Here is a 72,089-nt window from a genome sequence, read left to right as displayed (position 1 = left end):
CGGCGCTGATAGCGTTACCGCCGGATTTAATGGTTACCGCCAAACTCGTGATGAGGCCCATAGTCTCAACAAGTTCACCCGGACACGTTGACTCTAGAATATACTTGGCAACAGACTGTCAAAGGTAAGATTATTACCATATCTTGCTACACTCCAATGTACCACAATGGAGTTGATACAAGGCTATACAATTGTGACAATCAGCTTTCTATCTAACAGGTTGGATAACAGTTGACATTAAGAATTGATGACACGCATTTGAATCATTGAATGCCGTTCTACACCAGGTGAATGAGCTAGGGTCTGGTCATGATAAAGTGTACTAGTGATGATATTAGCATGTAAACACATATGAATACCCCACACTACAAAGAGTGTATTTTCTATTTTCTTTTTCAAGAGATAGATTACCGTGAAGGTAATGGAAAGAAACTGTGAATTCTTGCTACTGAAGAAGGCACAGATGTCCCAAAACACGTAGAGCAGCAATTGTTTTTCTTTGTTTTTTTAATTTTGTGTATTATGTATTAAAGTGTGATTCATATGTACGTCCTTGATGCTACCATTTTACATAAAGAAAACTTGTGTTTTGAAGGAAAATGATGTGTATTTGAACTTATTTCAGTTAACACTACAAATCAGTAATTGGAATTGTTTGTTTTACAGCAATATTTGGTGTGCAAGGGACGCAAGTATTCCACAGCCAGTGGGCACCGATTTCTTTACCTTTTGATCACAAACAAAGCCACCAAATACCCTTTGACTGTGGTGACCTGAAGGCCTGCTGAGGCCAGTGACAGAAGGACCTCGATCACTGTAGTGGTGGGGCAAGAGATAGGGTCAATCTTGCGTTCTTTCCACCACGCCTCGAATCTTCTCCACCTGCATGCGTACAGAGATCTTGTAGATGGTCTGCCTGCAATCAGCAACACCTCAAGCAACTCCTCAAAGAGATCCCAGTCATCATATCTCATCCTCTCAGGAAACATGCATGTAGGTTGAGAGACTCCGGGTTCGGGTGAAGCACCCAACCTTCCGACTTCGTTTGAAGATCCAGGAGATGAGGCAACCGGAGAGGTGGTCAGATAGTCAGATCCAGAAGGTCTGAGTACCATATCCTCCTCACCCAGTCCTGGGCGATCAAGATCATGGTTGCTCGAAACCTTATCAGCCTCCTGAGAACCCAAGGAATTACAGGAATCGGAGGGAAGGCATAGTGGAGATGGAAGTTCCAATCTACTCGAAACGCATCCCCTAGTGTGCCGTTTGCTTGGAATTCCGTCAAGCAAAACTGTCTGCACTTCCTATCAGACTCTGTGGCAGACAGATCTACTGCTGGTGTACTCCAGAGAAAGAAGACCTCCTCTAGGACTTCCTAGCACACTTCCCACACTTTTGAGACCATGTTCTGCCTGCTCAGAGCATCCGCCAAGCCATTTTCTGTCGCCTCCAGATGAACTGCCGAGACAGAGATTCGGTTCTCCAACAGCCAGAATCAGACCAGCGTCGCCTCTCTGAAGAGGGGGAGGGAGCACACACCACCTTGCTTGTTCAGGTAGTGCATGGCCACTTTGTTGTCCCTCAAGACCAGGACATACTTCCCCTTCAGAGACGGAGCAAACTTCTTCAGGGCAAACCTGATGGCTCGTAACTCCAGCCTGTTGATGTACCACCAGGTTCCATTGCTGGCCAAAGGCTGCTCACCTACAAGTCCTCGCAGTGAGCCCCCCACCCTTCAGAGATGCATCCGTGATCACTTGTGTCTGAGGCCACGGAAGCCAGAAGGGCTCCCCCACAGACAGATTGCTGCTGTCGGCCCACCAAGAAAGGTTGTGGACTACTGACCTGGACACGCATCCTGACCTGATCGTTGAGGGTTCTGAGGTACTTGGACCACTGACCTTGTAGGAGCCATTGTAAAGATCTCATTTGCAGCCTGACCTCTGGCACTAGAATAATACAGGAGGTCATGAGGCCTAAGAGGCAGAGGAAGGAAGCCGCTGGTAAGGTGGTATGGTTCTGGAACAGACAAACCATCTGCGCAATGCTGATTACTCTCTCCTTGGGTGGGAAGACCTTCCCTACCCAAGTGTCTATGACTGCCCCGATGAACTGGAGCCTCTGGACTGGTGTTTTGTGGGACTTCTGCAAGTTCAGGGAGAAGCCCAGCCTGTGGAGTAGCAAACGGGTGTCCTCCAGGTGGGACAATACCCCCTCTGCCACTTCCCTCAGATCAGCCAGTCATCCAAGTACGGGAATATGTGGATACCGGATCTCCTGAGGTGACTACCGCCATGAGCTTGGTGAAGACTGTTGGAGCAGAGGTCAACCTAAAGGGAAGCACCTTGTACTGATCGTGCTTGTCCCCTATGAGGAACCTCAGGAACTTCCTGTACTTGTGATGTATCAGCACATGGAAGTAAGCGTCCTAAAGATCTATGGACACCAGCCAGTCCTGCAACTTGAGAGCGTGGAGAATCTCTCTCAACGTCATCATCTTGAATTTGTCTTTCCTCTGGAATTTGTCAAAGGCCCTGAGGTCCAAGATGGGATGGAGACCTCCTCTATTCTTGGGTACCAGGAAGTAGTGGGAATACCAGCCAACCCTCTCTGCTCGGGAGGTACCTCTTCCACAGCACCGTTCAAAAACCACGGCTTGCAGTTCTTCCTGGAGCTCCTGTTCTGGTTGGCCTGGAGGTGATGGGGGTCTGTTCGGAGGGTTCCTTAAGAAGGGCAGACAACACCACGGCACGAGCTCCAGGGCCCAGACGTCAGAGGTAAACTCCCGCTATTGGAGCTTGTGCTCTGACAATCGTCCACCAACCAGTGAGTCGTGGGAGGGGGAATCAAAGCGGCTTTGAGGGTGTTGCCACCCCGCCGCTGCTACCTGCTGGCCTCTGGAAGCCCCCTGCCTCTTCTGGAGTGCGGGAAATGCTTCTGCCTCTGCCTGGGTTGCGGGAGCTGTGCCTTCCTGCTGTAAGGTACATAACGCCTGTAGCCCTTGCCCCTAGAGGCAAAGCTGAAGGCAGGCTTGGTCGGCTGCTCGGGTAGGCCCAGTGATTTTGCGACATGCTTTGACTCCTTGAACTTCTCCAGGGAGTCATCGGCTTTTGGACCGTAAAGGTATTCTCCCTAAAAAGGGATGTCCAGCAATCTATTCTGGATGTTAGGTGAAAAACCTGAGGAGCGCAGGTATGCCTGTCTCCTGAGTACCACAGCTGATCCCATTGACCTGCCACCACAGTCCACTACATACAGGCCCTTTTGCAGCAACTGCATGGCCACCTCCTTCCCATCATCCACCAGCTCTACAAAATCATCTTGCAGCTCCCTCTCAGGGATGTACTGGACTGCGTGTTCCACTGTCTTCCAGTGTCCAAAGGAATACTTGGCAAACCCACAGGACACATTAGTCGCCTTCAAGGCCATGCTGCCAGAGGTGAAAATCTTTTTCGCAGCAGCATCCAGACTTTTGCTCTCGATGAAGCTTCCCTGGTGGAAACCATGGCCGCCTGAACAACTAGTCCTTCCGGGGAAGGATGAGAGAACAAAAAGGATGGATCCCCCCATGCCGGCCTGTATTTGCTGATCGCGGTGGAGCTGACAGGAGGAATAGAGCAGGGACGTTGCCACAAGGAGGTCGATTGGGTCAGCTGTAGCAGGATTCAGTGGTATTTGTCTTCCCATAGTGCACCCTTGTCCAAAATACCAGTTAACGCATAACCCTGGACAGGAACTGCAGAAGCATTCAACTCCAGAGTGTCAACCACCCTGTTTTGGTATGGGCATGAGTGTAAGGCTGAGCTTGTTGCAATTCAACATCTGGGGATATATCCAGCCCACTGGCATCATGCAGCCCCTGTGCCAAGGCCAGGAGGTCTGTTTGGTCATCAAAATAATCAGCTCCACCAGCCCCTGAATAAGTCTTAGTTACTTACCTCTAACTGTATTTCTCCAGCATTGGTATCTTTCATAGATTCAGATGCTTGAATATTCCCCGTTGTCAGACTGGGAATCCCTCGGTGATAAAAATAATTATTAAACATTTTCTTAATATACACATATTGCTACATAGCAATGCGTGTACATAGCCCATTATGGCCTATGAGCCATTCTATTGTGTAGTCCCTCCACCTCACTTTTTGGTCCTTTATGGCCCCAACCAAGGAGGTGGCAGGGCTTAAGCTCCGCCCCCGGCAGCCATCTTCAGATTTTGAATTATAGAGACTACAGTATGATGGATGCTGAGCGTAGGAGCAGCCTCTCAGGGGAGGCGGGCGGGCGCATGTGAATCTATGAAAGATACCAAAGCTGGAGAAATACAGTTACAGGTAAGTAACTAAGACTTCTCCAGCATTGGATCTTTCATAGATTCAGATGCTTGAATAGAATACCAAGCAGTTTTAACATGCGACCATCATATACACATATGCATAAATACAGAAAAAACATATTTCTGATCAAACCTTTACCATGCAGCAACACAACGGTTACATACTCCGGGAAAGGTGGGAAAAGGAGGCTGGTCCTACCTTATGCAAAGAGATGGCAGAGCACTGCCTGTCCAACTGCAGTTTCTTTGTTGATGTCTTCAGCCAGGCAGTAGTGTTTAGCGAACGTGTGAAGAGTGCTCCACGTGGCGGCTCTGCATATGTCTTTCAAGGACACCCCTGCGTGGAATGCTGTTGACGCTGCTCTCCCTCTGGTGGAGTATGCTGAGGGTGGTTTGGCGAAGGGGGTCGCCTTTCATCTGATAACAGTGGGTGATGCAAGAGGAGACCCAGCACGCCAGACCTTGTTTGGAAATATGCTGGCCCTTTGTATGGCCCGAGAAGGCGATGAACAGCCTATTTGAAGAACGGAACTCTCTAGTCCTTTGCAAATAAAACTTTAAAACTCTTGCTATGTCCAGAGAATGCAATGTTCATTCTGCTTCCGAAGAATGATTCTGGAAGAAAGTTGGTAAGACAATGCATTCTGTGAACGTCATTTCCGATACTACCTTCGGAAGGAACTTAGGGTGTGGTCTTAAAATGACACGGTCCTTATGGAACAAGGTGAAGGGAGGTTCAGAAGATAAGGCTTGTAACTCACTGATCCTCCTGGCCGAAGTAATGGCTATTAAGAAAGCCGTTTTCCATGACAAGAACTTTATGTCACACCTGTGGATGGGCTCGTAAGGAGACTCCATGTGGGCTGTAAGCACTGTGTTCAAGCTCCAGGTTGGGCCCGGGGTGGGCGTAGGCGGGTACGTTCGCAGAAGTCCTTTAAGGAAGACCTTAACGGCCGGAAGGGAGAGTAAGGACTGCGTCCCCGGGGCCGTCGTTTATGCCATAATGGCTGACAGGTGGACCTTGATTGAAGACAGCGAAAGACCTTCGTTGGCTAAGTGTAATAAGTAGGGAAGTACTTGATGAACCGAAGCTGTGAGAGAATCAATAGCATATGTCTCACACCACTTGGAAAAACGAGTCCATTTCCTAGTGTAAGTGATGGGTGTAGAAGGGGCCCTTGAGGCCCTAATTATATCCCAGCATTCCGCAGGCAGATTGAGATTCATCAGTTTGCGCTGCTCAGGAACCAGGCCTTGATAGACAGGCTCGCTGGTTCGTGGATCGTGGTGGAGGACTTTGCGGTTGTGCTGCGTCAATAAATACTGATGCGCCTTGAGGGGAATTGGGGGCCATCGGGACAGTTGCCGTAGGGTTAAGTACCAGAACTGCCGTGCCCAGTCCGGTGCAATTAGGATCATAGAACATTTCTGCTCTCTCAGTCTGTGTAGTATCCTGGAGATGAGGGGAAAGGGGGGAAAAGGCATATAGGAATTTCCCCGTCCAATCCACTGAGAGCGCGTCCCCTACTGACTGACTCGCTGGGTACCTGGAGGCGAACCTTTTGCATTTCTTGTTGGCTTTGTTGTCAAAAAGATTGAGATGTGGATGGCCCCATAAGGCGAAAATCCGCTGGGCTTCCTTCTCGTCCAGCTCCCAATCATGAGAAGACGTGTAGTCCCTGCTCAGCTTGTCCGCTAGGACATTGTCCACTCCCGGAAGATGTTCCACCTTGATTTGTGGTACAGGGCCCATGTCCATAGTAGTTGAGCTTCTTGAGACAAGATCTCTGACCTCGTGCCTGCTTGCTTGTTTGTGTAGTGCATGGAGGTCGTGTTGTCTGTCTGTACAGTGAGTATCTGCCCCGCTACTACCGGAAAGAAAGCTTTCAGTGCCCACCGAATGGCCCCGAGTTCCAGCATGTTGATGTGGTGTTGTGACTCTCGGGGTGACCAGGAGTCCTTGGTTTGTAGGTCTGCAAGATGAGCGCCCCAACCCAAAAGAGACGCGTTTGTCCTCAAGAGAAGGGTCGACGTTGGTGCCTGAAACAGCATTCCCTGTAAAAGGTTCTGCGGAGTGTTCCACCATCGAAGAGCCCTCTGCAGGGACGTAGGAATCTGGACGATGTCCTCCCATGAACCGTGAGGTTGTTTCCATTGGTGGTCCAGTACCTCCTGAACGGGCCTCATGCAAAGCCTGCAATTTGGTATGAGGAATATACATGAGGACATCATGCCCAGGAGGGACTTGTAAGAGCGCACCAATGTCGTTTCTCTCTTTAAGAAACAAGAAGTCAAGTGGAGAATTGCTGATGCTCTTTCTGCCGATGATCTCACTCTGGGAATGTTGGTGTCGAGATCGGCTCCCAGGAAAGAAACTGTCTTGCTGGGAACTGGACAGGACTTTGCTTCGTTTATGGCGAAACCTAACTCTCTTAGGAGATTTGTTGTCCTTGAAACCGCCAAGCGCGCGCTTGAGGCGGAACTTGCTCTTATCAACCAGTCGTCCAGATACGGAAAGACTTCTGTTCCTGTTCTCCTGAGTTTTCCAGCCACTGGTGCTAGGCATTTTGTAAACACCCTCGGTGCTGATCTCAGACCGAACGGGAGCACTCAGAACTGAAAATGAAGATCGCCCACAGTGAACCTGAGAAATTTTCTGTGTGCTGGATGGATCGGTATGTGGAAGTATGCGTCCTCCAAGTCAAGAATGGCCAAGAAATCGTGCATGTTTCCAAGGGAGCACTCCTTGCAAAGTTGTCATCTTGAATTTGATGTGCTTGATATATTTGTTTAGCGCTCTCAGGTCCAAGATGGGTCGCCATTGACCATTCTTATTTTTGACGAGGAAGAAACGGGAGTAGAAACCCTTCCCCTTTAGAGAGTAAGGTACTGGCTCTATCGCTGCTTTCTGAAGCAGTTTCTGGATTTCAGACATGACTGCTTTAACATATGTACACTGCGCTGAGCCGGGGACAAGGAAGGGGGGTGGTCTAGAAATTCCAAGGTGTGTCCCTCGTGCACCACCTGTAACACCCATTTATCTAATGTTATTGACTGCCAGCGTTGGTACAACTGGCTCACCCTTCCACCCACCGGGGTGTGACGTTGAGGGGAAGGAGCTAGACTGTCAGTTTTGCTTGCTCTGCGACTTCCCTTGAGCGGCGCCCCACCTTCCTCTCTGGGCGTACTTATTGGAAGATTGGTATTTGGAGTCCTGGTATGAACTACCTTGCGACTTCTGGCCATAGGAAGGGCGGTTGAAACCTCTGTACTTCGATGATGAACCTTGAAAGGGACAAAACGACCAGTGATCCTTGTCTTTCTCTTTCAGGGAACTGATGACACGTGCCGTGTCCGTATCCATTTTGTTTCCTTTGAGGTGGTCATCGATCTTTTTCCCAAAGAGTTCTTGACCATCAAAGGGCATATCCAAAATCTGCGCTTGGACCTCGGGTCTGAAATTGGTAGCCTTCATCCAGGCCTGTCTTCTCAGCACTGTACCGTGGGCCATTTGCCAGAAACCTCACTCCGCCACATTGACTGCAGCGTCAATCATGTGATCCGAAGCTGCTTCCCCATCGGCGATAATCAACCTGGCTTCCTCCTGGAGTTCTATAGGTAGTTGTTTGGCCAGCTTGGACATACGGAGCCAAAGCTTGCGGTCGAATCTCGCCGTCATGGCCAGCGCGTTGCCCGCCCTGATGGTAAGCGATGCTGATGCGGACACTTTCCTGCCCATAGCCTCTAGTTTGCGACCGTCCTCGTCCGGTGGGGCTGATAGAGGTGATGCTGGATTGGCCAACTTTTTTCTAGCTGCTACTGTGATAACCAAATCCGGTTTTGTATGACCTCGAAGATAAAGAGGTGCAGACTCTGGAGCCTTGTACTTTTTCTCTGGCCGGGAAACTAGAGCCGGAGTGGATAAGGGTGTGGCCAGTATCTTGGAACCGGACTCCCAAATGGTGTTGAGGAGAGGAATGGTAGTAACAGTTCTCCTATGCTTGTCCCTGTGCTCACTGAGCACCGACTTTTTCTCCTCTGATGTGACCTGTAATTGGAACAAATCTGCGGTTTTGCCTATGATAGTATGAAAAGAGACTAGATCATCCGGTGGTGAAGAACCTCCCGGAGAATCTTTCTTTCTGGGTTTTTCAACAATGTAATTGTCCCATTCACTAGTGTCCGGTTCTTGCATGATCTCGCCTTCTTTCGGTTCAGAAAACTCTCTGAAAGGATCTTCTTGCCAGTCTGAGACCGAGACAGAGGATGGTACAACCGTTGCATCTCTAGCTGGAGACCTTGTCCTGTGCGACAATGCCGGAGAAGGGACCCTTGTCGGTGAAGCAGTGAGTGTCCTGCTCCTAGACCTGCGCGGTGGCTCATGTGAACGCACCCTTTTCTGTGGCCTACTCCTGGAAGGCGAATGTCTTGGCGTGCTTTGTCAAGGTGAAAACTCCCTCTGCGGAAGGTTAGACTCTCTCGGTACAGTTGTCTTGCTTTTTTCATTTTGTCGTCTGTTGAACTCTTCAATTATCCTTTCATTGATAACATTAGCACAGGATCATAAGGATCAGCAGGCACCTCTGTAGTAGGTTGCCAAGGAAAACTGTGTTCCTTCGGTGTAAGACAGTGTTGTTCTTCAACAAACTCAGTGTCTGAAAATTCCTCTTGCAGGATGACGTCAGGCAGCTCCGGCATTTCTCCTAAGGGAGATGATTGCGTTCCCTGTGATTCAAGAGCGTCCACAAACTGAGGCGGCGCTTCTAAAGACTCAGGGAGACTGCCTTCATTGGTTGGAGTAACAGTAGCATCAGCGAGGGGCATTTTGGGCCCTACTTCCTCCATCGGTAACGGAACTCGCAGTACTATCGACGGAGCCGTGGTCGACGTTTTCGTAAACGACGGCCTCGTCGACGGCGGATCCGTGGACGAGGATTTTGTGGAAGGTGGCTTGCCCTTATCCATCGACGAGTGCAAGGAAGAAGATTTCATGGACGGTAACTTCTCTGTCGATGAAAGCTTTGTGGACGAATGTCTCGTGGATGAATGCTTAACACCCCAAAAAGCATTGGTGATAGCCCCTAGCCAGGTGAATGTGGTAGAGCATATAAAAATATACACTACTGTGAAATTTGAAGTAAATTCGAAAAAGCTCAGAGGGCTTGAGGATTCCCTGTGTCAATTAGACTGCAGTGAAAAATCTGAAGATGGCTGCCGCGGACGGAGCTTAAGCCCTGCCACCTCATTGGTTGGGGACTTAAAGGACCAAAGTGAGGTGGAGGGACTACACAATAGAATAGCTCATAGGCCATATTAAAAAAAAAATTATAATTATTTTTATCACCGAGGATTCCCAGTCTGACAACGGGGAATATTCAAGCATCTGAATCTATGAAAGATCCAATGCTGGAGAAATAGGGTTGACATGGAGCCAAAGAAATCAGCCTGGGAAAGTAGGGCGAAGGATCGATCGCTGATGGTCGGTGTCAAGGGTTTATCCTTTGACGTCGAAGGGGGGGCTGTCAGCCGAGGCTTGAGCGCCAAGGGTGCGTCGAGAATACTCAAGCTCTGAGGATCACAGGAAGATCCCGGCTTCGAGTGCTTATCTGTCTTTTTTGGCGCTGACAACGATAGCATCAGTATCAGTGCTTGCATGGGGTTGTGACCCCTAAGCGCTACTGAACCACTGGGGCCTGCTGTTTTGGGGGCACACCCGCACCTACAGCCGCCTTTTCAAACATCGCCAGCATCTGTAATTTGAATTCCTTCTGACGACTTACCTCGTTCTGAGGAGGAGTCGGTCGAGTTGGTGCCGCCTCTTCTTTTTATTAGAGGATGATGAAGAGTAAGTGAGACCGCGTCTTTGTCTTGCACCGATGTATTTTCTCTTTCTTGGGAGTAGGTCCCTCCATTTCGGCCTCTGAGGACCGAACGGTGGACCGTGTAGGTAATTTTGATGGCGGACGTCCCACCGCGAGCTTGGCTGCTCGTTCTCAAAGGGACTTAGGATTCATATTCCCACATGACGCACACTCCTCTGTGTCGTGACACCACACACAGATGTCATGTGGGTCGGTCACTGACATCTTGGAGTCGCAGTGAAGGAGCTGAGGTACAGGATGTAGTGATGCAGTATATATACGACGCACAACGTCACGTCCGGAGCTGACCATCAAGCAAGACTGATCAACGGCCGGGTCGAGGTACACTACACCCCCTGTTGAAGTTTTTCTGAGCAGCATAGCCGGATGAGGATATCTATCTGAGGAGGAATCTGCGGGATAAAGGCAATCTATTGAATATCCCTTGCATGTCAATGGTGTTTTGGAACTGCAGGGATATATGTCCACTTCTAATGATAGGAGATGTGGAGTATGGGTTATGTTCTTATATATTTCCTCATTGTTCGCATTCACGGTGGCCCTTTTATCTACTAAGAATTCTGCTTATATATTCTTTAGTTGCGGGAGTAGGGTCGGGCTTTGTTCCTTCGCAACCTGACTGCCCAGCGCATAGAGGTACCCCTTTCAGTGTGCTTCTTCCATTGATGAGCTAGACCCACAGTCGGAGGGTGATGGTTCAACGAGGTATCTTATGTGGCGTCGTGCCCTTCGGGGGTGATGAGATGAGAGATTTATTTTCCATTCTGGTGTCTTCTTTTCCTCTTGCTTTGTCTCTCAATGGGCTCTCCCTGTGACCTTGTGCAGGTATGTCCTTGTAGTGTGTCATCGTTGCTGGATCCTCTATGGCCTTTTATTTCAATGCTGGCTTCAACAAGCTTGCACCCTCTCCTCTTGCGGCGCTGCGAGACATGCGACATACCACCTTGAAGTGGTTTTCTCTTATGCAAGCTGTGTTTTGTTGACCGATGGCCGGGCATGTTCCCTCGTGTGGAAATTCGTACCTGCATCTAAAACAGAATTGGTCTGTCTGTCCCAGTGGGTGAGCAGTTGTCGCTATCTAGTTTACCACTGTGGGTGTTTGTCCCAATATTTTTTCATTGTTCATTGCTTCTGCTTGATGCTCCACTGCCGTCTCTGAGCACGCCAGTCGTAGAATCTCTACCAGTGACCAAGGTTTTTGAAGTAGTCGCTTCCTGAATTGGGTTACATCGCATCGTAGTTTTATCTGAGATAGCATTGCTTCCTCATTCGAGTAATTGTTGAATGCACAGTCCTTCATAATTATTCAGAGACGCATTATGAATTCATCCATGGCCTATCGCTTCAATGTAAACCCCAAAGTCTCTCACCCATCTTGCCCATCTAGGTCCTAGATTGCTGGTTTCAGTGAAATCAAATGCCTCTGGTAGTTTCATGGACAGGGATTCCTAAAAGCGCACCTAGAACACAGTTCATGGAGTGACTGGCAGGGTGTCCGGGATGTCCCCTTCAGACATGTTGGATGGTGAGGTGTGCTACGATCTGTTAGCAAGGGTTGTCTGACCTTAACTCAATGCTATTTGTAGGTGATGTGATGGCCTGCTTTATTCAGTCATGTGCCTCTCACCTTGGTGTTAGTGGGGCTGCCATCCTCTTATGTGGTTTTCACCTCTGCAGGGTGTCTGGGCTCTCTGTGCCTCAGCCTAGCATGTGTGTTGGTCGCTGCGAGATCAGGCAGCTCTCCGCTGTCTTTTTTCTCATGTTTGTTGCTGTGTGAATATGGATTGCAGCCGCCCCCTTGGGCCTATGAATATTGCTGAGTGTGTTCCTCACACATATTTCCAAGTGGGAGTGATCACTGCCACCCCCAGTGCTTTAAGTGGGCTGGGGCCGGGCCCAGGCAATCTCCAAAAATGTTGGGCTGAGCCGGGGCCCTCTGGTCCCACTGCAACATTGGCAGGACACATTATCCTGCTGCTGCCGCAGCCGCGGAGGGAGATGTGCCTGCCATTAAGTCAGTCAAGCTAACAGAATTGCCAGCAGGCCACGCAACGCTGTGGCTGGCTGGCACTTCTGTCAGGTAGGCCCTTCCTTTCTAATGACAGTTGCCTCATACTGGCTAGAGCTCTAATTCTATCAAGGCTATACTATTACAACGCCCTCTACAGCAGTGCCAATAAAACCATTATCCAAAAACTCCAAATGTTACAGAACAACGCCATCAGAGCTGCACTAGGCATCAACAAAAGAGCCCACATCTCTGCAATCAGACGCCAGCACAAATGGTTATCCACCCACAACAAAATACAATTAGAAATCACATCCTTGACACATAAAGCACTACATAATGTTGCACCTAGCTACCTTATTAACAGAATAGTTAGAAGAACCTCCAGTAGACCCACCAGAACCGTCAACACCAACTGTCTGGTAGTACCCAGTTTCAAATCTTCTAAAATTGGCGGCAATAGCTTCCCGGTGAAGGCCGCTAAACTTTGGAACTCCCTGCCTCATCAGTTGAGAGCCGACCTGCCCTACTCCTTTTCCAGAAAGAACCTCATCACTCACCTCAATCTGACTGAGAATTAGTCTCCTGTAAAACTTTGGCACGTCAGCACGACCTGATGATTGATTGTAAATTTCATACATCCTTACATACGAAGATGTAAATAACTCTGCCTTTCTGCGAATCCTGATTTGTAGATTGTATGATGTATTATCTTCTTGAGTTTTGTAAATATCTGTACATTGTCTGTACATTATGTAACTTTATAAGCTTCACATATCCTTGCTGTGCCCTGCTACTCTTGGGTCTGGTGCGCTTTATAAATGTAATAAACAAACAAATGTAAATTCCTCTGGTGACCCCTCACGCAGGGTCACCAGAAGAAGTTACTGTCCTTTGTTTCCCCACCCCCTCCTTAGGTCGCTGAGGAGTCTTTAACCCTCTGCGAACCTGGGGAGTGCTTGACATATTTCAAGGTTTATAAAAGATGGCTTGAAAAGTACACAATTCAGGCCATCTTTTATAAAGCTTTACCGATGGGCAAATACGCCTCTGGCTTTATCCGTATGCAAAGCTTTATAAAAGATGGATTGAATTGTGTACTTTTCAAGCCATCTTTTACAAAAGTAGAACTGTTTTTAAAAGATGGCTTGAAAATTACGCAAACCGTAAGGTATGCACACAAATATATATAAATGTTATATATATGTGTGTCTACCATACTATGGTTTGTGTACTTTGCAAGACATCTTGAAGTGCACAAACCATATTAAGGCACGCCAACTGTTAAAGTAAGCATTTATATATTTATGTGTGCACCGTACTATGGTGTGTGTACTTTTCAAGCCATTTTTTATAAACATAGAACTATATAGCATATTTCTAGGTTTAGAAAGATGGCTTGCATAGTACACAAAGCATAGTAAGGTACGCACAGAAATATATAATATTTATATATATCTGTGTGCATACCTTACGGTTTGCGTACTTTTTTAGGCCATGCCCATCCCACAAGCCACGCCACCAAATGAGGCCCCTCCCCTCGATTTCTGACCCCACTTAAAGCCCTGGCCTTTATTGAAGGATGCAGACACAAAGGAATGGATATGTTTTTTATTTGTTCCTCTCCTTCTATACAGTAACTCCTCCTCTTCCTTTCCCGCCACATCTCATCCCTCTTACCTCCCTGTGATGCCGCCCCTGACATTTGACAAGGTCACTCCCTTCACATCACATAAAGTGTAACAGAAAACTATTTAACAAGAAAGGAATTTGGAAAGCTTGTAACCTCTTTAAAACTGGAATTCTGTCATTTGCTGGCTCAGCAGCAAGTATTTTGACATCACAACTTAAACGTAGTAACAGATTACGGAGCAGTCGTGATTTCATTTTCTTAATACAGTGCAGTTGTGACGTAACAACTAGCCTGTAATAAGAACATCATTTCCGGGTTTTTATACAGATATTGCAGACTGCCATGCATTAATATAGGAAGTGTAAAGGGTCTGAAATATGTCATAAACACATCTTGACATAACGTTGAATATGATTTTTGCAATACATAGAAGTATCTCCTGCAGGATATTTTGAACAGTGTAGGTCATTGTAAATGCGTGTACTTCGACATGCATGAGCTTCAGCTGTGGCAGGGACCTCACTGGCGTGGTATGTCATCGCCCTTTTAAAGTCCCCCCTCAGTGAGATCTCGGGCAGCACGCTGGAGCAGGGCTGCAGGCTGTGATTGGCCCGCCTCTTTGTGTTGGAGGACAGCCTGCCCCCTCATTCCCAATGGAGCGCCCCAATTGGACAGTGGGCGGATACCAAGCAAAACAGCATGGCATCACTTGGCCGGGTAACCAATGGGGACTCACTGCATTGTGACATGCTTTGGGATTCTGCGAAACTGTTCCCGAGAAGCAGAAATGCCGGGCAGCAAGTGCTGTTTCTGGAATCAGGGGGTGTGAACTGAGTGAGCAGGGGGTGTGAAGCACGCCTTGGATCAGCGTGTGCACAGATACTGCACTGAAGGCGCTGGGAGCTGCAGGGGCGGGGAGGGCAGCCCCCTCTCCCTATGTTACTCAGAAGTGCTGGGACGGCGCTGCCCCCTCACTCGTGCAGTCACTTCTTCACGTGTTGTAGCATTGAGGGCTGCGGCAGGGTGGAAGCTGGCCAGGGACAGAGGACGCTCTGTGCGGGGCAGCAAAGGCACAGCCAGTCCCAGACAGACACGCCGCATGTGGAGGAGACACAACGAGAGCTGGCCTCTCACGAGCGGGTAGTGATTATTCCTGTGGGTTGGATGTAGAGGCGGCGAATATACTCCCCGAGTACAGTCTGTGAGGGTGCGGAGATACATTCATTGCAACAGACTTGAGTGTACTGCTGCTGTGCTGCCTGTGAACCGTGTTCTGAAGATCCCACTGGCAGAAGCGTCTGGCGCTCCCCTGGTCGGGGTGCCCAACCGCACCCCCCAATAGTCTGACCGTGCTATGAAAGCCGTCGCCTACCCGGACTTCGTGGCCGCACAGTGCCTGATGTCCATCTCCCACCGACCAACTGTACTAATGTCACCGCAGAGCCCCGTGCCGCCGCCTGCGGCACCCAAGGGCGCCACTGCTCCGGCGGAGACGGATCTGCGAGCGTACAGAACAAGACCCGAGCTTGGCAAGGAGTCGCCCCCGCTGCAGCCGCGCGCCGCTGGATTGGGTGACACCTGGAAGGACTACTGTACCCTGCTGGCCATTGCCCGGAGCTTGCTGGACCTCAACAAGTACCCAGCAGGGGCGCTGGAGTACACTTCCTCGCCAAGCTCCCTGCCCTCGCCGCCGCAGGAAAGGGAGAACCGCAGCAGCCCACCCCCGACCCCTCCGCTGCCAGGGCAGCTTCAGGACAGCAGCCATGCCGACCCTGGCAGGCGGGACAGCTCCCCTCCACCGCTCAGCCTCGACTCGCTGGGCAGGGGCGGCGCCGACAAGAGGCATCGATGCCCACACATCGGTTGCGGCAAGGTCTACGGCAAATCCTCGCACCTGAAGGCGCACTACCGGGTGCACACAGGTCAGTACCGTTGGCGCCCCGAGGCAGTGTGGGAGAGCAGTGCAGCGGGTTGGCAGGTGGATCGGCTCTTTTGGCGTGTGCCTGCAGACACCTTGCGCTTGCACGGGAGCAGATGGACCGAGTCACTTGTCTGGGGTTGTGTGCTCTTGTGCTGTGTTTGCGTAAACGCTGCCCGCAACACGCGAACAAAAAAAAACTATACCATTGCTTACGTGCTTTGAACAGGCCACATATATGAGAAGTTACATAATGCCACTTTTTGTGGGCGTTCCCAGAATGGCGAAATTGTATTTTTCCAAGTCCACGTCAGTAGATGAAAGCTTCCATGATGTAATCTCCACATCTTCCGAATTTTAAATTATGCTTTTTGGAGATTGCCTTCCTTTCTGATCGCCACCAAAACGCAAACCCTTGCCTTCATGCGTAACTTTCATCTGGTTTAAACTGCGCACTTGGGTAATTGTGCGCGGTCCCATGGGCGCCACCTTGACAGGTGGGCGCGCGGCAGATCTGCACGTGACTAGAGACAAAGGGCGGGAAACATGACCTGAAGAGGACCTCCTGCATGTTGTCTGCACGCCGAAACTCGGTTACTGGACCAGCGTGGTCTCCTTGCAACCGAGACGTTCTCTGCGCGTGCGCGAGGGGCGGGGTCGCGCTGGCAAACTCACGCTTTCCTCTAGTGGGAGGGAGAGGAAGCATGCGTGCTGTCTAGCACATGTTCCTTCCTACACGTGGTGGGGGCAGCCGACTACGTAATCTGTTTTCTGCGCTCACACACTGGCCCATTTATTTGCTACAAACGTTAAATCCCTTTTTTATTTACTCACCATAAACCACCACTAATCTTCATTTCTACACGCGAGGCTCAACCTTGACCCCACCACCAGATTCCACTCCTTTCAGACAACTTGAGTCACATCGGCCGTTGTTATATAAAGTCACCCTCATGGGATGTGAGAAGGACAAGCCGAAGTTTAGCCATTTGCCACACGTGGAAATCTTATGTTTGTTAAAGCCATAGTTTATGGTTCGAGGTCACAAATCCATGGCAGGCGAACTCTTGGACCATGAGAGTGGGAAATTGGGTGTGATTTATGTTTTAATCCGTGTGTGAAGCTACGCTGCCCTACACAACAACCCTTCTTCCTCGCATTTTAAAATGAATATAGAGCCCTCTGCAAAGTGGTGCGCAGAAAGGGCCTGGTTTATCAGTATCACCCACACCCTGTTCCGACTGTATCGCTTTGGAAAATACGCATATGTTTTCCATAAGGGGGTGTTCTTTAATCGGTGTTTGTTCTCCAATGCTTATTGGGACATCAGAGCATACATGCTCATGGCTTCTTTCTAAATCTCCCTACTTCTAGTCATATGCAGGTAACTTGTGCTCTGCCATAAAGTATCCCACCTTTAAATAGCATTGAAAACAGGGTTTGGGGCAGAACCTCGCATTGATATAGAGATTTTGCAACGTAAAAGCAGGCTACTCTCCTTTGTTAAGAACTACGAGGATCAAGCAGTTGCCCATATTTAACATTGCAGTTTGAAGTGCAAATGATGTCAAAATAATTGTGGTGTTCTATTATCTTGTATAAGGATGGCACAAGGTTTTACATTTACTCAGACTTGATCTTAGAGCCCCCCTGCCCCCGTTGAGAAAGGAGGAGCCACACATTAGCCTGGTTCATACTTCAAACAAGGTGTCATCGTTCGTGCCTTGGAACTGGTTAACACGATCAGCTGAAAAATCTTTCCTCTGCATTCGTGTACATGTCTTCGGTAGTATCCCTTGTCGCTGAGACTTCCAGTTTTCCTTTGTGTCTCGTCTGTGTCTGGAAACCCTTGCCAAGAGCGTCTCGTTTCATGAGGTGGACTGGTGTCACGAACACCACCAGAGGGAGGAGTCGGAAGTGCACGTGCCATGGTTGACACAAATAGCTTGATTAGAAAAGCGGAGGGGAGAAGGGGAGGAGGCGATCGCTTCCCATGGTCTTTTTAAGGAAACAGTGCTCAATTTGAGTAAGAGCAGAGTGTTCAGGCGTTCAGAGGCTGTCCAGGGTACGCAGCGGACTTTCCTTCTCGGGTTTTGTTTGAAGGACGTGCTTCGTTCATTTGTGTGGCACGCATTTATGGCCAACGCTAGCAACAGTTTGAACCTTCCCCGCCCCCGAGTAACTTCGACGTCATGCCTATTCCTCATTTAGCTCATAATCATCCAACATACTTCAAGCTGTATGGAGCCCAAGTCTTGGTTCTGAGGTTTCAAAGTGAAATAGCAGGATCTGTTTTTTAATCATGCATTGGGAAGACCTGCGGTCCATGCTAGGAGCTACTGTTCTGGACTAGTTTGAGAATTTGTATTAAGACTTCGGCTGCCATGGTTGATTGGGATAGGCACGTTATGTTTATCTAGTGCAGCACTGCTGTCAATAATGGCTAAAGGTAAGATACGAGACCGGTAGCAGCGCACTGAGCTTACAACAAGTAAACAATGATAAGTGTTTCAACTGGCTATTCTAAGGTGGGACCTTTATTGCTTTTGGATTTAGAATGCAATAATTGGTCAGTTTGCGTATAGTGCATTTTTGTATTGATGGAAGCATCTGAGAAAATATCATATGCTGCCTACCGTGAATCAGATGTTCGGCCAGGACTCTTCCTGCCTGCTCAGCAACATCTATTCGAAGTGTACAGTAAAACCAGCTTTGGCAAAGCCAATAGTTTGGACTTTTGCCAAGTGGGTCATGGGCATTTGTCGGGCACTGCCACAGAGGTCCCCTACTTGGCAATATGACAGCAGATACAAAATAGTGCCGGCATATGATAGGAGGGTTTGGCACATTTCTATATCACATGCCTAAACTGTTGGCTTTGCCAATGGCTATTTTAACAGGACTTCAGTGGAAAAACAGGCACGCTTATACACCAAGTGGCTGAAGGAACACATGCTTGAGGCATTTTTTTTATTGAACTATTAGCTTGTTTATAGCTGCCATGAACTCTCACAATACTGCTTTGAAATAAGGCAAAATTTGATGTGACTTTGTGAGAAATCTAGCTCCAAGAGATTCAAGTAGGATGTGTTTTGTGCTGGGATGGGTAGGAAGTGGGTGGGAATGGCCATAGGGATTATGAGTGGGTAAATAACCAAACAAGAAGCTGCATGTCTCCTCACATCCCATTTCTAGCTGTAGTCGAATGCAATAGTTGCTACTTACAAGTGGCAGTAAAGTGCCACTGAATAGCCAAAACTAAAAAGTGCTTGCTTTGGCAGCAAGTCCACCCTATCCATCCTCTGTGCAAAGTAGAAATAGAGCGGTCACACAGAGTAAGAGCAAGATTGTACAAGGACTTCTTGAAACCAATTAGTAAACATGAACATAGGAAAATAATCAACCGGCAATTATACCACTGCTTTAAAGGCATGCACAACCATTCCCCACTGGCGCTCGAAAACCCACCCATGTACAGCAAATAGCACAATCTGCTTGTAGCCTTTGTTGGCCTTCAATATACTTATGCAGGCTGAATGACCCATAAGGTTTAAGTTACTTACCTGTAACTCTTGTTCTCCAGCATGGGACTTGCATGCATTCAGCCTGACGACAGGGAATATTCATGAGCATGTGAATCCATGCAAGACCCCAAGCTGGAGAAGCCCACATACAGTGCACCTTCTATCGAGACACCTTTACACTAACTCAGCCGCACAACCTCACCAGCTTTGAACAATGTGCAGGCACATTTATTTTAAAAGAATGGGCGCCCTAGTCTTTTGGGAGGCTGGTGGGGGGGATCCAAAAGTGCTCAACTTGAATTAAATCATGGTTCAACTTACTATCAGAATCATTTCACATCAAATCAATGAAAACTATTATGAAAGTACTCTCATTCAAACTGCACAAATCAGCGCTCAGGTCTCTCAAAGTTTCAGCTGCTAATGTATTGATCCATTCAAACAGATTCGAATGCCCACTATGGTAACAGATTTGAAGGCCAATTTTGAACCCTCCCTATATATATGTCTTTTCACACACCACTTCTCCACAACGCATGGGCCTATACTAGAGATACCGAAAACAATGAGAATTACACCTCCATATTAACACGGGAGGGCAGGAGCCTTATCCCACCTGGATGCGTGGCGAGGTCCTGGAGAAGCAACCCACCTAACCACCACCATCCATCAGGGCATATCTAAGGGCGCCTTTGCCCCACTGGTGCCTATTTTTTCAAAAAAGCACTTGCTTTTTCCAACGCTTCACAGGGCACATTGTTGCTGCTTCACTAGCCTGCCGAGCATGCTTGTTGCTCCTTCTCCACGCTAAATTCAAATTTTGCAGAGCATTGTTCAAAATGGCCGCCCTGTTTGCCATGCCTCGTTGAGATGTTTTCAGGAATCCACACCTGGGCTGCCCCGATTGGCCTCCCTTTCCTACATTATCCAATCGCCGATACTGTCAGGCGGAAGCCAGCCACACACCCAAAGGGCCGCTTCCTAAGGGCCTGCCTGTGCCTGTCCGGGCCGTAGGTCCCGTGGGCCTGTCATGAATGCTGCTGACCATTCAGGCTCTCCACCTGTCCCTGTCCTCGCCATCTCCAACTGTTACTACCTCCAAGCCACTCGCCATATGTTCTCACCTATGGGCTACCTAATCAAACCTCGCCCCTACTGTGCTGATGTTACTCATCGTTCTTTGATACACAGCTAAAAACACCTAGTCTCCACGTCGACTCTAGTACATCTTACATCGCCTGAGTTTATGCTGCCACCTTAAAAAAGCCACCGTAAATTGTGCTGCACCTAACATTGGCAGTGGTAATGGAACCCGACTCCCTCAGAGCACGGCTCCTATTATTGGGCTAAAAGCCGCTGCTCAACGTTGTAAACTAGCCACATGCTAAGTCACAACTGCTGGACATGCTAGCTATACACAGGGGCACCGCCACGTGAGCCTCTGCAAACTACACCCTGTCTCACTTGCATGGAACACACCCTCTTGAGCTCAAGCCTCATGCTGCTAAACCATGCAGCTACTTTGTTTTCAACCAAATTGTTAATCACTGTCTTTCCGCCAAACATGTACTTGCTCTGCCGTCTATGCGTATACTGCATTGATTGCTTGCAGCTTTGCCTTTTAAACCTACCGGCTGTTGTTTAAACTATTTAGGCCAATAAGTACACCTAGTATAGCTCATTGTTTTTTAATTTTTTTTTATTTAGCATCAATTGGTTTACATTAAAACCTTAAATGCACACAAAGAACAAGGTCAAAAGGAAGATGAAAAACTCCACATTAAGTAAAAACATTACAAATAAAAAGAAACTGCTCAAATATCCGAGGCCCGGGTAAAGACCTCAAAATGAATTTCTTATAGCACACAAAAAGGACTTTTAATTGTCTAGAATTACAAAAATGACCCTCAAAAAGTTCAAGAGGGCCAGAGTCATAGATAGTTTCCTTCCCCATCTTAAAACTGACCACCACTCTTCCAGTGATCTTGTTTCAAATTCCCCCAGGAATTTTCCCAAACATTTGTCTCTTGGGACTGCTAATAAATCACATCTCATAACCAAGTGCTACAGGGTTTCCGCCCCATTACCACAAATTCGACAGGATAATGATCCATCCACCTGGGCCTTTCTTCCTTCTGTAACTTCCCTTGTTGGATAAAGGTTCAACCGGAATCTTAAGAAGTTTTGCCTTTCCACTCTAGAAGGGAACTTTTCCAGGTATGGAAGAACCATGCCTCTAGTGTAAATTTCATCGCGCCCTGGGACAGCAATTTTGTATGACCACAACTTCTCCTGGGTCAAGATCCAGTCGTGGTCCAGGAGCTTTTTCTTGACCCGAATTGGATCTTCCGTTAGCAATTTTTCTGTTAGTGCAATGTTTTCCAGGATGCATATACAAGTTTTCTGCCATGTAGTCAATGCAGAAACCTGTTTACTGTTAGCACTTTTTAAATAATGAAAAATCCCCTTCTCTCCTGTGGATTAACACATTTACTGTACAGAGCCAATGACATGGCAGTATACAGTGAAGTTAGACCCAGTTCCTTCCTTACACATTCAATTGGGTATGGACTTCGGAAGCCTCAAAACCCTCTTGCAAAAATGTCCCTCCAGGGAGGACCAAACCTTTGGATTTATAAAAAAAAGTTCAGCTCTGCGGCATAAGTCAAAATTGGAGAGACTTTGAATTTATAGAAGTCTATAAGAGGGAAGCAGGAAAAGAAACAGTAGTATTGATAGTGTTGATTGATGAGCAAGGGGGCAAAAAACAAGAAAATGTCCTGACAGGTTCACTACACCTACATATAAATTAAATGTATAGTAGTCTCCTCAATACCAAGGGCATAGCTCAAAATATCTGAAACAGCTCCTAGGTATATATTTATTATTAACATGTCCACCTAAATCTTGATTGTGGTCTTATAAAATCTTTCGAATCCACCAATTCTCAATTCTGTTTAAGAATTAAAAAAAATATATTTTTTATTTATTGTTACTCACAAGCAAGGTCTATGAATTACCAAGCACAATAAATAGAGATAAATTCCAAAGCAAGCACAATATGTACAAATGGAGCAAGCAAGTATCCATGTTAACATACACAATTTTTCATACAAATCAGAATGCAATTATTCAAAAACATTTGAAATAAATTTCAGACATCAAACAAGTCAACAGAATGTGAATATTGGAAACAATAGGCCCCCTCTTGGAGGTTGAAACCGTATAAAGCTGAATTTTAAATTCTCAATTCAGCTGGGGGCATTTCCAATTACTGACTAAACTGATTGATGAGCAAAGTTTGTGATGCTAAGTTTTTAACTTTGCTTCGCAGTCTAAGTACTCCTGGTCCATCATTGGTACTATCATTTAGTGTGGTCCCAAGATAAACCATTGATGAAACAACTGGAACTAGTTCCCCATTTAGGAACCACTTGAATTTCCTACTCTTATTTACTTGTTTGTTTGGTCCCAAGGTTAGAATTTTTGATTTTGTCGGATTGATCCTAAGGGCATTTTCCTGTACATATAGCTCTAGAGCTCGCAGCTGTCATTGCAGGCCTATCTCCGTCTGATCCAGAAGTAATAGATTGTCTGCAAATAGCAGACAACCCACTGGCGACCCCGCAATCTTGGCCGGGAAGCTTCTTGTTGTTTTAAAGGCTTCAAACATATCTGTTATGAACAAACAGAAAACCGCCGGCGCCAGATGACACCCCTGTTTCAGGCCATTTTGTGAATGTATATTGTTTGACAGCGTTCCATTTCTGTCTAGTCTGATCCTGAGCGACGTTTCGTTGTGAAGGGCCTCCAAGAGCTCTCTCAGATCATTTGGGCACCCCCATTTTCTCAATTTGTTCCATAAAATTCTTCGATCCACCGAGTCGAATGCCTGTTCTAGATCAATTGACGCAATATGGATTGTCTTGTAGTTTTTTTGATTTACCATGCATTTTAGTATGTTGATAATGAACACATTCAGAGCCATGCCTATGCCTTTACGGAAGCCCGACTGCCATGGGTCTTGATGGTCAGAAACCCAGTTCCAAGCATTCAATTGTCTCAGAACTATAGCCGCAAATATTTTTCCCACAACATAGGCCTATAGTTGTGTGGATCTGACCTATAGCCCTTCTTGAATATGGTAACGACTATAGACTTGGTCCAAGAGACAGGGATCCTCTTTACCCTCTTTACGACGTCGAACAATTTTACCATGAACGGAGCCCTTTTTTTCCGGGTCGTTTCTAAGGATGTCATTTGTAAGACGATCTGAGGAGCTTGAATTTTTTATCAGTTCTAAAATGTCCTGTTCATCGTACTTTAGATCCCATGCTTCATTTGAATTTAGACAGCTATTTATCGGGCCAACATTATTAGCAAGATACAATTTCCGATAATGGTCCTCCCACGCTCGAGATGATACTGGATTTACAATTCTCTAGTCACTGGGGTGCTCCGGTCGTTTATGAGTTTCCAGGTGCCTGAGATGTTTTTACTTGTGACCAATTTTAGCATTTTTTTACTGTCCTATTGTCTAATTAGATATTTGTGTTGTCTCAGCCAGTTCTTGAAGTTGTTTTTAGACTTTTTGAGGGGGGCTAGATTAGTCGGCGAGTTTGATTTTTTTTAGCACGCCTACTTGCCCCTGCTACAACTTTTTTTTTGGATGCAATTTGTTCGTCAAAGGCATGGCGGTGTGCAATGGTATGAGCCTTCCCTTTTCCCTTGTCACGAAAAGCCACAAGTACGTCTGGGTAATTTAAAATATCAGCTCTTTTATCTCCCAACATCTGAGTCAAGCAACATAAGGGAGTTTAATAGAGTTGACATATCTCTCCTCTTTATTCAGAGCCTATTTCCTCCTGATGTCAGTACGTAATGTTGGTCTGGTTGGTGCCGCTCAGGGATTTTAACACACCTATCCCAAACCGCGCTTTCCAACTCAAGAATGTTATGGTCACTCTGGTCCGTGAGTACCACTACCACGGACCTGAGTTTCCCCATCAATCCTTCAGTGACAAAGATATAATCCAGCGTACTTTCCTGACTTTCTCGTTTCCAAGTTTTTGCTGCAGGCTTGTCATCCCTTATGCTGCCATTGACCATAAAGATTTCTCTCATAAGAAGTTCTTTTTCGAAGGTGGCCAGCACGCATGCTGTGAAGTCGCACTTCAGTGAAGCTCCTGTCCGCGATCCTTAGCGACGCCTGAATTCCGTTATTAACGCTAAGCAATCGTCGCGGAAACAACACCTGCCGAAAGAAGAACCCCCTGGCACTGGAACGCTTCAACTCCCGATCGAAATCGGAGCTGGTGGTGCCAGAAACGAGCCAAGAGAAGAGGCGCCCCTCTGCTTGCAAGATGGCAGAGTCCCGGGTGGCAGCCCGGGCTTTCAAGTGAGCTACGCGAACTCAGCTCCCACACCGTACAACATCCAGACAGTTATTACCTGCTGGGACAGGGCCCTGTTTCGACACTTGCGAACTGACCTCCGAAGGAAAACGGGGCCCGCAACATCGGACACGAGCGTAACGAGGAGGCGCCTCTACCCGCCAAGATGGCGGCGGCCTTTGGGGCTCCCTGCATCTTCAGGTGAACGGCGCGAACCTAACTCCCAGCCCACGCAGCAATTGTGCTCCGACACCTGCTCGAAGAGAAACCCCCTCCTGCGGCTGCGACCCGACCCCGGAGGAAATTGGACGCCGCGACTTCGGAGGCCGGGGAAGTAAGGAAGTGCCCCTGGCGCACCCAAGATGGCGGACTCCAGCGTGAACCGCGGCCACGTTATCTATGCGACGAGACTCTGGAAACCGTCTCCGCTTGCTCCTACCGCTCCTCGCCAGAGTCCTTGATCCTGCCCACGCCTGAATCGGCGCTCCCCCGCCGACCCGGTCGCCCCCCCTGGTCTTGGTTCTGGGAGTGAGCGGGGCACTCGGAACACGGCGGCATAAGCACCGGCCGCACACGAATGATGGGCGACAGGCGACGGCACTCCGTCGCGGAGCTTCTCTGCAAGGCCAACAACTGGGCTGAATTGGTTAGACCACACGACAAGCAACCATACAGGTGCCCTCAGGACGGAGGAAGCTGCACGCTGCCCCTAAGGAAAGTGATGTCGCCACCCAAGGCCAAACCCAAATCAGCAACAATGGACTCTTACACGACGGTGAGGCCTAAACAGCTGCCGCAACCTGACCCCACCGCCGACACCGGACCTTCGAATCCAGAAGCGGTCCCCGACAACACACAGGTCCTCCGGGCCATAGCAGAACTCCGCACCTCCATCGAAAACAGGATCGATGTAGTAAAATCAGACATGCAGCTTATGCGCCAGGACGCCCGCAACCTGACGGAGAGGGTGAATGCTAATGAAGCTGCCCTACAAGAAAATGTAGAAAACACTACAGAACTGAAAGCGCAGGTCCGCGACCTAGAACAGAAAGTAGCGAGGCTGGAGGCGCGCTCCGAGGATGCAGAGGGACGCGCTCGGCGCAACAATGTCAGGATCCTAGGTGTCCCCGAAGATATGGAGGGCCCGGACCCGACGAACTTCATAGAGACGATGATGCAGCAGGAAATTGGTGCGGGTAAACTCTCACAAGGTTTCTCGGTGGAGCGGGCCCACAGGTCTCTTCAGAAGCGCCCGCCACCAGGCTCGCATCCGCGTCCGATTATAGCCAAGATCCTCAACTTCCGGGACAGGGAGATAATATTGAGGTATTCCCAGGAAGGTGGAGTGATTAGAAAGCAAGGCTCCACGATAGTCATGTATCCTGATTATACCCCTGCAGTGCAACGCGCCAGGAACTCGTTTATTCCAGTGAAGGCGAGGCTGCGGACACTTAATCTTAAATACATGTTGCTCTACCCATCTCGCCTCAAGGTCCTTTATAAAGGAAAAGCAGTCTTTTTGGAATCCCCAGCGGCCGCAAACATGTGGCTCGAGCACAACAACCTGGCGGACGACGACGAGGAATCTCCAAAAACGAGCAATAAATGAACAAGTAACCAGACTCATTAATATTGGCGTCAGACCCCACACTAAAGCACAAGGCAGTCTTTTAGCTTGCACCTGGGGTTATAACACAAAGATAGCTGTATCGGACAGGAGCACCGGAAACCACAAGCGGATATGTTAATGGCCCACCCCTACGAGACATGTGCAGGTCTTAGTCCCGCACAACGCCCACGCCGGAAAGCCTGGAGAGGCTCAGAAAGCTTGGGAGCCCCCGAGCGCTGCACGTTTATTGCAACTGCTAGGGGCAGTTTGCAGTTACACAGTCCGACCTACTGGTTTGTTGGACTGTTAGTTCACAAAGTTGATTGTTTGAGCTGCGATGGTTCCCGCAGTAGTTTAGAGTTGATGCTACAGTCTTCATGAGGAACGAGGAACAAGGAATGGTGGCCGACGAATCGGAGTTGCAAGAGAAAAGGTGAGAGGGCGAGAGTCAAACCGAGCCCCCCGGGGGGGTGCCCTATGCATGGCAATGCAACTTCGAATACTAACTTGGAATGTGAGGGGGCTGGGGTCCTACTTACGCCGGAATAGGATCAGGTCCTATCTCTGCAGGAAGAAAGTAGACATTGCGATGCTCCAAGAGACTCACCTCACAGTGGAGGACTAATCGAGGCTACAGGAGCACTGGGGAGGTCAAGGACAGGGGGCCCCGTACTCCAAATTCACTAGGGGATTGTATACTTGGATTAACCCTGGGGTGCCTTTTCAGGTGTTGGGGACTGAAGCTGACACGGAGGGGAGATATTTGATACTGTGGGGAGTGCTGGAGCAACTGGAAATCTGCCTAGTCAACACATACTTCCCAAACCACGGTATTCCGTCCTTCCTCGCTAGGCTGCAGACAAAACTGGCGAGAAACAGAGACTGCCTCTACATATGGGGCGGAGATCTCAACTGTGTGAGGGATGGGAACCTAGATAGGTCTGAACCCCCGCTGGAAAGAACGGGTGGGACCTCAAGGGTGCTAAACAACTTGCTGGAACAGCTAGACCTTGCAGATGCCTGGAGGGAACACTATCCCACAGACAGGGGATACTCATTTTACTCCTCCCCACACAACCTCCACACAAGAATGGACTATATGTTTATAGACAGAGCGCACCTAGCTCAGGTGGGATTGATACAATACATGGGCAGATCGATCTCGGACCACTCCCCCCTGCTTATGCACTTGGCCCTGAAGGGCCCAAGACCCCCTATCCCACTATGGCGAATGCCCACGGAGGCTCCGAAAGACCCTACATTTAAGGAGGAGCTGGGAGAAAAACTAGTGGAGTTTGTTACCAATAACAGTGGCAGTGTGGACCGCTGGAGCACAGTATGGGAGGCCCTGAAGGTGGTAACGAGGGGAGAAGTTATTGCCGGGACAGCGGGAGTCAGGAAAATGCTGAGGAGGGAACTGGAGGAGAGGGAGGAGGAAATAAGGCTGGGAGAAGCTAATAGTGCCGGAACTAGAGGGGAGGAGGAGATTTTGCAGGAGGCTCGGACGAGGTGTCACCAGGCGTGGGAGCGGCTGGCAAAATTTGATCATGCAACGCGTACCACTAGAGCACACATGTACGGGGACAAACCAGGTAGGCTGCTGGCCTGGCTGTGCAGGCGCGAGCAACCAAAACACCCAGTGACCGCGATAAGAGACAGGGAGGGAGTGATGAGAACAACCCAGCACTCAATAAACACCACCTTCGCTGACTTCTACTCCACACTCTACGCACATGACACCCAAGTACCACTGACGGACATACAAGACACCCTGGAAGAGATAGGACTCCCCAGGCTGACTGACCAACAGCGGGACTCATTAGAAGAGCCCCTTACGCCTGAGGACATCACAGACGCTATTAGATCCCTGTCCACATGCAAGACCCCAGGAACGGACGGGCTCCCCCCGGAGTTCTACAAGGCATACGAGACGACACTGACCCCACTACTACACGAGGTATTCCAAGAAGCCTACGAGACGGGAACCTTACCCAAGACCATGAGGGAGACGCTAATAGTCCCGATTCCCAAGCCCCACAAACCAACTGACGAATGCGACTCTTATCGACCGATAGCTATGCTAAATTACGACAGTAAGATACTGACCACTATCCTGGCCAAGAAATTATCCAAAGTGATAGGTTGCCTGGTCCACGAGGATCAGAATGGTTTTGTCCCTGGCCGCAACACAACAGCCAACCTGAGGAGACTACAGCACATTATAGCGCACACAGAAGGAAGCCAGGAGCACATGGCGGTATTGTCTTTAGATGCCATAAAGGCATTCGACTCCATCTACTGGCAGAGGCTGATAGAGGTGCTAAGGGAGTTCGGATTCGGGGAAGGTTTTGTGCGCTGGATCAAGGTACTGTACAATGATCCAACAGCCAGGGTAAAGACGGGCAAATGGGTATCAAGGGAATGGAACATACAGAGAGGCACTAGACAGGGCTGCCCCCTTTCGCCCATGCTCTATATCTTGGGGCTGGAGCCAATCGCAATCTATATAAGGAAGCAATTCTGGGATGCTGGGATACGGCTGGGAAGGGAGCACCACGTTATCTCACTATATGCAGATGATGTCTTGATCTACCTGACAGACCCAGAAAACAATGCCCCTACAGTTTTGGAAGTGCTACACAACTTTGCCCGCTACTCAGGGATACACTTTAGCATACGAAAGTCATGCATGTTTCCACTGGCGGGCTTGAGGGGGGTAGGAGTAGATGACCTACGGCAGGTTGGGGTGCAGTGGCAGCCCGAAATGTTTAAATACTTGGGGGTCAGGATCAAACACACACCTGAACTCACGCACGAACAGAACACACTGTCGGTATCTCATGGGCTCCATAACTCGATGAAATTCTGGTCTAGGCTACCACTCTCAATGATGGGCAGGGCATCAATAGCAAAGATGATCATACTGCCTCGATACCTATACTTTTTCCAGACCATTTGTCACTACATCAGACCACCTTTTTTCCGAAAGTTGGAGGCCCAGATCAAAGATTTCATATGGGGGAAGGCACGTCACAGGCTGGCACTGAATATCCTTACCCTTCCGAATGACGCAGGGGGCATACAGCTCCCGGACTTCGAAAGGTACTATCTGGCTGCCCAACTCAGCCACGTTACCAAATGGCTGTCGGATGAGGTCACCAATGAAACCGGCCTACTGAGTGATCTCGTCAAACCCATGTACCTTAAGGAAATAATATGGGCGCCTCGGGATCGAACTGGTAGGGCCCCGATACTAGCTGCACTGGGTAGACAAGTATGGGAGAGAGTTAAGGCCGTCACACACTTGAGGAACCCCTACTCCCCGGAAATTCCATTAATGGCAGGCATGAGAATGACACCAGCTGATGTCAATACGCTTAGACAATGGGAGGGTCTGGGTATATGGGCTTGGGGGGACATGTATGGGGATGGGGAATTTAGGGAGCTGGAATCACTGCATGAGATAGAGGGCCTACCTATGGGGCAATTTCTATGGTACCAGAAAATTAAGCACGAGGTGAGGGTGAGATGGACTGACTGGCCAGAGGAACCAGCGCCGACCCCACTAGTGACAGAGATGTACAATCTTGGTGACGGGTGGAGGCCAGTGTCGAGAATCTACGCGCAGCTAAATGACAGGCCCAACCCCCGCGGGGCTGTACTGAGGGCCAAATGGGAATCGGACACCGGAGGGGAGATCTCAGACAACGACTGGGGAAAGGCACTGCAATACCCAAAGGCAGTGTCCAGAAATGCCAGGTTCAGGCTAATTCAAATAAATGTCCTATATAGAACATATATGACCCCGAAAAGGGTGGCAAGCTTTAAACGGCTTGCGGAGGCGCACTGCCCATGGTGCTCTAATGATGAAGCAGGCCTGATACACATGTTCTGGGGGTGTGCAAAGGTAGGCACCCTATGGGCCAACATCAAACAGACATGCAAGAAGGGCGGAGTAAGTAGTTATGAGTGGACGATGAAGGAATGCCTGCTGGGCATGTATCCCAGGTTAAGCAAATCAAAGCACATCGTACGGGTGATGGACATGGCATGCATACTGGCAAAGAGGGAGATAGCGATGTCGTGGAAGTCAAAAAAAGGCCCACAAAGCCCAAGGTTCTTTCAAGATGGAGGAGGGAAATGGAGCGATGGACTACCGCAGAAACAGAAGCATGGGGGATGGGGATCGCCGGGGATGAGGGTGGTACTAATGCCAACTTTGATGCATGGAAGGCCGTGGTGAGAGATATGTTCCTACCCTCCGATGACATGCCCCCGTGAACCATCAGGCGGGACGAGTGGTGCATGGTTGCACGGACTGCGAAGCTCATATTGCAGTAAAGTAGGAGACGCCACACGATAGGGCGGATAGTCTACCCCACCCGCCTCCCCACCGAACGGACATGGACAGGCCATCAGGGGGATCCAAGATAATGTAATCGCCACACTCGTTCGGCATGAGGACAGTTCAAGCTTTTTCAAATGCTGTTTTGTTCAGTTTGTTGTTGTTGTTTTTTGAGAACCAATTGAATACGTTTTAAAGTTGTAGAATGGCACAAGGAATCTGAGGGGGGGGGGGGAGTTTGACGATGATGTAATGATAATTCCAAAATGCCAATAAAAACATTTTAAAATAAAAAAAAAAAAAAAGTTCTTTTTCGAAGTCAAGTCCTCTTTTTATGTTCTCCGTGTGGTACAATGGTAAGATCTCCATTTTGCTGCCGTTTTTATCAAAGCATTCCATGTTGAGGTCCCCACAGAGGAGCACCTCAAGGTTTGCACAAAGTATGCTGGCTTTGTCTACAGCCTGTAGAAGAACATTTTTGATGTTGTGGTCCGGCCTCAGACCCGGTCTCCAATAGACGTTACAAATCAACATCCTCCACTCCGAAAGATCCCCCATTGCCATTGTTGATGATGTCACTGTAGTAAGTTCGATCCACAGATTTTTGTTGATGGAGGAGAGCACCGTCAGGCCACTAGATCGTTTAATGCCTGTTAGGAGTCCTGACATGGGTCTCCCTTTTGAACCTTTTAGAGCTGGATTTATGTGAATTTCGTATCCTTCCAGGAGTGGAGTCTCTCGTAACCATGTTTCCTGGAGACAGATAAAATCATATTAAGACATGTCAAAAGCAGTTTTCCCAAACAGATGTGAAAAGCACCTCGTATTCCAGTTTACCATATACATCTTTTTTTGGGAACTTATTGATTTTTTTATCTGGCATTATGATTTTACCGCTAGTGATCCAGCTAACCAACTCCAAGCCTCACAACTTTCCACTACTCCTTCTTCAGTCTTTTTCAAGAGGACGGATCTCTTGCCACCTTGCACACCAGTTAATATTTCTTCCTTGTCCCTTTTATTATGGAACACTTGATGGTCTTCTTCTTTCACCGGTTCAAATACTTGTTTTCGTCTCTCCTTTACCTCACTTTCCGTAGACCGTGCACATCGAGTGGTCTGGTCCGTGTCCATCTCCCTTAGGGAGAAACCATAAGGAATTAATTTGGGACCTTCCTTCGTGAATAAACACTATATGTTCCTCACTCCCATTTGTAGTATAAAACTGTCATGGCGTGTCTCACTGTGGAATTCAATCAACTCGATGTCCTTGGAACTTAGGTGAGTGAGTGAGTCAACAGAGTGCAACAATCTCAAAACATTTGCCCAATTCATGATAAGGTTATCTTCATAGCCCAAGGTTCTTTCAAGAAGCAGTCTGAATTTTCCCTTACACATACTTTCAAAGGGCCGGTTTTCTTCATTGTGCATTCCACCCCCGGGTTTGGACTCCACGGAGGGTTTGTCGGCCCAAGAGACCGTTCTTCTAGTGATCCTTTCTGAAACCTCCTTGTAGATTGTTTCAGGGCTTTCGGTTTCTGTTTTCTTGGACACCCACCATCTTCTCTTGCTTTCCAAGCTCATAAACTCATGGGGTCCCGTGGGGTTGGAGAGCAGGCTCTTCAGACTCTGGTATTGATACCAGCCCTTCAGTAGTCGAATGAACTCTTGATTTCCAAGTAAATCTCTTTGTCTTGCCCACACGTGAAGGAATCCGTTCAACCACATCCAATGCCTTATTACCCACCGGTTTTACCCCAGGCTCGGTGGGCTGTTGGGCTTCCCTTATGGGGTTCACCTTGATTGGAGGAGTATCGGCCTGGAAGCATGCCTCCAACTCAGAGTGTGCATTTCCGGCTTCACCATTGCTAAATTAATTTCCTTCCAAATAAACAGATAAGTTCATCAACAAATTCTCAACACTTTCGTTGGACAACTCATCTACTGAATTCTCGTCACTCCCCTCCAAGGACTCCGATCTAGATTGCCGTTGAATGGCGCTATGTTTCATTGGTCTTTTATCAAAAATCACCGGTTTTTCGGGACATAGATTTCTTGGTAAAGCTACTTTACTTACTTTTTTGATTTGGCAGGAGTCCTTCAGAGATGGCCTATTTGTACCAGTTTTACATTTTTTCGATGAACTTCAGGGGTTGGCGTATGTCTTGGCCCCACTTTTATTCACCACCAGTTTCTCACCTGGCGACCCTGCTTGACTAAACTGTGGCTTCTTGAACATATCATACAGTTTAACTGTGTTTTTGTTAGAGGGGCCAGCCCCAATTGAGTTGACTAGAGCTGAAGACAATGGTTTCACTACCTCAGTTGCCTGCAAACAAGATTCTTTTGTTGAAGGATTCCCCACCGTCTCCGTACACTTTTCTTCCTGAGTCGGTTGCTCAGTCTGACTTGATTTGTCCTTTAAGATTAAATTTTTACCTTTTTTGACTGAGCCGGTATCAGATTGAGCAGGACTCGGGTTAAGTGGCGGTACCACACTCTCTGCACCAACCATAAAACCCACGGCTCCCAAAGATTGAAAGTGACAACTTAACCTCTCTGATCTCCTTTTTTCTTTTTCCCCTAATAATCGGATCCAATATACTCTTGTTATCTGGACCGAATTGTTGTCAAGGTTCGTTTGTAGGGCAGTGATGAAGCCTTCCACGTAAATCATTTTGGAGTGTAACATAGAAATAATGGTCGTGTGGTGCCTCAATTGGTCGTTCTGAGACTCAATTAATCTCATAAAGGGGCCATGGTGATTGCAAAAGCTGATATCAATTTTGGATCAATGGAGGACTCTTTTTTTGACTGTTCTTCCACCTGTGTGGCGGCCAAGTCCATCAATAGATCCTCATTGGAGGGTGATTGTGTCCTTCGATAACGTTTACTTGGGAAAGGTGCCTGCTGTAAGAGTGCCCCTTGAGGAGCCTTGAAAGGAGGCCCGTGTGTATATGGATATCAGAGTTAGAACAGGACACCTCCCCACAATTTAATGCCGCACCGTTTTTCTCCGTTGCCCTTTTTGGTAAGCGCTGGAATGGTGGTGGGGGGGGCGAGTAACCCTCTATCCCTGTGTGCTTCATTTCCAGTTTTTGTTTGTGCATCCTGGTACACGTTTAACGATTTAAATCCAACCACAGGCGTAATCCCAAACGGTTTCCAACCCTGCTTTACTCTGTAATTATAGGGAACATTGTCTTTTTTACAGTTCCCTGAACCAAAAGCAAAAGTGTCTACTCGGGGTGTGCTGACTTCCCTTGTTTGACTGGTCTCCGCCCCTTGATTCATTTCTGAAACCTTTGATGATGCAGATGACGACCCCCTTCTGTTTGGAGTAGGCTCAGATTTTTTGTCCAGGAAGGAGGGCCCCTTCCCTTTCAATGCACCCCCCCAAGTCCCCCGCCTCCACCGCTTCCAGGGTTGGCGCGCACATGGGGGGGGGCAGTGATGTTCGAAGAAGCCTCTCCCAGCGACGTGGGGCTGAGCCCCTCCCCCTGCTCCTCTGGCGGAGGGACCCCCCCGCCGCCTCCTCTGCATTTTGCAGAATGTACCCTCTCACATGAGAACAATCGATAATGTCAATCTTTGGGTAGAGCTCTCGAGGGAGCTCACATGTGGACTCCATTTGTTCATCCATAGTAAAAGCTCTACTGGAATCCTAGCTGATTTAACACAATTGCCTCACAGTATAACAAGGAAGCCGTTAAAGCAAATGTAGATGTGTAGACACACAAACTACACGCCCCACAGCGTCCCTGTGAACAGAGCTTGCACACCTCACTTTGTCCCCCACCTCCGGTACCGCACCGAGGTAACAGGAGAGATGGAGGGGAAAGGCCAACGCTGGATTCACTCCCTCTAGCTGTGGCTAGAGCTGTAACTCAGTACACAGTGTAGTGCTAATTTTTCGCACCCACCTCACTGCCATGCCCACGGCACTGGCACGGTCACTGGCTCGGCTAGTCTCTGCTCAGTGCGGCCTGGTTGCTGGTCAACAGCAGCGTCCCACCCCTCGGCGGCGAGATTCTTTTTTTGCTCACAACTTCGTGACTTTTGCTTCACTCCGCCTCTTCGATGGTCCGATGCCAAAGTCCGATGGTCTGACACTCCGATGCCAATGCTGGATTCCAATGCTGGATTTGAGGAAAGGACCTCGTCAAACACTACGCTACATTCCTGGCCATCACGCTTTTTCGTGACAGGCGCTTCCGACAGTCAATATTTCATTGTATCATTCATGTATGATTCTGCTCGCTGTCACACTATAATAGCTCAGCTCCCCCTGTATAGTACTACCATGCCAGTCTCATGCGTTGCCCCTTTGTCTACATGCATCACTGCCTCAGCACCTACAATGTTGACTGCGTTGTCTAGCACCCCGAAAAAGGCACAGCCTTAATCAGCCTAACCATAGCATCTGCCAACCTATCTCCCTTTGCGACCCAGCATGGAGGAAAGGCTGCCAAACTCGGAAGACATTCCCCCCCACCCTATTCCTGACATCCTTCTTCAGCACCCCCCCGCACCTCACGCCCAGATACCCCTCGCTATCACCTCATAAACCATTTAGCAACTAGACTAGCCAGGTTGAGGTGTCACACAGAACGTTCCCAGCACACCAAATGCCCCAGGCCTACCTCAATTAGAAATCAACTACTGGGCACGCACTTCTCGCATGTCTCAGCAACCACCAAACAAAAACCGAAAGATCAGTCCCCTTACCCCACCAATCACAGGCCCCCTGCGCTACCTAACTCCATAAAAGATGCTACGATTCCTATACCTATTGTAAGCAAAACATTCTCTTCTCCCATTCCATGCCAATGTGCCCTTATAAATGCATGCTCACTCCCAACCCATGCCACAGAGATACATGACCTGCTCACCAACCTAGATTTGGATGCTCTCACCATTACTGAAACATGGCTCCATGAAGCATCGGGACCAGCTATCTCTCTAGCCCTCCCTCCAGGCTACATCATTTTCCGCCAGGATAGACCACTTGCTAAAGGAGGGGGAGTGGCCCTCATAGAAAAGGAATCCCACTCAGACAAACTCACCACTAGGCGGGAATGCGGACGCCCTATCTGTAAAAGTCTCCCTCTCACCAAATTACACGATTGCTATCCATATCATCTACCGCCCTCCAGGCCCACTACTTGACTTTCATGTGAACCTACTCCTTCTACTAGACGAGAACCTAAAAAACACTACAAAATCCATCCTACTGGGGGATTTTAATCTTGGCTTCAATGATCCTAAAGATAAACAAGCCAAGTCCATGGCCAAAGCACTCCAGGACATGGGTTTCCTTCATAGAAGCATGCACTCTACCCCTCCAAAGGACGTATTTTAGACCGGGTAGTGGACCACAACTGCGCAGCAGACATCAGCTCAAACACTCCCTGCCCATGGACAGACCACCACCTTATTCATTTCTCCATCCCGACCATCACAAAAACCACCAAACCCAACACGCCCGCACCACCAGCATTAGCTAGATGCTCACGTAACCTTACCAGAGATAGGATCCTTCAGTTTCTAGAGGGGCCCTCAAACCTCCATTCTCCAATGACCCTCTTGTGCTGGTAGAACTCTATAATATCATAATCAAAACGGCAGTAGACACCATTGCCCCACTATAGAGCAAGAAAGCAAAAGGGAAGAAACATGCAAATTCTTGGTTCACAACAGATCTCCAGGAATTACGCTCCCATAAGCGCATTGCTTTCACCAAATGGCAAGCCGACCCACAGAACTCCACGTTAGAGGCATGCAAAATAATTGCCTCCTCCCAATACAAAAAAGCCATCACTCTAGCCAAATCTACAGCATATAATGAATTTCGAGCGCCAAATCAGAACCAAAATAAATGTCTGCCATAGTCAAGGAAATGGTCAACCCAGCCACTAGCACTCAAGAACTCGTGAAGACGAAGCTTGGTGCACGAGCGTCCAAACAGTAATGCTCAAAAGAATAGATCTCCTGCAGAACAAAATAACTCCCACTATAATGCCTTATCCAAAGCCAACTTGCCCACCTCACCAGTAATAAACCCTGACACCAAAGATAAAACGCTCTTCTCCTTTAGAGAAGTCAAAGAGATGGAAGTATTAGCCATCATTAATCAAATCAAGCTTTCCAACTGCAAGGGTGATGTCTGCCCGGCCAAACTTGATACACTAGCTCATTATCTGTCTTGTACGCCTCCGGCATCGTTCCTTCCTGCCTGAAAGAGGCATGGGTTTCCCCACTGCTGGCGGCCTCTTCCTCTGATATTTCCCCCTCAAGGGCCTCAATTTCGGGCTCAGTGAGTCGGAGTAGAGGGTGATCGGTTAGGTAAGCCCGAATCTCCTCCAGTGACTCGTCCCCCTGTTTGGTGTAAAGTTCCCTGTAGAAGTCGGTAAAGCGTTCCGCTATTTCCTCCTTTTTTCTGCATACGTTACCCACTTACGTTACCCCCTTTGTCCCTAACAGAACCCATCCTTCTGTCCATTCTATATCCCCTTGCCCTTTGTGCCAAGAGAGTCCCGACCTTATCCCCCCGTTCGTAGTATCTTTGTCTCGTATATCTCATCTTTTTAACTAGCTCCCCTATGAGGACTGTGTGTAATGCATGTCTTTTTTCCTGCATTTCCACCGGGAGGGCTTCCTGATCCTCTCCATCGAGGGTGAGCCTAGCTCTCAGGGCCTTTAACTCCGTTCAGATCTTACTTTCGATAAGGCCTCTTTCCCGCTTGCGTCTAAAGCCCTCTGCTATCAGGAGCCCCTGGAAGGTGGCATTTGCGGCTTCCCACACCATTACCATGTCTGTCTCCCCGCTATCATTAGTTTCGAAGTATGCTGTCATTTCCTTCCTTAGTAACTCCCGAAAAACCGGGTCCCTCAAGAGCGTATCGTTGCAGAGCCACCGGGATGAGCTTGGGGAAATCGCGAGCGACCAGTTTGCCACCAGTAACTCATGGTCTGACCACGTTATTGCTTCGACTTTGGGTAACCCGGCGATCCCTCCCCCCTCCTTGCAGATCAGTAGCAAGTCAATCCTTGCGTATGTGTGGTGTGGGGGTGAAAAGAAAGTGTATCCCCATGGGGCTGGCCATGCTCTACGCCATACATCCACCCAATAATGTTCCTTCAGGAGAGTCTGTAGTGCCAAATTGTACTTAGTGTTTCCCTTTGTCCCTGCACCTTTGGGTCCAATCCAGTTGTGGATCCATTATGAGGTTGAAGTCACCACCCAGTATCATGGCCCCCTCCACCCATTCATCCATTACCCTGAAGATTTGAGTTAGGAACCGTATCTGGCCTGAGTTTGGAGCATATAGGGTGGCCAGTGTAATTCGTTTACCCTCGCAGGTACCCTTAACCCCCAGGAATCGCCCTCCAAAGTCCCTTTTGGTTTCTATTTCCGTGAGGTGGAATGTTTTGCTCAGTAGGATGCCCATCCCTTCCTTCTTAGCACTTCTATGAGAGGCCCAAAAATGACTCCCAATTTCCTTCCCCTTTATCGCCGATTCCTTTCCCTGTTTGTAGCGGGTTTCCTGCAGGAAGAGGACCATCAGCCTTTGTTTGCGGAACATGTTGCTAGTCAAGGATCTCTTGTTCTGAGAATTTGAGCCCTTAACATTCAGTGGGCCTATCCTTCCTTCAACCATTATCTTTAATCTCACTGTCCTTATGTGCCTCTGTGTGTTTCTGGTCACGGGCCAATTGTAACGCTAAAGACCATGGCTCGATCTGGCTATTTCCCTTTCCCTTAATTCTAACAATTTTGCCCCCTCCCCTCTTACGCTACCCCACCCAATCCCTGTCTATTGTTCCCTCCCTCCCATTCCCATTTTCAAGGCGTTCGCTCACGTCGCCCCACACTCGTTGGAACTCGTCAACGAACCACTAAGGACTCTGTCCGAGCCCCGGGTAATTCAATTAAAGTTATTTCCATCTCTGTCTTTGTGTCTGAACTTTTCTGTCCCCCCCTTTACCATTAGCAATGGGTTCCCCAAATGGGTCTTTCACTTCTACCTTGTTTCATCCGCCCATATAATTTAACTTGCCCTTTCAACAACTGAATAACCGGTGGAAGTCAACAAACCGGCCCCTCAACTTCAGAGGCCAAACATGGTGCCAACATGGTGCTTGGTCACTGTGCCTTGAGGCTTATAGCCTCGGCATCTTCAGTGCCCTCATGCGTTGTCACCAAACTCAGAGAAGCATTGCCCCTTCAGTAGGGAATAGTTTCTGAGTCACTTATGGTGTCCCTCGGATTTCGATGAGGGATGTTTGGTTTTTTGGAATTTGACGGTCCCCTTCACCTTTGCTTTGCCTCTGAACATGTCCGGGCCACTGGGGGCACGGACCGTTTGCCGAGCGCCTCCCTCACAGCCGCCTGAAGAGCCGGCCTGATCATTCACCAGGTCCTCCGTCGTCCTCTGAATATCTTCTGCAGGCACCAGATGGTGCTTCTCTCCTTTCCATTCAAACGGCAGGTAGAAGGGGTGACCCCAGCGATACCTGACCCCTTTCTCCTGAAGCCATCTGGTGAGGTTACCACACTTTTTCCTGATTAGGAGGGTAAAAGCCGAGAGATCTTGAAAAATGGCTACCTTGGAGTCCCCATATTGTATGCTCCCAAGAGTCCTGGCTTTGTCCAAGATTTTTGCCTCATCTTTGTAGTAATGTAATCGTGCCAGCACCAAGCAGGGGCCCTTGCCCCCCCCACCCTGCGCAATGAACTCTGTCCAGTTTGATCTCTCCGTCCGCATCAGGCCCCAAGACAATCCGTATGATGTCATGTACCTTGCCTTCTAATCTTCAGATTCCACCAGGCCGAAGATACGTAGATTGTTTCTCCTCTCTCTGTTCTCCATGTCGTCCAATTTGAATCGCAATTCCTCCTCACGCCGTTGTACCTTCAAGAACCTTGCCTCCATTTGGGTTTCCAGGAGCGCTGTGGAGAGTTGGTTGTTTTCAACTCCCTCCATGTGTTCTTCTAAGGTGGTTACTTTCGTTGTGAGGTCTGTGAGTTTGGCACCCATATCCGTTCTCATTCCGCGGATTTCCTCTAAGATCGTCTGAATGTTGTTTTGGATAGCTCCCAGATCGGGGTCCGGGATGGAAGGGCCCCCGGAGGCCATTTCGCCCTAGCAAGCACGGAATTGGTACTTAGATAGAGCTTCCTTCCAACTCATAGAGGTCGTGCTGGGTTCAGGCGTGGTGGCCACCCTGCGTCCAGTGGGTGGTGATGAGGGTACCACTTTCGGGGTTGTGACGTCTCCTCAGCGATACTCCTGCAATGTCACTGCGTCCGTGGGTGTGGGCACACAGGGTTGTTCATGTCGGTGGGGGACTAATGAGTATCCCCTGGGTGCCAGTCTTTGGGTCCCAGTAGACGGATTCCGGTTCCTTCCTGTGCCTGAGGTGGCAATGGGCGGGAGAGAGGGCAGGGGCGTGCGGACCCGATCCAGAGCTGGGGAGGGCCCCTTCAGGCAACAGTCTCTTTTTGGTCCAATCCACCTGGGTTAGTTTGTTGGATGTTTGCCCGCCAGGGGGCCCGCCCTGTCAGTCCCCTGAACTGTAATGCAGCTCTTTATGTATCTTCCCAGCCAGCTGGTGAGGGCGCGCTCCCACATCGGCCCAGGCTGCGGGAACCTCGCTGGGGGTGTGGGCCCCACCACAAAGGGTCAGCGACACCACCCCAGTGGTGGCCCCCGCCGCTCTTCAACCGCCCCAGGGGCGTGCTCCTCCTCCCCACATGTAGCTGCTGCTCGATGGTGTCTTAATGGCCCCCCCCGTGGGAGCAGTGGGGGTCACAGGTACTTAGGTGCGTCCTGGGGGGGTTACCCCATGGCCAGGCAGTGTTCCCTTTTGGGTCTGGTCCATCTGGGTCAGATTATCAAATATTGGCCTGCCTGGGGGGTCCCCACATCGACCTCCTCACCTGTTTTATGGCTGTATGTGTGTCCCCCAGCTGTGGCGATGGTGCGCTCCTGCGTCGGCCCAGGCTGGGGGAATCTCCGCTGGGGGGTTGGGCCCTGCTGGTAAAACTCAGGGGCCCGGTCCAGTGGCAGCCCCCTCCACTCTCCGGTTGTCACCCGACAGTCACTGGTGGTCTAGTAGGCCCCCACTGGACGTTGGGGGCGAGCGCCATTCAGATCTGTCCTGGGGGGGCCTCCAAGAGCCTTGTCTCCTCACGCTCTTCCCCCCTCCCTCTCTCTCTTATATGCGGATAGTGGGGCGTGCCCCCGTTGAGATCCAGCTCACGGTGAGTGCGGGTGGAGCAGCGAGGGATGCCACTCCTGATCGCCTCCTCTGTTTTGGCTCCGGCACCCCGTTTCGCCTTCCTGTGCTGTAGCGAGCCTGGGGCCGCACCTCCTCCCACGGCCCGCTTCACACAAGTCTCAGGAGGCGGACGGGAGCCCGCAGGGCCCGGGGTATTCCACAGGGCCTCAGGCGACGGACCATGCACCGCCTGGCAGGCTCGTCCCTGCGCCCCAGACACGGGCAGTCCCCAGGTGAATTGGTGAGACGTGTCGGCGTTGCCTCTCCGCTTCTCCACGGCCCAGGTATCGGGGGGGCTTTGCTGTCTTCACTGGGCACACGGCCCGTGGCCCTGGGGAAGGGGCACCTGCCGCCTCCGGCGACACTTCTCGGCTCTTAGGGCACCTCTAGACCCGCGGATTGGACCCTTCAGTGGGTGCAGCGTTCCGACTCGCTTTTCACGTGTCTGCATGGAAGATGGAGCCCTCTCTCTGCATCAACTCCACGTATTTCCCGGGGCTGAGCGTGGAGCTCACGGCTCAGGCAGCCATCTTGCCTGCACTCCCTGGTGGCCTCCGTTATTCAGGCACTTTAAAAGATATTTTTTTATGTCATCAAAACATACAATAATAGTAGGGTTCTTCCTGTGGCTCTACGTGTACCACAGGTCCAAAAATATTGCAGCTTTGTGGGTGAAATGTGTCAGTTTCCTATTTTTTGTTCAAAGTATTTGTACTCCCTTTTTTCTATTTTGGGAGTTTTGTCTATTTTTAGGCAGTAAACGTGGTTGATAGGCCAGAGTGTACTCTTTGATATACACTAAGTGCTGCTCTTAGTCTCTTAGCATGGCAATGTGATTCCTGAGAAATCAACCTTTGATATTATGTGCCTTTCTTTAGTGAACCCAGACATTGCCCACAGTGCTCAAGAGCAGTTCACAAGAACTAAGTAAAGAGGAACGTTTTGTAGATTCTGACAGTGGACTTTATAGAAGCCCACCCCCCAATGGATGTTTTGCCAGTCCCATGATGTTCTCTGTTTCCAAGATGCAACGTTCTGGCATCAAGTTGCAATCCTGCAGATCCTACCAAGTTGACAGCTACAATAAGATGTGATTCATTTGATGCAACCTGTTAAGGAGGCTCTTCCAGTTTCAGACTTGATTGGGGTCTTCTCTTTTTTGCTACCTTCTGAACATGAGCACAAACTATATTAGATATTTACAGGCACTGTTTGTCTGTGAACCTTGTATTGTCCACAAGAGGCCTCCAGGTACGATTGGGGTGGGAGAACTTTAATCTAACTTGGAATTTACGAGTGTAAGACTTCTCCAGGGTGTAAGAACGCATTTCTCATTGTCGACTTTTTTTTTAGACAGGTATTTGTTTGCATCTTGTAGGACCTCTTCACATCAGAGAACACCCTATAATGGAGCTCCTCAGTGTGGCATGCGCTGCTGATGTCTGTGGTCTGAACATATTAACACAGGAGCTCAAGTGCCAACAAGCAGACGATAACTATCCATATGTTACTTCTTGTGGCTTTTTTGGATAATTTTCCTAATTTCAGAGAATAAAACAGACCGGTATGCAGCTTATCCGAAGGGCCATTCACAAGGTTATGGTTGTGTTTAGACCCAGTCTTCTTAAACAAATTCTGTACCCAATGACCTTGTTAACCATCTAGTCCTTTTGCCATCATTATTTCCAAATCCGTCTTTAGAAACTGCAAGAATATCTTGGATATCAAAGGGCTCTCAAATTATATATAGAAAATATGAAAGCTCCACAGTCAGTCTATCTGTGACAAATGGTGGCAGTCAGCGAAATCTTCTCTTGCTAGTTGGGCATTCTAACATTGTGTAGGAAATTTGAGATTTTGCCTCATGACAGGGTTGAAATCGCATCCTGTGAGCGCCCAGCCTTCTTCTTTGGCTTTCTAGTGCCATGCTCTTGGAGGAGGAGGGATCAGACCTACCAGGAACTACAAGTTAAGAACTATGGTGACCATTGCACTGGATGTTCATCGTCCAACTTCCTCCAGATGAACCCACCGCCCCCCTTTCGGTCTATGTCTTACGTTCTGGTTGGATAGGAAAGGTCTGATTGCGTAGAGTTGACAGGCGCTCAGCTTGCTTGATAAGCATGCATTTCATTCTCACCATGCCCTATTTCTGCATCCTGCAGCTGGGACATCGTATGACCTGACGGAACAGATACTAAGGACTACCAATACAAGAGTAACTACTGTGGGTAACTAGAATTAATTTGCTGCCTTTGTGTTGCAAAATTGCAAAATTGCACACCCTACACTTTCTTTCTTTTCTTTAAATTGTCTATATTCGGAAAATAGTCTTTTCCATCAAAGAATACACAATACAACCATAACAATGCATTTATAGAAGAAATTAAATGGACTAAAAAGGCTATGTACCTAGTACATTGGGATAAGCAGCACATGGAAAATTGTGTTCACAGTAGTTTGCTACACAACAAAAAGTACTTTCAATGTAGGCGTAAACTCACTGTGCTGTGAACAAATCTGAGACTGATAGAAGAAGCCTATGGGCTGGTAAAACAGGTCTCACTCCCCACGCACTCAATATTGACTTCATCGGATCGCACAAATACGGCAGAAAAGTAAAAGGTTTTGCAAGTAATGCGGGTTGTGCCAAGAATATGCACAGTTCCGCCCAGTTGTACAATTGCTCTGCGGAAACAGTGCCGTTTTGTTTGTGAGGAGTAGGTTTCTTCTGAGATGAAGGATAATTGCCCTTTTCTTTGGGTTTGTAAACCACTGGGCGTAACCTATCTTGGCAACTGCATCTGGGATATTTTTGTGATGAAATTGCACACTTTTCTTTGCAATTCGTTTCTCCTCCTGGCATTTGCTTTATAAGAAATAAAGCTGTCCACAATTTCCTTTCACAAAAATTGCCAACCGATGGTTCCTCATTCAGGAAACGCGCGCAGTTAAGCTTGCAGAGAGATTACTTCGCCCAGGAGAAGAACCACTAACATTCTAAGTCATTACATCTCTCACCAGTGTTCTGGATAGTGACAGATGAGTTTCCCCATAGGTGTAGCCCATAGATTAATGGTTGTATTGATATGAGATCTTCTATGTGGACCAGGTCAAATTCTTCGAGGCACAGCCATGATTTTCCTCAGGAATTGATTTTCACTGACCTCGGCTATCTTCGCCAGGTGGTAACCCCACACATCTGCACCATAAGTCAACAATGGTGCTGATTTTGCTGAGTAAATACGAACAATATGCTCTAATGGCAGCCCACCCAGTCTTTTGCCATATCTCAGAAGTGAGCCATTGATTTGCAAAGCCTTCCGTGTTTATTCCTTGATGTGTGTGGACCATCTCAGGTCACAGGAAATTCCCCGGGGTTTGATACTAGCCACATACATGACCTTTCATCTCCCCATGTTTATTTTCCAAGTCTTTCTGACCCATATAATTGTTAAACCCATTGACCGATGTTTGCAGATCCTGCTTTGTTCGAGCTATCAGGACTGCGTCATAAGCATACGTCATAAGCACACGTCTTTTGGCTGGCCATCCTGGGGACATCATTCGTCAAGCCAAGCAATGCATTTGGCAGTGAGTTTATATAGAGGTTAAAGAGTAGCAGGGCTATTACACACCCCTGCCTCACTCCTCAAGTGATTTGGAATGTCGTTGTTGTTTTACCTCAAATCCCACCCTCTTGCCGATAAATTTGAATTCATTTTTATTAGGACTTGCAAGATCTCCTCTGGCATACCTAGTGCACAATGTACTTCCCAGAGCTTGCTATGGTTAATACAATCAAATGCAGTTGAAAGGTCAATGAAGCCCAGATAGATTGTTCCTTTATAACTATAGATATATTTATCCATGACCAGTATTTGATCAACTGAGCCCATGCCCTCACGAAAGCCATACTGGTACTCTGAGGATTCGATTTTCTGTGACCCAGTCCATGATCCTTCCATGCAGCACCCACCCAAACCATTTTGCTGAAGTATCAATTAGGGAGATTGGACAGTAGCATGCTGGATCATGTGTAAAGATCGGTACTATAATCTCCTCCCTCCAAGAATCTGGTATGGCCTTCAGATGCAGTATCACATTACAGATCAAAGTGACTACTGGCACCCACACAACGATCTCATCTTTGAAAAACTTGATCAAATTAAATCTGGTCCTGCTGATTTGCCATTAGCCATCCCTGTGAGAGCTTTAGCGACTTCACTCGACAACACCACCAGACTGTGAGCAATAGTCTGCCAAGTATTACATGCAACAGGGTGTCAAGCTATGTCTAGAATGCTTTCACCCCTATCATCACTTGAGTTATCATATAATGTTGAGAAATGTTTAATCCATTTGACCTCCCCCACCGAGTCTAAGTGATAGTTCAGAGGTTTGTCATTAGGACGTAATCCATCAGAGATGGTTCTTCAGTACTCCCTTAGGTTAGCTGACATTGCAGACCTCTATAGTTTTAACCACGCTTGTTGCGCTAGTTCCTGTTTCCTATTTTTTAGTGTGTTCTTATACAGTGGCCTGGCTTTGGCTATTTTCTCTTGATCTCTACTTTGCTGCCTACGTGTTGATAATAGGGTTTGTTTTACCCAACCTACATTTTGCATTGAACCACTGTGCACTGCCCGAGTCAGTTTTTGATACTGTGAGATTTTCCAGAATGCCTGACTGATTGGTGTTATATCGACCCAGGCCAGCCATTTGGCCTGGTCAGTGACGCAAGGGTGTAGACATTTCTCCAGATTATCTATAATTGCGTGCATCATCCTAGTGACCAGCAGGTCCAAATCCACATTTCCCCAGCGCAGCGTTTTATACGCACCCACTTCAACCCTGTTATTTGCCAGTAAGGGCGGATCATCCCCAGTCCATACCGTGAAGACGAGGGGGTCGTGCTCACTTTCAATCCTACAGACCACCTTGAACCCTTTAATCCAGGCCATTTTTCGACGCCCAGGATGAAATAGTTGAAGAACATCTGGTGTTCACAAAGGTGTAGTTGCCTGGAACGTCGGATGGAAATCTTCCACTTACTGCCCTAATCCCCAATTCAATAATACCGCCTGTGAATTTCTTAACCCTGCTATCCACACTGGTCTCTGAGAGCAGGTGGATGAATACCAAATATCATGTCTTCTTCTACTGCACCATCAACTGTGCCGCAGTAGTTTCCAATTTTTGGGTTAAAATCCAGCGGGGGACCGTCATGGTTTCTTGCAACGTGCAATACATCCAGCAACCCTATCAAAGGCCCACTGCTGTCATTATCAGAGGGTGCATTGATCTCCTTGATCTTCTGGGAACTTGACACAAATGTGGAAAGACCTATACAGTACCTTTATGCTAAAATCCTCAAAATTATCCATGTGAATCGTGTCCACAGCCTACGCCTCCTGTAATTATAGAATGTCTGCTTTTTCCAAGAATGCCACAAAATCAGGATCTTTGAGAGTCTAGTGCTCAGAGCATTGAGATTCCATGAGACTATGTTTATTAAAAATACAAGTATTTTCATTATTAGGGCCTGGATGGAGGGACATGTGCACTGCATCCATAGACAGTGTCCTTTGCTCTACTTGATAACATGGGTAAAGAGGATCTGGCCAGTACACCTTCCATAGCTGCTTGGTTCAGGTCCATAATGTTTGCTGGGGTCAAGAGGCCATTAAGTCTTAACTGTGCACACCCACATATGTGCATGTTGTTCGTCTGTAAAATCACAATAATATTGCACAATGGTGCATGCCATGTGTCGTGTAAGTGGTGCTTGTCCTGGGGTACTTCTGCACCTCTGAGGGCCATTGCATCTGCACAGTTAAGTATGGCTGCTCGCAGGTGCTGATTGACCAAATCGAATCTCACATTACAGCCACTGCACGCCCTACACAGCTTAGTCCAGAGACACAGCTACAAAAGCAGTCTTTTCAAATGTATTGAATGATACAATGTGGTACGAGGCATCAAAAAAGTGAGTCTGCCTGTTAGAACATTTTCAAAATCACGAAAGAGAAACATTTCTTTGAGAATGATTGATTTTATTTTATTTACAGCGCGCCCCACTGACCATTAAGGGTGCCGACATACAAACAAATATAGAGATCAAAAGGCCAAATGCTAAACACAAAATCTAGAAATGAAGGCAAATTAAACAATATCAGAAAACATGATAAAAACAGCAACTATTAAAAGAGGAAACATGCAAACAAAAATAGGTAAATTCAGGACAATTTTTAACTTGCTGGACAAGGACAAATCCTGCAGTTTTGTAATCCTATTCAGGAACATAGGTAAGCTACTGAGACCACAACCTATGATAATACAGTCAGTGTTGTTGGTGGAGCACCAGTTGGTAATCTGGGTTCTACGGAGGACTTTCATATCCTGGGTTCTAACATGATTGGGCCACACTATTTGGTTGAGCCAAGCTAAAATTGTGTTCTTCAATGACCCCCTTGATTCAGGGTGATTTGGCTTCAACGTTGGTAATGATAATGTTTTTGAAGTCCAGAAAGGTTAGGGTGCATAATCTTAGCCATCGTTCCTTTTTTTTGGTCAGATGTCCTTAGAAGGGGGGTGGGGCTGAGGAAGTAACTGGATTGGAAGGAGGCTGAGTACCCTCCAATAGTATTTCACCTTCAGGACAAAGAGCAGGAAGAGCTACTTTCGCCTGCAAGGACAGACCTTTTTTGGGAGAACTCTGTGGAGTCTGTTTGACAACCTTGATGAGACCCCTTCTGAAAGAAAAGAGTTTGGGAAGCCTTTTCCGTTCCTTTAACTTCCTTTAGACTAGGCTTCTGATAAACTGACTGATGTGACATAGGTATTTTTGGGCCAACGGAGACCATCCAAGACTGGAGTTCTGCAGGATTTGAGCATGCCGCCAGGTCTCGCAGCATGAGTTCTTTAAGAATCAGCCAGTTCAAGGAGGAACTCCAGGAGTGTCTGAATGGAATGGGAAGCTGTATGATGGAATCCCTCCAGGATCAACTGGGGAAAATAAGGGAAGAACTACGCTCTTCCCTGCAGGAGGTCATAAAGGACATTACAGACCTAGGAGAGAGAGTGGACACGACAGAAGCGGGGCTCTCAGAAATCTTAGAGGACTCAAAACAGAACAGTGTACTTCTGCAACAAATCGCTAGGGCAACACATAATCTAGAACTCCAGGCAGAGGATCTGGAAAATAGATCCCGGAAGATCCAACATAAGAGTCAAAGGCCTAGCAGAGACCATTGGAGATAAAGACCTAAAGGAGACAATGCAAAACTGCTTCAGCAGCCTGTTATCTGGCACGCAACCGGAGGACATACTCAGAGACAGAGTGCAAAGAGTGGGCCCCAAAAGAAAGGAGCCGGGTGCTAGACCTAGAGACAACCTCCTTGCAATTACCTCCTACACCATGAAGGAGGAGATTCTGTGAGCAGCAAGAAATCTTCAGCCGGTCACTATCAGCGGAGCGCAAGTACAGCTGTTTCAGGACTTAGCCCTAACAACCCTACCCAAAAGGAGACTAATGGCGCTGGTCCCGAGAGCGTTAGGAGCCAAGGGGATCATCTATAGATGGGCATACCCCTTTGGCTTACAGTTCACCTGGGAGGACAAACAGCAGCTCATCACCACTTGTGAAGAAGGACTGACCCTCCTACACTTGTAGGAGGAAGAGCCGCATTTGGACAGGAACCCAACACGCAACCTGAGAGGGGGAGGACCCAGAAAGTGGGAATGGTCATCCACCCCCACCAAGAAACGTGGGGTAGTGGGTACAGAGACGAGCACCCAACGGAAATGATCAGTGTCATCAAGAGGAAACAGAGTCATAGGATAGTTGAAGCTCTCTGAATTCTATACTAAGGGAGGAAAGAAGGAACAAATATGGCTAATCCACTAGAAATGCAAAGCAGTCCCGGACAGAGGGAAGGGGTGACCCATCCTGGAATCCAGCTCAGGTCATACACATGTCCTGGCAAAGTGCAAGGTGGAGTAGATATGATACTCAACGCCTCAACTGGGGCGCAGGGAAGGTTCTGAGGCACCTTGATCTGAGGGATACTAAGGAGGGGGGATTGGGAGGGGACATTTTGGTTGTTATATGGTTAAATAGGATTGGGTTATGGTATGGATCAGGGGAGATGACGATGAGATGGTTAAACGGCTGGAGAAAGCTGCCCGAAGGCAAAGGGAGCATAAACACAATCTAGATGGCTGATCTGAACTTCGTCTCACTCAATGTACAGGGCCTGAATTTGCCAGTTTAACGCTGGTCGAGACTGATAGACCTGCAGGCCTCAATTGTCTTCTTACAGAAAACAAACCTACTTCCCGAGGATGAAAGAAGATTGGCCCATAAAGCGTTCCCCCGACAATACCATGCCTCGGGCGGGAAAAAGACCAAAGGGGTAGCTATACTAATCGGGGCAAAGCTGATATTTAGAAAACATGCAATAAACAGGGATCCGGAAGTGCGATACCTAGTCCTGAAGGTGATATTACAAGATCAAGCATACACACTAATTGCTATATACGCTCCGAATGAGCGACAAGATCTATTCCTGAGGGACATACTAAAGATCCTGGGGGTTGGTGTGAGGGCCAGGAAGTGACTGGGGCAGATTTTAACTGTCATGGATCCCACCCTGGACAAAACACTTCCACCCACAGTGGCAGAGGCAAGAAACAGGCAAGCACTGGGGAAACTCTTCAGGGACCTCGGAGTGATAAAAACATTGCAATTTTTTTCACAAGCAACAGAAGGAGTTCACTAGTCCATAAAGGGTACTCGAGAATAGACATGGTGCTGGTTTCGGCCACCATGATTCCCTCGCATTACTAAGGTTGAAATAGGAGTCCAATATGTGCCGGATCATTCCCCAGTCTCAGTAAAAATGGATATGGGGCAAAGCGTCTACAAGGTCCTTAAACCCTGGAGGTTGAACAAAATGATCCTGAAAGATGTGGCTCTTGGGCACACATGGAGAAGGCAATACTTAACTACTTCCAAGAAAATGAAGATGGGGTAACAAATTGGGGAGCAATCTGGGACGCCGGGAAAGCGGTGATCCGAAGTGAGTTCATTTCACAAACTACAGCATATATGCGAGAAAGGGGGCTCATTAAAAAGAAACTTGAAGTAGCGCTTCGAGAAGACGAAACACTCCACAAATCTAGACAATCCCAAAAGTCACTTAGATCGGTTCGGAAAGCAAGAACCCAGTTAGAATCGCATGTGGCACAATCATTACTGTACACCAAACAGACATAATATGTCCAAGGAGGGAAAGCTAATACATTTCTGGCGGCCAAATTCCGCAAACATAAATCCTGTAACTATATTCTACAGCTTAAAGATGAAAGAGGGGGTTATGTCCCATGGAGGAGGGGATACTAGAGATAATGGAAAGATTCCACCAGCGGTTGTTGAAACGGAAGACCTCCACCCTCAGACACAAATAGAATATATGTCAAGGATCTCCTTGCCCCAGATCCTACAGGAAGACAACAACGCTTTACAGGCCCCCATTTCCCCATAGGAAATAAGTGATGCCATAACTGCATCACCCCCTAATAAGACCCCAGGGCCGGACGGACTGGGGAATCGATATTATGAAACGTTCCGCAACCAGCTGCTGGGCCCACTAACGAAATAATTCAACTATATAAGGCATAGTGGCACAGTTACACCAGACATGGGGAATTCAACTACAATGTTAATACTCAAGCCGGGTAAATACCCTACGGACTGCACTAGCTACTGGCCGATATCACTGCTTAATACCAACACCAAGCTTTATGCTAAAATCCTCGCAACAAGGCTGGCAGGGGTGCTGCCCAAAATAATCCATACCGACCAAGCGGGGTTCATAAGGGTAGACATACCCAAGCAGTGGATATAATAGATATGGGAACCAGAACGGGACAAAAGTTCACCATAGCCGCCTTAGATGCAAGGAGGGCGTTCGACAGCCTAGACTGGGCATATTTGAAATTGGTCTTGCAGAAATGTGGATGCGACCCCACCTTTATAAGCATGGTCTTGGCAAACATTTGTCTCCCGAGCACGTCCTTTATGGTTAATGGGAAATCCACGGCCAAAATCACAATACAGAGAGGTACACGACAAAGCTTCCCGCTCTCTCCCTTAATTTTTGCAATAGCAATGGAACCTATAGCGGAAATAGTAAGACAGGATCCGGAAATACGGGTGTCACATGTGGAGGGATTACGCACAAAATAGCCCTGTATGCTGATGACATTATGATGATTCTTACGGACCCTAAGCATACACTACCAAAAGCACTTGATAGACTACAAGAATTTTCTGGGATATCAGTGTTTACCATAAATTTCACCAAATCAAAGGCACTGAACATCACGGAAAGGGAAGGGGAGATTGATGCTCTAAACTCACGACACCCACTAATCTGGGAGGGAGAAGCATTAGAATACCTGGGGGTCCGATTAACTAAGGACTATAAAAGTCTGTACGGAGCAAACATAACCCCCTTTTTGAAACAACAGAGGGAAGATCTGCTTAGGTGGGACATCAAGGAACTATCCTGGTTTGCGCGCATTGCGGAACTCAAAATTACTCTATTACCCCGACTGCTGTATGTGGTGAGCTCCATTCCAGTAGAGATTCCCCCCCTAACCCCCCCCCCCCCGAGATATGCAAAGCGCTACACCCAATTTCCTTTGTCTGGCATAAAGGAAAACCCAGAATACAAAAAAGAATTCTAACAAGACCACCACTCCTGGGAGGTCTTGGGGTCCCTGATATAGAGAGATATGTCTTGGCCACTCAACTAGCACCAATGTTGCACTGGAAAAGGGGGGACACAACAAATGGATTGGTGGGAATCGAACAAGTGGGGACCGCAATCCCGTTGGGAACAATACATGCACTGTGAGTAGGAGCCAGGGGAGCAGAGGGGCATTTGCTGGAGGAGACCAAGATAAAGTTGAAAGGGTGGAATCGAGCCTTGAAAAGGCGGAACATTACCCCGGGGCTGGGCTCCTTCACCCCAATGGCACACAATCAAGACTGTACTCCGGGCAAACAGATCCGTTTCTGGGAGATCTGGGTACAAGGGCAAACATTATACTTAAAGGACTTCTTCCGGGGGGAAACCCATTACTATTTGAAGAATGCAAGCAGAAATGTGCCATAGGGGAAAGAGATAGATTTGCGTACATACAGATCCGACATTGGAAAACACAAAAGGAGATTAAGAAAGCAGCCATCAGGACCCCGGTGGGCCTGGAACTGACGCTACATGGAGGGAATGAATACTGGGCGGTATTCAGGCTGTACAGCTTATTGGACATGGCACAAGGGAGTGACACTCTCTCATATATGGATAATTGGGCGAGTGACCTGGGGGCTCCCATCACTGAGGAAGAGTGGGTGCAAATCTGGAGAAGAACACAGAAATCCTTCAAATGTACAGCCATTAGGGAGACGGCATATAAGATCTGTTTCAGGTGGTACTTGACCCGCCATAGACTACATGAAATGAACCCTAAATACCCGCCCATGTGTTGGAGGAATTGCGGCGGCAAGGGAGACCTATTTCACATGTGGTGGTCCTACCCTAAGGCTGCCCTGTACAGGAAGGAAGTTCTGGGATATATGAAAGAAATTACGGGGAAGGAATTACCAAACATGCCTAAGTCGATACTTTTGGGCTTAGTGGTCGAAGACATCTATGCGGCAACTGGCAACAATGCAGCACTCATTACCCACCTGTTAGTGGCAGCAAAGATTACTCTGGCCCAAGGCTGGAAAAATCCAGATGGTCCAATAATAGCATTCTGGTGGGTAAAAATTTGGAACGTAATGGCTATGGAGAAGGTGAAGGCCCTGAAAGATGGCAAGTATCTGAAATTTCGGGCAATTTGGGACCCCTTCCTTGGCTTTGTCAGATACAAAGAACCACAATATTTTAGGCCAAACTTGTTGAGTCATACAACATTGAAAGCCAACAAACAAGGTGCAGGGAAGCTCGAACTTCCGAACTATGTAGCGTAATGAGACATAGCGATGTCATCGGAGAGCAGAAGGATTGATCCATACCATACGGGAACGGGGAACGAGGGGGAGAGTGAACGTTTTTTAAGTTTCTTTCTTGAACTGTTATAACCAAAGCACTTAAAGCTCAAAATCAATAATCCTAAAGTTAAATAACTGTATCTGGCGTCCGCAAAGTGCATGGGTCTGATACATTAATTGAGGCCTTTGCCACTACTGTAACAGAATAAGGATTGTGATTGTATAAATAAAGTTTATTAAAAAAAAGAATCAACCCGTTCCCTGGTGCCTTGGAGTCCCCAGAACATCTAGCAGTTCTTTCCATAGCTTCTCTTCCTGAATGTTCCCCTTTGTTTGTTGGCTGGGCTAACAGAATCTGGACACCCAGAGGTTCATTAACCTCTAATAACGCCCCATTTACTCCTCCGTGGGCAGCATGAGGATCTGATACCTTTAGACATGATTGTATAGAGATGGGTAGAGGGGAGCGGGCATCACTCTTAAGGTCTTTGTTAGTAGGCAGGAGGCTAGTGAGCAAAAGATGCTCTTTCTGGAGTTTTTGTCTTCTTTTAGCACTAAGTGCTAAAACATCTGATAGACGGCTGCCAATCCTTTGAAGGGCCGGGGGTGGTGATTGTAGAGAAGGATCCACCCTGCCCACAACATCAAACTGAGTAGTGGTGGGCCCTGACCCATGGCTGGAGGCAGTTTCAGGTATAGTGAACAGGTCTGTACCCTTGTCACTACTAGACATAGTTTTCATATTTGTACCTGGCATATCACCAAAAGAAAGTAGTTTTAAGAATGCTAAAATGAAACGAGCCAGAATACAACTAGAGGCAGGGAAATAGCAGGTGCTTACCTGCAAAAGTTACGTTCAGCCCGTCTGATCCCTAAGCACGTGGCCATGGGGGTGTGCAGTTGGAAGCTGCCGGCGCTCGCCTCCGTTGTGAGCCGTAGGACAAACCCCCAGGAGGCAGCTTGAGAAGCTCAGGTAGCCCTGGAGGTAGCTCGGGACTGTAGCCCTGGAGGTAGCTCGGGACTATAGCCCTGGAGGTATCTCGGGAGTCTAGCCCTGGAGGTAGCTCGGGACTATGACACAGACAAATTAAAGTCTGCCACGGGGTGAGGAGTGACGGCGATGGACTCAAGGGATCCAAGGGTGTGGAACGCTGTGGTCCCACACCTACACCGTCCTCGTCCAGCGGCCCTGTGCGCCTCTCTTCCGAACTCGTTCCTTCAACGCTGTGCGGATTTAAAAAAAAGGGACCCTATGCTGGGAAAGAGCTGCGTCAGGCCACACCGCCTAGCCCGGCCTCCTCCGACAGCAGTCACTCTCTCCTATGTCCTAACATGCAGCGCTACTCTAGTGGCACCAATGCTCCTGGCCTGGTGAAGCGAGAGTGGGAGGTGCACATTCACCTTGCTTGGAGAAGCTTAAAAAGCTTGGAGACAAACACAGCATTGTTTTTTTTATTTTCCCTTGCCAAATATTCCATCTTTTGTAATTTGTTTGTTAATGTTGATGTAATTGGGCGGTACCTGTGTTTTGTAGTTACTGTTTATTACTAAAAGTGCAAGCCATGTTAATTGAAGAATTTAAACTTAGAAAGTGGGCGGGCCTACAATGATTCCTTATGGGAATTCAAGGTGACATACTCGTTTTTAGCACTTAAGGGTTTGAGTTATGTATCTGCCATACTGTCCGCTATGTGACACTGATGTGGGCACAGTGGACAGCCAGGGGAAATGCTCCTTCTTTCTCCTGTGCAGAGCCCGTTCCATCTCTGTTTATGTTGCTTTGCCCTTCAGATCCTGCTCTTTTTACAGGGGTGCAGGTTACCCTTAATTTCGGAATGTATCATTTTTTATCTTCTATGTAAGGGTGCCTGGGAGCAGCTGCTCCCGAACCCCACAATTTGTCATGTTCGAGGGAGCATTCCTTGTTAAAATAATTATGAAATCAGTTGCTGCTTTACGCAGTGCACCTTTGCAATAGTACTTTTTCATCTTCATTCCTTTTATTCGTTTTCAGAATGTCACTGGGTGACGGGAAAACAACGAGGGTACACAAGTCTTCTATCAATGGCGCCCAGAGCAAGACGGGGGCTAATTAGTGGCCTACAAGTAAATGCAGTCAGACCTTTTGAGAGAATGTTTGAGGAGAAATGGCACCTCCAAGTAAAGGATAAGGGTAGTTAACAAGATGGCCGTTGAAGGCAGGTAATGGTAAGTGTGCCAGCCAGGAGAGCTGATCATCAGAACCCTGCATGCCCGCCTGCATGCTTTCGTAGCACCTGCAGATGTGAAAAGCAAATGGCACCAGCAAGTTGCCTGTTGTATATCAATAACTGAAACCTACTGTGAGGTCAGGTGCACAATCCAGGGGTTTCAGGTGTACGTCATAGACTGCCAGTTCCTAGGCCCAACTGGAAATGGGAAGTCGCTGCTATTCTGCTACTTAATGCTGCCCCCACTTTCTGATATGTTATCCAACTTCCTTTAGCCGCGCTTCTGTTATTTCCCTTCTCTCTTAAATCCAGGGGGTTAACCTGGACACCAGAAGAGCGAAGGAGTAGACTGGCGCAGCGGAAGGGATTGCTGGAGACTGACTTGGAGAAAGGGAACGTAGCAGCGAGCTTAGAACCACAGTGCCTGTTACCAAGTGGCCCCTTTGCTCACCCACAAGCCTTTGTCTGTGACACTTAGCCCCTCATTCCCATTCTCTTATCTTTACTCGGCTCCTTTTTCTTCTGGAGACTAAGGTCTGACTCGGGCAGGGGGAGAGTACACCAACTCTCGGGCAAACACTGGCACTCTGAGACTACCATAGTGGGGATTTGACGCAGTATAAAAAAACTCTTGCAAGTCATGTTAGGGATTCTTAGCTGCACTTCTGCCAATGATAGTATATTGTGAACTCTCTAGTGAGAAGATGGGTCATATCCAGACTGTTCTGTGGAAAGTATATATAAAACCATAAATACAAGTATCCAAGCCTCTCTTTATTCAGAGCAGCGAACTGACCCTCTCCTTACCATAGGAAATACACCTCAGTTCACTGCTGCGTCGGGTGTCTGCTGTTAGGTTATGTTAAAAGTGAAATGGAGGTTCGATTATGTTAAAAGTAAAACTGAGGGTTGATTGCTGGAAGGTTACACATGAATCTTAACGGCTGGAAAATGTTCTGGGCAACACCTTAGAGCTCCATGTTTTAGCCTGCCAAGCCATTACAGAAGAGGGAAGTCCATATGCCAATCAGGGTTGGTACCACCGCAAAAGGGGCAGGCCAGCCTGAACTGCTAGGTCACAACCCCTCTGTGCGAGACCACAAGCATGTCCAGACATGTTTAGGCCACAGAGGGCACCATTATTGAGGTGCATTTCAGGTCTCCAGGCACAGCACGTCTGGGCATACCCCACTTCGGGTGACAAATGTGCAGTGTGGAACTGGAACATAGCAAGAAGAAAGCACCTAAACACTTGAATGGCTAAAAGTTCGAAGCCCTTCAGTTTCAGGTGGTGGGTGTGCGATGCAGATGCTAAATTGAAACGCTTGCATATTTCTATATGCTTTTGCTTTTTTATTTACGTAATGTGTTGTTTACTTCCACAGGTGAACGACCGTTCCCGTGCACTTGGCCGGATTGCCTTAAAAAGTTCTCTCGGTCAGATGAGCTGACGCGCCACTACCGGACGCACACGGGCGAGAAGCAGTTCCGGTGTCCCCTGTGCGAGAAACGGTTCATGAGGAGCGACCACTTGACGAAGCACGCTCGTCGTCACACTGAATTTCACCCCAGCATGATTAAAAAGTCAAAAAAATCTAACCCCGGCCTTTTGTGAGTTATGAGCAATCGGTTCGAATAGACTTGACTTTCAGAAAACAAAAGAATTTCGCCACTGTACATGTAACCTCCTTGCATCGGTTAGGGAAATGTAGCAAAACGCCAGTTCCTTGTCTCTCTGGTAGGAGCTTAAATAGGTTACTTGGGTGACGTTTCCAGAGCAAGCCAATGTGTGGTTTTCAAAAAATATCCCAGATAACCTACTTGTCTGGTAACCGAAGGGTTAAACTGCGACATCATCATTAGTGACTTAAAGCTCAATTTGCTCTCTGTGTGGTCTTTGTACAAGGAGAAATTGAAATGCTTACTGTATTTAAATATGGATGCACAGCCCTACGACGGAGCCATCTACAGCATCACAAAAATACTTTTTGTACGTTCAAGTTCATGGCACAATTGCAACCCTTTTATTCAAGCGGGTTCCCTGCTCATCTCTGATGGGTGACTGGCGCCGAGGTTGTGTAACAATGGTGAAGTACAACGGACTCACTGGCTTAGGCCCAAATGAGGAACTGTAATGTAATGACTATTGGTGTTTTGTATTCTGCTTGTGTTCAACATGTTCTGCCTTTTTTTTATATACTTCGTGGTGTGGGTGTGTGTCAGGTTTGAGGAAGAGCTGATGGTCGTTTATGACAGATTGCACAGTTGTAAAATGTAGCAGAAAGCGAAGAACCTGTTCGGAAAAAAACATTTACGCATGGTGCACACACCAGCAGGGCACTTTGGGTTGGCCACACTGTAATTTATTGCTAGTCGGCCATTGTTTTAAATGGCGCTCTCATGGCCACAGGACAATTCACAATAAGCTATGTAAACTCTTCTATGGTGTTCTGTACATGATATTCGAGTTGCGCAGTTGCTTGCAAAATTACGGAGGGAAACAGTTATTTCGGTTTGCCTACACGTGAACTGCTGTGAAAAAGAAAAACATTCGCACTGACTGCACACGTGAATGAAATCGACTGCAAGAATAAGTAAGCTATTGCCCAAAAGCATAAAGAGCACCTTACATTGGCACTGCATTTTTTGTATTTCAAGCTAAAGCTTACGCTGCACATTAGTTTTCGTCTGCCATGCATTGGACCGGGTTGTGTATACTTCTGCACACGCGCAATGTACGTGGTCCTGTTACCTTCTGGCACATTTTAAACATTTGCCCAATGTAGACAGTGGGGCCTCACACGTGGTCTAATTTCGGAAAGAGTTTTCTATGGATACAGCTGGCGTTAGTTGCCAATTAGCACTAGGGGTAAAACACCACTTATTGCACAAGGATACAATCCGGTCTGCTGGGTTCCAAACAGTGGTACATTTATTGCAGTCGTAAATTCATGACCATCTGCCATTCTATATTAGAACAAAATACCACCTACGTGAAGTTACCACCCAAAATAAATATAAATTCTGAGCCTGCCCACGAAATGTGTGTTGTGACAGAACCACGAATAATGATGGGGGAAGTGATTTTTGCTTCCAGGGCGCAATGCCTGAAATTTGAATATGTTACAGTTTACAGAATTTTTTAAATCCTCGCAGGGGATTTTTACCCCTCCGACATTTATTTAGTCTGCAAATTTAACACTGGTGCGATTTATCACCAGTGGTAATGTCATAATGCCGAGGGTAATGCAGAATCACTTTTTCGTGGCCCAGCAAGCGTAATTTTATGGCTAGTGATATTTCTTCCACTACGAAACCCTAATTATCCTAACATTGCACAGTTCACTGATTAAGGGACGGGATGAAAGAGTGCATAGATGTTATTGCGCTGTTAGGCCTGCTTATTCCACTTTTAATAACGGTTACATGTGCGTGTATGTATTGAAGGTAATATATTGCCAATGTCTGAGAGTCCTCTATGAACTTGTAGAGCTGTGATAGTCTTGTTGTGAACATGAATTTTTCAAACCAATGAATGATTATTGACAGGGCGAGGTGGGTGGGTGGGGAGTTGAATAATGCACTTTAAACTTCTGTTTTGGATTTGTATTGTATTCTATACTTCTTTTTTGTGGTAACAAAGTCATTGCCGCTTACTTCTGCCCAACAGCCACCTTTAGACCAAAGGGTTGCCAAGACATACAAAGGTCTAAATGCACCATAATCCGCATATTGCGAAAAAAAGGTGTTCATATTTTCAGCTGAAAGCTTTCAGTTTTATTGAAACTCAGAGCTGGGGTCATCGTGATAAAGGTACACACAGGAGAGGCCGTGGGCCTTCCTTAAGCACCTTAAAGGCTATAATTCCCTAAATGTTAATATTCCAGAGCGAGAAGCATGGCTGGACATAGGTATCCGGGACGCTGATGCGCTGCCCTTTCACTGCCCACTCCTTTCATGCCATTCAGCACTTGCGGGATCCATCTCTTTTCAGAAACATGGCACTTTTCGCAGCTGCTGCAACCGTAACTGTGTCTTCCAATCGTTAACCACCGACCAACCTTCTGATCCTACACCTCCATTTTGAACTCAAAGCCTGCCATGTGAGCCAAAGGAGGGGCCCATGTCATGCTAGAGCTGGGAAGTTCCTATTTCAGGGATTGGTGCTTCCATATTGCGATGGGTTGGGGGCCACCTTCAATGTCTGCGCCCAGTCACTGCCATGCTTGGGGTAGATCTTAATCTGACCCTAGTGTGGAAGTAAACCTTTGGGACTCCGCCTTTCACCCGGACAGGTCTTTAAAGTGCTTATTGAAAAGGTTGTTGTATGCATTTGAGGTGGGAAGGCCTGTGGCTTGTCCTCTGTAAAGTACCAGTATAATAGTGAACATAATCCTTACCCACTTCAGTTTTGTTTGCTCGAATGCTACCTTTAGTTCAAAATATGACCCAGACAGTGCAAACATATTTATGATGTATGCGACCATCATGATGCCTTTATGTTTCGACTACGCACTGTCAAGTTGCTCAATTTGTTTGTATATAATGTGGTCATGGAGAACGGTAGGTTTGAATAATTCCTTATGTATTGTTAAAACTACACGCCCTGGAAGTGTTTCTACCATTGACAGTAGGAGGTCTGACAACAAATTGCTGTTTTTGGAGAGAATATAACGCCTTCTGCATGTAAGATTTTCAATAAGAAAATTAAATCCTGGATGGTTCACTTAAAGTCACTTTTAGAGGTTCTCAATACTTATTGAAATGGTAATTGGATAGTTGTGGGGAGGCTGCTTTGATTAAAGATATTGGTGTGTGCCACGAGTCTGATGTGGGCAGTGTGCCATGCTTACCCTTGCTGATGTTGGGACTTACCTGTGTGTCAATGATATGGTGTGAGCCAATGAGCAGGCTGGAGTATTGGATGTGGAAGTGAAGGAGAGATTCTGCATCCTCCATGTACGTGAAAAAGTATAAGTTACGTTTGTTGGTTTAGGCGCACCTTACACCCGCGAGGTGCACCACGTCATTCGGCACCTTTCGACTGTTCAGCTGTTTTGGAACAGGACCCACATGATCTCTCTCTCCATTGGCAATGCTGTCTAGGGTTGATGGGAGTTGTAGTTCACAATATCTGGAGAGCCAGCAGTGGTCAACGAGGGAACATGCTGAAGTATCCATGCAAATACTACTGCTTAAAGGCCGGCCACAGCAGGTTCTGAAGGCTATGATATGGCACAATGCTTATTTTCAATTAGTGAGGAACGCAGCTTTAATTAGATTCTTCCATGTAGCATCAGTTCAGATTATAGTACACAAGGATCGAAATTAAGGTTGGATAAGCGGAAGCTAAAATCACCTCCTGGGTATCCAGCATTAACCAGGAGCTACCACTGGGAAACCAAGCAATAGGGCATAGCGTTCTGAAAATCTACACCTGCATAAAATCATTGTTTTTTTTATTTATTATCCCATAAATGTTATATAGATGTGTCTGGGCAACCCACCAGACCATTGTTCTTCGCCTGCCAAGTCATTAAAGTCAAGGCAGTCCAGCCCGAACTACTTGGTCACATCCCTTCTGCACAAGACCATAAGCATCCCCAGACATGTTTCAGCATCATTGGGCATGTGAAACAAAATGCCCAGGAAAATCTTTTAGCTCTTGTTCAACAAATCTTAATTTCAATCTCTGACATGTAAACCAGGATGCAACAGATCCTCTGATCTTAACCAATAACGCCAAGGTCTTCAAACCTTCCGGTCAATAACCACCATCATTTGGAAAACACATCCAATGCAAAAGACAAAATCTGCAGTGCAATGAAGAAGGCACACCAATGACTCATTTTCACATGCAAAACGCAATGGGGAGGGCCCAAGGAGCTGGAACCTCCACCAAATGCTCCTTACATTATCACACAAGAAAGGGTGGACGTATTTCAACATCATAAATTCTATTCGAATAGCGGTCTACATCTCGCTAAATCTTCCTAACAGAAAGCCTATCTATCCCGGTCTCAAATGATTTTCTCGTACTAGCTGGTGCTGGTTTGCTGGCTATCTAGGAAATAGGGTAGATAAGAAGCTAGCCCTAGTCTGACTCACCACTTTCCTTATACTAATAGTTTTATAAAAAAAAAAAACTCAATACTGGAGGTGTGTGTATGTATGTAATATCTGATTTCTTTTTCTATCCCAGGCCTGCTTCTCATCTATCCCCTTTCCTTGATAGGCGGCAAACCAGCGCCAGCTAGGAAGGGAAATAATTTGAGATTGGGCTGGATAGACTTTCTGTTAGGGAGATTTAGCGAGCTGTGGGCCCATATTCAAATAGAAGTTACGAATGGAACCTTGAAAAACGTCCACCCTTTCTTGTGTGATACCACTTGCACATGAACCTTGTCTACTTTGCAAGGAACATACAAGAGGCTCTGGTTAGTTGAACAAAGAAGCATTGAGATGTACCTACAGAGGAACATTCACCAACCACAGGAAGGGTAATAAGAATACAGAAAATACAACCAACAATGTTACAGTGCCATTGGTACGAAACCAGTGATTCTCTGATAAGCTAGGGAGGAAACATAAATACATTATGCTCCTGCCATTAGCAAGTTGTAGCTATGTAAGACTATCGTCATGGTCCCTCACAAGATGGTACCAAACTGAGCAGGCTGCCAAAGACCTGGGACAGGGTAAGTGGGAACCCACATATAAGTTGCCAGAACAATCCAGGTAGAAAGCAGGGTTGTGGAAACACTATGCACTAGGCATGATGCCACTCACAGACCGAGTGAGAGTACAATTACCTAGGACACCAAGTGCACACTCTGCAGTGCTGGAAATGGAAAACATGTAGTGGGGGAACCCCTCTCTTCCTTTGGGATGTGGTGGGGGGGAGGGTGAAAACAGACCGAGGGGCGTGGTCCCAGGCCACACATCACAGTATTTCTTCATAGAGCACAAGCCCAGCCATGTGCGTAAAAGTAAAGAGCATTGTGGGAACATAAGAATAACCCAGAATTTTAAATTTAAAACATGTCCGACAGTGATTCAGCAAGAAACCCTTTTGAGCAAGTAATGGAAGTTGGACTTTGCTCTTTTTGTTAGTCACAATACTCACCTGAGCAAAAATATTTCTGCAAATTGCAGGACATATATACCAATTTGGACAACTGCTAAACGGTTCGTTAGGATTAGACTTGCTGTTTCTGCATTCAGTCTACTTCTGAAGCACGGGCTGCAAGAGCTGCTTTAAGGACATATCAGGGAGTTTCCTGGGGTAGACGCTGGGTCCCGGGACACCAGCGCGACAAACTTTGCCAGAGCTTCACTCCATCTTGTTCCAGCCCATTTACTATCCTGGTACTGTGTAAATGGGAACGGTTAAATAGATTATAACCAACTACAATACAGACAGTGTTTGATAGACCAGGTAGTTGGGTGGCATCTCTTAAAAAAACCTAGTCTTTGGGTTTTGAATGAAAGGAAAGTTTGTCTACTGGGGATGCATTGATAATGAAGCATATACTCATGTACTACCAGTGTTTTGTCTGAATTTGTGGCAGAGGGCCTGTTTGACTTTAATCCAAGATGGACCCCTTACGGATACTAATTTCGTTTTTGAGCTGTAACTGCTTTTAGAGTGGTTCTATGAAAAATGTGCCAATTATGTTTTTTTGTTAAACATGATCAAAGGAATAGAAAAGCTCATATAAAGAATGTTCTTATATCTTTTACAGTTTCCCAAGATAAAGCCTTGTAAATTATTGCCACTTCATCGCAAACCTTCGACTGTATGCTCACTAAATTAGAAAGTTTCAAATCATTTGCAACTTTCTTGGTGAAATATACTATTTATTAAAACTACAATAGCTATTTAGATTTGAAAAGATAAATTAATGTTTTACAGGTCATCTTCTGAGTCCCAGAGTTCATTGTCAACATCTACAAAATCGTTATCACAGAGCTCTTCGTCGCCACCACACGTACACAGTTCTGTGCGCCTTAGTGACTGAGCTCAGCATTTGCAATGCAGAGTACACCATCCTTTGACGCATGCACACTGTACCAGCTGTATGATTGATTGATTGTGGTGCACATGGAAGCATACACATAGTAGGAGAATATTGATTATCTGCCTTCTTCCACCCAAATTGTGAATGCTCTGGGAAATTCAGGTGTTGTTGATCAGCGCATCGCCACTCCATCACCTGGTAATGAGTCCTTAAGATATACGGTATTATAGGGGATCTTGTTGGCAGCAGATTTTCACGTTGCATCACTTTTCTTGTGAACATCCACCAGTGCAGTTGACCTATGTCCAAAATCTTTGTTTCCAGCGAGTACACTTGACAGATGAAGCACTCCATCAATCGTTCATCTTCCTTTTTAAATTCTTCTAGACATCTAAGTCTTTTCAGATTTTCAAGGATTTCCATTTCTGAAGACTTGAAAACATTCCATAACAATCTTTTTCCTTTCTTCGTAAGCACCCAGTAACATCACACCCTGAAAGAGCATGAAGGCAGAGTAATGTCTGCTCTTGTGTAGGCCCTAAGCAGAAGCACACACGTTTGAGATCTATACATCTTCTATTAGTTCCAACTCCTGTGACCTTCATGCTGTCAGATGGGAAAAATAGTGACAACCACAGTGAAAGGACAAAAACATTGGTATCAAGTGAAAACGTGGAGAGTAGTAGCATGATAACGTTATACACAAATGGAGTAGTTATACAGAAATGGAGTGAAAAATTATTTTTGTGTAGGACTCCTTGTGTGCTTTCAATGTCTCCAACATTTCCATTGGATGACTTGGCTTAATTTCTACAACTGCTTAACAGGCTTCTTTTCATCTTCTCTGCATGCTGATTTGCTTTATTTTTGAGAGGTAAGCTGTTAACTCGTCTTTAGTTTTAGAATGCAATAGGAGGGTTCTCATGGAACATTTTTCAATATTTGTAGAATCAGTGATTTTGTACTCAACATGTGTTGCTTTTCCTGCTCCTTTCCTTCGCATGGAGTTCTTGAGTGAACTTTCTAGGTAGGTATCAAAAACTAAATAGGTTTCATTATACATGAGCAGATAATGTTCTTTTTTCCACGTTGTATTCAATTGCAAGGTCATGACATGTCTTCACATATGACAGTCTGTGCAGTGCTTGCAATTCTGCCATTCCGTCAAGGACAGCTGCTGAATATGTTTGCTCTGGTACAGATAATTTGTCCTCAGTAACAAATCAAGACACCTCTGGATGTTATTGTTCTTCCAGTAGCTTCATCGGCTTGCTTTTGTTTGCAGCTTAAATCCTTCCTGAAGGCCAGCAATCAGTAAACGTGTGGACAATGAACGACCAGACTTCTATGGTGTCCGACACTTTTGTCTTAACTACTTTGCATGCATGTTTACACAGCCAAAGGTTCTCTTTCTTAATTGGTGCCCACAGGCTGCAACTGTCTGATTCAATCCAGTCTTCTCCAAAGCTGTTGTACATTTGGCAACCTTTTTCTGTCATTCTTGATGCGTCCTTTTTAATTTTTTAATCCAAAACTGCCTTTGGCGAGATGTTGATACGTTCTTTTCCATCCTAATTCACAGGATTAGTCAATATATTGATCAAGTTGTAGATCTGTTGAACATCTTCCTTTTTGCGTGTTGCTTTGGATGTTGTTTGGTGGTGACGTTTTGACCATTCGTAATCTGTGATTCCTACAATTTCTTTTGTTTCTGAAGACAGCCATGACAGCTCAAGAGAGGCTAAGAAGTGCCAGAACTTATTTCATTCAAATAGCATTAACCACACCACCAAGTACTTTCATTGCCCTGTTTTGATGTTCCAGAGCTTCATCTGAACCTAAAGCACAAAAGAGTACTTTTGTCTTCATTACTACCCAATTGCCTTTCTTAAACGCACATCACAAGTCCGGGTGTTTGCTTTCAAGCCGTTTCATTTCTGCTAAGTACCATGCTATCGTACATACGTAGTTCATCAAATTGAGGGGAAAAATGTACTTGATACAAGGTTGGGTCTGATAAATAAAAGCATTGTATCCATGTGAGTGGCAGCAATGAGAGACGGACACAAGGTTGTTGTATCTTTAAGTAAAGACATTTTCATTAAATAAAAATGGGTTGGAAAAACGCCTCTCTAGCCCTATTCTAAAGAGGAACTTCATTAGCTAGAAACAAACTAAAGATCAGTCTGTCACGATGTCAGTAGCTGAAAAGCCAGCCTTGTGTCAAAACAACATATCCTGACCCTCACACTTGTAAACAAACAACAAAAGGAGCAAGGAAATGTCTTTAAGTTGATTTTTAAAAAAGTGTTCAAAACCAAAGTTGTAAGAATGACTCCAACAAAAATGTTCTCCAAGGTAAAGACCCTTGGATCCAGAAGGTGGTTCCCTTGCCCTGGATTCTTAAACAGGATGGAAAAAAGCTCTGTAAAAGTCTTTCTGTAAAAATTCTTGTATCTTAGTGTCACGATCTTGGCCTTGCGCGGAGGTAGCACGTACACCTATCTCACCGTTGGGTCTTGGGGCCTGGGGGTGTTTACAACACAGGCTTCCGCGACCCTCCGGGGAAAGAGGGTTAGGGTCCGCTGGTTGGTTAGGTTGGGGTGGTTAGGAAAACCGGGTAACAAGGTAGGGAAAGGGAAGAGGAGGGATAGGGAGAAGTTGAGTGGTTTGATGTGTTGCCCCTCCTGGGGTTCTGCTAAGCAATTGACACTGCACACATTAAAAAACACGCTATCTAGCAGTATGAATATTACAGCTTACCCACTGATCTGCAGAACATAAGATCACCACACATAGAAATCACATTGCAATAAGGTAACAAGGGAAAGCACTTAGCTTCGGGTGTCAGCAGGAGACTCAGGGTTAATTCACCAGTGTTCTTTCTTGCTGAGCGAACAACGGAACTCCGCTACAAGAACCAAAAAAACAGGAGTGAGCGTACATACGCTTAAGATATGGAGCACACATGACATACCGCCGGAACCCGGCATAAACGTTAGCCACTTTAAAGTTAGATCAAACACGAATAACTTGTGTCTGAGCTCCGGCTCGCAATGTAACGAATGAGCAGTGCCGGTTCTCAGTTCATGAATTAACTGTGCCGGAGTTCCGGCCGTAAGGACTGCAAGGGTTAAAGTCAGAAAACCAGACTCCGCGCTTCGCTACTTGGCGTAGAGCTGTGCGGCTTCAAATAATCACAATGCCGCCGGGCTCCGAAACGCCACTGACTGTGAAGCGTAATGCATTCGGAATAAGTGTCCGAACTAGGATAACAACAAGGATTAAATGCACTTATCTGTAGGACTCAGCGGGGCCTGCAGAGTTCGCAGGCAGGGTGTGGCCCCGCTGATAGCTGCCTGCAGGAGCCCGCTGGAAACACGTCTTGCCTCTTCAAGATCCCGTAGCGCAAGCAGCGTTCCACGTGTTTCTGGCGCGCATGCGCGTTCTGCAGGGCGGGGTTCAGAAGCCTCCCGGTGTCTCTCCTGTACGCGAGGCTTGCTGGGAAATGTAGTCCCGTTCCTCTTTTCCTTGTTTTGAAGGGCTAGGGGGCTGGTTTGTCCACGCCTAGCCCTCTGCCTGCAGAGAACACAAAGCAAGGTCCTAAAATAAAGGGGTTTTAACCTCTGAGTCACTCTTTTCCCGTGCTTGCCACCACTCACATTACTTTGGTGCTGCATGCTCCCTCCAGCCACCTGGGGTATCCTGACACTTGGCAGATTACGTGGTATACTCCTGCAAGGATCTTTATATTATTTTCAGCTGCCTGGTGTACGCTCCTGCCAAGAATCATTGTACCATTTCAAATGCCTGGTATACTCGCCTGCCAGGACTTATGTGTTTCACAGTTCCTTGATATATCACAATAGCATATACCATGTGGCGCTTAGTATATCTATCTCTGGTAATATTTTACTCAAATGTACCTACTCAAACTTCTTCCCCACATTTGCATCACATGCATCTGTATTTGATTGGGGTTGGCCTTTATACTTTGGGCCTGATCACAAGTTGGGCTACTGCTGGGATACTTCCCAGCGGTAATACCGCCGGGATACCACCCAATGCAAATAGCGTTACCAATACTTGGTCCAGCGCTATTAGCGCCGGATCACGAGTAGCAGGAAGGCAGGACCCAATGGGGTTAGGGGGCGCTATTACCACCGGCAGTAATAGTGCTCAAAACAGGCGCTAAATGGAATTTTCAAGATGTGATGCAGCCCATTTAGCGACCAACTCGTGATCGGCCCAGCCCTTAAATGAGGCTGTAGCAGCATTACTGCCGCATTTAAAGGCTACAGCCCAACTGGTGATGAGACCTTTTGTCTTGTCTGCATTCAAAGAATTTTCTTATTGAATCTTGCCTTTGTACTTTGCCTTGGCTGCATTCAAACAAACTTTACCGTTGTATATTTTCTGCATTAGCAATCTTATACCATTCAATCACTCATTGGCACGGTTGTCGAAACGGCCTGGGGTCCCCAGCTGGTTGGGGCAGTCTCACCAGTCTTTCCAGGGTCTCCGACGTTGCTCGCGTCTCTGCCTTATGGCTTCTTCTACCTTCCTAGTTGGAGCGTGCGGATGCTCCCCTATCAACCAGCATGACTCTGCAGTCACACGCGTGCTTTTCTTCTTGGCCCGGGATGAAGTCTGCTGCCTCGTCAAGCAACCGAACCTCCAGGAGCTTGTGCACTGCTCCCTGCGTCTCCACGGCCCTTCTTGCTCGCACACACCATCTCTCCCGGTCCCAGCAGCCTTTTCTGCTTCACCAGATCTCTCCGTGTGCCGCGTGCTTAGGAGCCTCAGCTTGGATGGCAACGTCTCCTTCTGCACTACCCATTGCACCTCTCCTTCATAATGCGGTTGCCATTTTTAAATGTCCCGCTCATTGCTGGTTTGGAAAAACAAATAGTCTGCATGTTGTACTTCAAGCTCTTGTCACTTTGCACAAACTCCCTTGTCGTCCTCTTCGTTGTCTCTGTACAGGAGCAGCCGAGTACCTCTACAGGAAGTCCTGCCCCTATTTTGCCTAGATGTTGGAAACCGGAAATTGCAACATGTGCAATGCCAGTAATGGTACCTATACCACAAAGAATCTTTGAGACGAGGTATCCTCTAGGACAGCCCTATGTGAAGTATCCTAGAAAGACTGATGGTCTCCTGAGAAGTTCCTGAAGAAGTGTGAAGATGTAAAAAGAAGAAGCTGGTGATGTTACGAGAAATTAGTGTGACAGACTAAGAAGGATGACCATAGAAGAGAACGCATAGGTGATATAGAATCTGATGGCAAAGTAAAAAATCAAGAAGGCTTTCATGTGCGGAGTGAAGATTGCACTTGTGAAGAGCACTGCAGAAAACGAAAGCCGTTTTACAATTGTACAGACGCTGCAATGCAAGTAGACTAAGTATTCATAAGGCTGGCTATACGTAGTATATAGATTGCAGGCGGTGCCACCAACATATATGTATATAGAATTCTGGACATTCAATGATACATTTTAGTAATCTAGTTTCCATGAAGGAAGACGGATTGAGAGCTAAGCGTGTGTCGCAGCAAAGAATAGGCACAAATTCGAAGCAAGTCCAAAAAGGCTCTGTGGCTTGATGTCAAGTTCTGAAAGCAGCCAAGAACTGGTTATCAGCTGCAAAGAACAGTAGAATGTGAGAAGCCGAGGCATCCCTTGATAAGTTGGAAAGAAGAGAACACCATGAGTGCCAAGTTTCTTCAAGACTATTTAATGCTTTAATATGAGTAAATTCACATTCTCTGATCACATGAGCTGAGGATGAAAATAGACAATGGGCATGGTGCACCAGATTGAGGATAGCGAGTGCTCACACTCCCTTATATTTCCAGGGGCGAGAAGCTACTACAAGGCCAAGTTCAAAGACAATGTGCATGGCAGACGGCAGGAGTGATGAGAGATGTCAGGCTAACTGGGTGGTGAGATGCAGTCAAGTTCACCCACAAGCACCTGGGGTGCCAGCGTACGTGCTGCTAGAGCATCGAATGTTCCAGAAGGGTACAAGCGTGCCAACCAATTATAGAAGGCCGTATAACAAAGAGCCTTATAGTTTGAGAGACGATGAAGTGTTGTATTTCTAATTGCTGTCAAAGATGATTTGCACTATGACTTGCATTAGGGGAGGGCATGAGTGCCCACCTGACCATAGAGACCCAATCACAATCCTATCCCATATAGACAGTATACTTAGACGTTCCCCTTGAGCCAACCACAATCTCCCATAGGTTTTCTTAGTTTGCCACGTAGTATAAATGTGTTGTTTTTAATGTGTTGTTTTTTATTAAATGCTTCGAGATCATGCCATGCAATGTCCGTTGTACTCCCTGTTTTAGACAATTGATATTAAAACAGAGATATTTGGCAACTTCCTGAGTCAGTCTTATTATTCAGTTTGAGAAGTTACTCTCCTTCCCATCCATAGTACGACATGTTACCTTGAATAAAAGGGCCTCTAGGGTTCACATGGTAGCATGTCGGATGGCTGACGTAACGATCCATCGACCTATAGACTCCAATGCTTCAGACAATCAAGTGCCCTTCACCTTCTAGTCGGAAGATCGCAAGTTTCCTGTGGAGAGCGCCCGATATAGAATTCTTGCAAGAAAATCGATACAGGTGGGACGGGTCCCTCTGTGACGAAATCCCTCCTGGTTTCCACAGGCGCTTTGTGGACTGATGGTGAAAGTGGTCAATTGGAGAGGGGAGTCGATACCGAAGGTCTGGAGCTGAAAGAGTGAATAGCGAGAAGTCTAAGGGGAATGGCAAATTGAGGGGATGGGATTGTGGTAGTTTAAAAAGTAACGGGTAGTTAGAAAATAGTGTAAGAAAAGTAATGGGTGGTGTTTTTCGTGTATATAGATAAGAGATAAGGCGATAAGCCCAAGAAGTCCTGGTTCAAGGGAATTTCAGAAGAAGTCGTTATACACTTCTGTCGAAGTAATGTAGGTTACACAGAGGACAGATCCATGTAAAATAACGACTTAAACCCCTACCAGATTTATGTAAAGAGTCAACTAGTCCGTCTGTTTTGTATTTGTGTCATATTGTGGTGTCGAAGAGCGACAAGAGAGTAAGGAAAACTAAGGAAAGGTTGAGAAAATATAGTATCTAGCTAAATAAGTAGTCAGTACCGACGTAAAGCTAGATTGAGACTGTTGGAAAATAGAGGGTTTGAGTGGCAACTTGCTGGAGCGCGCTCATATTTATTGTTTTTATAAACGTATCTTTTTGTAAAGCACCGGTAAGTATTGACAGTCAATTGAGGCTTGTCACAAGGGAGGTTGTTACTCCTTTGATGCACTTGTGTAAAACCTTGGCAAACAACATGCCCAAGCTTAAACAGTATAGTGCGGAATGGGTGAAAGGCACGGCAGATAAGATGTTCATGCAATAGCCACAAGGGGGATCTTAAGCAAAGGCTGTATTGCAGCACATGACCACATACTTGCACGCTGTGTACACAGGAAAGAAATTAGAGAAGAGGTTAGCTATTTTAGAGCTCTGGAAGATGTACCAGGTAGAGAGAGAGCATCCACCACCTGAGGATTAGATGCTTAACCAGCGTAAAGAGGAAGGTGTCGAGCCTTCTGCTCCCCTCGCCTGAAGTTAAAAGCGTTAGTACAGAAAGTGCAGGGTTGTATCCATTGAAGGAATTGAAAGCGGCGACGAGGTATAGTAATCCAATATACGAACCGCCTGCTTATAGCACTGACGATAGTCTAGAGGAGACTAATAGAAAAGAGGAGACCTTTAAGGCCTTACAAAACAGGCCAGAGAAGGGAAAGGTGAGCGATCAAATGTATAGACAGATATAGAACGAGAAATTAAGAGATGGAAAGGAGAAAAGGATAAAGCTGACGAGGTAACGCTCGTACAGAACAAATGGATGGGAGGACAGATATTGCTTAAACTAGATGGAAAAAGCATTGAGGAAGTTAGGCAAAGGGAAGATCGAGACAAGCAGGATAGAAAAGATCGGGAACGAGAAAAGATATTAAAAGAAGATGAGCAGAAAAGGAAGAGCCGACAGCAGCGAGAACAACTATCAGAAGCAACGAAAGAAGAAAGGACAGAGGAACAAAGGAAGTATGTTAACAGAGAGCAATGGAAGAATGGGATAGACAGGATAGAAAGAGAAGAGGAAGTGCAGAAATTAGGAGATGAGAGGATACAGAGAAGAAAGAAGAGCGGGGAGAGGAGAAATAAGGAAGATGAAAGTGTTAGATGGGAAGCAAGAAAGCAGAGAGAAGTAGATGAAGAATTAGAATGAAAAAGGGGACAGCGAGAACACAAGATTGATCGCATTCAGAATGAATTAATGGAGCCAAACCCAGTCATACAATGCAGCGATATAGAAGAGTTCCTTCTGTTATATGGAGCAACATCAGGACCATCTAAAGTTACATTAGATGAGGATTTCGATATAGGGAGCATCAGAGATAGGATCGATAAAGCTTATCAGGATTGGATTTAAGAGAAGGCAGCAAATCGGGAAGCAGAGGGAAGGGAGATCGATCCCTGGTCTTCCAATCACAACACGAAGAAAGAGACCCATTCAGTCTCGAGCATAGAGCTTTGTCCTTAGAGAGGGTGACTTTAGATAAGGGTGAAAGAGAGGAAAGCCATACTAGCTCGGGGCTAGATAGGTCAGATGGGGAGAGAGAAACCTTCTGTGGGGAGGAGGGAGGACGTGTATGCGGCCCTGACGGATGTCTGCAGACAAGGGAGTAAGATGGTCTGACCTAGAACAACCCAAGGATAGGGCGCCAGATACTGTAGCATATTCAGAGCGTCCTAGAGGAAGATCATATTGTGAGAAGGGTGTGTCACCGCCATA

The 72,089-nt window shown here is 47.1% G+C and overlaps 1 protein-coding gene across 1 annotated transcript; it reads left to right on the top strand.

Moving 5' to 3' along the window:
• Positions 1–14,639: 14,639 nt before the first annotated feature.
• Positions 14,640–56,969, top strand: KLF9 (KLF transcription factor 9). The gene is made up of 2 exons (XM_069625794.1): positions 14,640–15,778; positions 56,592–56,969. The coding sequence occupies exons 1-2, from the start codon at positions 15,211–15,213 to the stop codon at positions 56,819–56,821; spliced, it is 798 nt and encodes a 265-aa protein (XP_069481895.1). The 5' UTR covers positions 14,640–15,210; the 3' UTR covers positions 56,822–56,969.
• The last annotated feature ends 15,120 nt before the right edge of the window (positions 56,970–72,089 follow it).

Source organism: Ambystoma mexicanum, chromosome 6p, assembly GCF_040938575.1.
Source record: "Ambystoma mexicanum isolate Mex_15411 chromosome 6p, UKY_AmexF1_1, whole genome shotgun sequence".
NCBI classification, from domain to species: Eukaryota; Metazoa; Chordata; class Amphibia; order Caudata; family Ambystomatidae; genus Ambystoma; species Ambystoma mexicanum.
Note: the sequence above shows the minus strand (reverse complement) of the source record. Positions and strands in the feature narration are given on the sequence as shown.

Excerpts from the sequence above, each read along its gene's own strand:
- KLF9 (XM_069625794.1), top strand. The coding sequence starts at position 15,211 with ATGAAAGCCGTCGCCTACCCGGACTTCGTGGCCGCACAGTGCCTGATG. Across the intron at positions 15,779-56,591 it reads GCACTACCGGGTGCACACAG|GTGAACGACCGTTCCCGTGC; the intron begins GTCAGTACCGTT and ends TTACTTCCACAG.